Genomic DNA, 60948 nt, shown 5'->3' on the forward strand with positions numbered 1-60948 from the left:
CTTCAAACAGCATTGAGCATCGGCCGTATACTTCAACACACCCATGGACGGTTCGCCTCACGTTTCTCCGCGTGTTCCCCGTGCCTCCATATTGGGTAACGGCGTGATAACGACGCGGCGTGTCACTTATCCTGATTGCAACTCCCCGTGGAGACGCGCCGCGCTGTGCGGGATCATCACCCATCCGCACGACGCACCAATGACACGCGGGAGGCGGTCTGCGCGCTGAAACTCCAAAGGCACCTGTCCCCACCTCACCACACCTGGTCGGGCGACACACGTCTCTGCGCATGCTCCGTTTGCGGTGCAATCTTTTAAAGCAATTGAAACCACGGTGCAAACCAGAGGAGTTGGACTCTTTTCAGACTCACTGCAGCATCGCACAGAGGAGCCACTGATTGCCACGGATTATCACAGATTTTTTTTCTAAAAGGCCGTCTGCTGGAGAAGATGCCTCGGTCTTTCTTGGTGAAGAGCAAGCGGGCCCACAGCTACCACCAGCCGCGCCCCGTGGAGGAGGACTACAGCCGGCTGGATACCATACTGGCGCAGATATGTTCAGGTAATCATGCACTTCAATTCATATAGAGCATTATCAATGATACCTTGTTTTATATCGCTATAGTGTGTGACCTATTTACACGATAGAAAACCCCTGATTATTTACGTTATTACATTACATTGCATTTATTTTTCTGACGCTTTGGACAAAGCGTTTGGACAAAGCGTCAGCAACTTAAGTGAATTCAACCACGAGCGTGCAACAATAATTAAAGGACATACAATTCATCAAATAAGCAAAGTGCTTCATATGAGACCATCAAATGATCACAATAATTTGAACAAACTGTCTGTTATAGGCCTATAGGCTAAACTGTTATTGTTATAGCCTACTGTTACGATTGTATTCTTTTTCCTAGGCGTAGGCTACTATTATTAACAATTAACAATTGTTCTAACTGTGTAGGCCTAATGCTTTATATTTAGAATATGTTGACATGAGATAAACTAAAAATGAATAACGTTGTTGACACATTTAACGACAGGTCTAACGTTTCTGCTTTATTTTTGTTCCTAGAAGCAGACACGATCGCAGAGGACTCGATGGACCCGTACGGCCTTTCTCCGGGGTCTCACCCGGTTGATAAAGAGAGTTATTCCCCCATCAAGTCCCCGCTGAGCGGGGAGGACAGCGCGTGTCAGTCCCCGGACTACGAGGACTTCTGGCGCCTTCCCTCCGCGTCTCTGTCCCCCGGTAAGACCCGGGCCTGCTTCACAAGACCCTGGCCCTGATCTTTTCGTTTACATAATGATATGTTTTATTATGATATAATATACTCCATACGTTGGAGGTAATCGGATTCGAGGATAGATGACCATAGCCTTATTTGATTTCATTATTAGGCCTATTGATGATTTGATTTTGATTAGCCTATAATAAACGTGTGGGGCGATGACGTATTTACTGTTTACACATCTTTGTCTCTGCATCCCTTCAGTGAACTCGGAAAAATCCCTGTCGCCTTTGGCGGATGAGACCCAGCCCTTCGTGGTGCCCTTCAGGCCGTACGCCTGGAACAGCTACTCGGGGTCGGACCTCAGGCACCTGGTGCAGCAGAGCTTCCAGCTCCACGACCCGGACATGGACCAGAGCGCGTCTCTGTCAGGACAGCGTCTCGGTCAGGACAGCGCCAACAAGGCGGCTCTCTTCACGGAGAGGACGGGAGAGGAGGACTACGGCGACTACAGGCCCACCATGGGTGTGTTCAACCGAACCCCGGTGTTCTTCCCCGACGAGGTCCTCCACGGACCCCCCCACGACCACCTGAAGACCCCGTCTGAGCTGCTCTGCTCGCGGCTCATCCTCAACGGCGCGTACAAGTGCGTCAAATGCAGCAAGGTAATGTCGAATTGGACGGCTGCTCTTCTTTTTTTTAGATTTGCCTTTGAGATTTCGAGTGTCGCCGATTCAAAAGGTGGGGATTTTTTTCTAATGCGGCTTCTTGTCTTGTTTTATTTTATAAAGGTGTTTTCAACCCCGCATGGTCTGGAGGTCCACGTCCGCAGGTCTCACAGCGGGACGCGGCCGTACGCGTGTGACATCTGCGGCAAGACGTTCGGACACGCAGTGAGCCTCGAACAACACAAAGCGGTGCACTCACAGGTAAACAGCCATTGACAACAGGCCCTACACTGTAACACCCGACTTCATGCTCTTTGAATTATATATTTAAATTAAGACATCAGTCCTGATGGTTTTTGCTCTCCAATTCCAGGAAAGAAGCTTTGACTGCAAAATCTGCAGTAAAAGTTTCAAGCGGTCTTCGACCCTGTCCACGCACCTCCTGATCCACTCGGACACGCGGCCCTACCCCTGCCAGTACTGCGGCAAGAGGTTCCATCAGAAATCCGACATGAAGAAACACACGTTCATCCACACAGGTAAGGCCGCTAGAACACTTGTATCCTCCCCAAGTGTTGTGCGTAAAGTGGCCTTCACGTGTCTGCGCATTTATTGCAAAAATGTAAGAAAGTGGAGGATTGGTCATGATTTTTATTTCTTTCTTTTTTTTCAGGGGAAAAGCCGCATAAATGCCAAGTGTGCGGGAAAGCCTTCAGCCAGAGTTCCAACCTCATAACGCACAGCCGGAAACACACGGGATTCAAACCATTCGGATGCGACCTTTGCGGCAAGGGCTTCCAGCGCAAGGTGGACCTGAGGCGACACAAAGAGACACAGCACGGCCTCAAATGAACTCTCCCCACAACAAGAACTTTATAACGAGAACATTCACAAACACTAAAATGGAATGTGTAGGCCTATAGCCCACAGAGAACCAGTGATAAGCTATGGAAATCCATATATAGGACCTATGCTTAGAGGAATCAGTTGTGTCCATGACGTTTCAAAGCCGGTTTGAATTCCCTTGGGTGGATCTGAACCCAAAATATTGACACTCCCGCTCCCAATCGGTGCTCCAGCAAGAGGAGCTCACGGAAATCTGCGCCTCTCCAAAGAGCGGTGTTTGTTGTCAGTGGAGGGTAATGCGGGCAAAACAAGACACACTGCAGAGTGATTTAATACACATAAGGGTCACTTATTTAACAATGCTGTTTCCATTTTTGCACATTGTGTTGTTGAAAAGAATGCCCATATCCTGCTATTGACGTGGTATACTGCAATATAGCCTACAGCATCCTAGATGCCTAGCTGGTTTTGAATTCAATTAAATATTACAATAAAACAAATTATACGTTTTCTATTTAAAAATGGGCAGACAAAAAGAATTAATGTAACACGATTATTGTCCTTTAGAAAATAAGCTTGTTATTTTAACAGTAGGCCTAACCGAAGAGCCCTATCCGAGCTCACAGTCCGTGCGTTTCACCTAAAACAAATAACCAATAGGCCTATGTAATACAATTATCTAGAACTCGTTTGATTTTATTGAGAAAAGTCTATTTCGTTTAGTTTATTTAGAAAAGTCTTTTTTGTTTTTAAAGGGCTTTCCTACGACATTTTGTATCAATAACTGATAGACAGCAACACGGTTTGGGATCAGTGTCCGGACATTGCATCTTGAGTGAAGTGTCAAAGTGCAAAGTCATGTGTAATAGCCAGGAGTCGCATTCGCCGTTGGCTATTTGTGTGCAAAACGCCGGGAGACCACAGAGTGAAGTCTCCAGAAAGGTCTCGTCTCTGGGCGAGGAAGAGTGCGGTCGGACGTCCGTCTATAATTAATCAGACAAGGTTCTTCAGCCGAAAAGAAAGACTCGTTTTCTGTTATTTAACATAACGACAATGGCGACCGCCGCGACCCAGTGCCAGATTAGTTCTTAAATCTATTTGAAATCAGATTATTATTATTATTTTTATTTGCGGTCGGTCAGAAATAAAACAACAACACAAATATCAACGTGGGCTTTTACATCGGATTGGGTTTTATGAATAACAATATGAATTTTTGGATTCAAGTCCCTCATAAAATGAGCATGGTGTAGCCTAGGCTAAGCATAAATGGGTTACGGGCCAGTCTAATTTAACGTATTATAGGAAGGAACATTTTTGACATAAAGATACAATCCTATTATTACAGTAGGCCTATGGCAAAACTGAAAAATTAACAATTTCTTTGACGACATAAGGGTGTTCGTGTGTGAGTTTGTGTGCGGTCACTATCTTGCTTTTGCTACTTTAAAGAGGAGAAGCACCGTGCTAAAATCAATTAAAAGTGGCCTATCCTAATTTAAATCAAATCTCTCGTTTTATCTAACACGCAAAGAAAAAAAACGGAAAAAAATAGGCCTACAATTAAATCAACTGGTAGGACCACATCACGTGGGCTATACGTCGAGTAGCGGCTCCGAAGAAGCGCATCTAGACCATTATATTGGTGGATCAACTTGTCCACTGCCTTTATGGTGGATGGTTACGTCACTGCGGGAGATAAATCCCGGAAAAGCAACCGGTAAAATGTCACCTGCACCTGCGGGCTCGAAGCTGTGTTAACAGAAAATACAGTAGCCTAATGGCAATCATCATTTCGTGTTGACGACAATGAGTTTAAATGTATCACAGAGTTGGCTGTTCGCAACCCCCGCACCAAATTCAATTTGATTTATCTTATTTATAAAATGATTGAGATTGAAGTTTGCTATTCTCGACATTGATTGAAATCAGTGACTCACGAGGATTTTTATGCATCAGTTCCCCCCAAACAATCTTACAACATCCAAGCCTGCGAAAATAATTAATATTTTAAACCCCAAGACGGAAAGACAAAGGGAAACAGAAAGGCCTCTTAATTTAACTGAGAGATAAAAGCTGAAGCTATGAACCCGCAGCACTGCAATAAGAAATAAGATTAGCTTTTTTCCGAGCAATACAAACAAAAATCTTTCTCCATATTTCTATTGTCTGCGCTGTTAACTAAACGACTAAACTAATGATAACCTGATGCAACTATTTAAAAAATGAAAGTCTCCCGCCCTGGTCTTGCTTGATCCCCTGAATAAAGACGGTCCGTCCTTTATTGTGCGTTGCGTGTTTTCCATTTGAAAACCTCAAACCCATGACGCTTCAAATGTGTTTACTCTAGATTCTCGCCTTCAGGCTATTTGCTCGGTATTTCGAGACTACGTTTTGCTTTGTTAATGCAACTAAATCAGGCTACTCCTACAATGGTAGCACACAATTAAATAGCCATATGAATATAACTGAAGTAGCCTACTTGGATATTAGTTTAGGCTACTCTACACTATCACAAAGCCCATAGCATATGCTATGATTCCCTAAAATAAGCTTTCAAGATAAATCTCGGCGGTGCGCCTTGCAGCCCAATGTTCACATGAGCCATTAGGCCCTGCCAGATTTGAGTGTGGCCGTGGAGTTGTGAAGCATTACTCCACTGCCCAAAGGCATATGAAATATGAATAGAAACTGGCTCAATCGATTCGAGTGGGTGAGTAATCAGAGCATTGCAGTCTCAATCTCAAATCCAAGCCTAGGCCACTGCTTCACCCCGATGAGAGAAACGCCTTTTTCCAGACACGCGTTTAGCCGCAGCCTGTGAGTGAATTAAGTTTTCCTGACATATCTGGCATAGTTGTGCAATTAAATTCGACTTCCAGGTTTAGTGGTTTTGGATAGTTTATTATTAATCAGAAATAACATGAATTATGAAGCACAAATTTTAGAGGCAGACTTAAATGAAGTTCTTTGCATCTTCAAGAACTTTAGCAAAGACCCGATCTGTAGGCTACTAAATGTCTATTCTATTGAGATGTATTTACTTTCATATTATTGTTCTCACAAGACACAGGATTGTGACCCTTTATTTTTTTTTAAATAGACGTATAATGGCATTACCAATGTTCACAGTATTGCTTTGTTACAAGACCAAAGGCCAACATTTCTATTTTTTCTTTTTGCAAATGCAACCAACAGCCAAAGCCACAAAACTATAAAACCTGATAAATCTCATCCATGCCTTGCTTACAGGTCTTATTCCCATCCTGCCAATAATGAATGAATGCCACTGTAAACACATATCATCTCCATGCCCAGGGCTCCAGGACTCCAGGGCGTCTGGTGAGAAAAAGATGGGCAGGATAAGGAGAGGACGGTGGTGGATTATTGTCTTGGAGAGCGTAGTGTGTACGGTCATAATAGTGCAGCGGTTGCTCTCAGTCCTGTTCAGCAGATCTCACACAGGTCTGGCAGGTTGGGCCGAGGACTCTCACAGATTTCCATAGCAAAGCTGATTTAAATCTGCCGTGATGACGACTGAGGTGGGAGAAGGTGACGGGTGGATGAGTACTACAGGTGACGTTTCCAAGTGTGTCTGTTATCAACAAACAGGCAATTATGCAATTATTCAACCCCTTTTTCAGTGTGGAGTTGTGTATGCTTCATTTAGGAAATATCAAGATGAATGAGAGCTAGAGTGAGAGAGAAACAAGAGAGATGGAGGGAGAAGTTTGCTCCACGCCTGTCCTTTCCCCCCCGGTGGCCAGGTAAGATAGCTGGCCACCGCGCGCACGGGACAGCAGCAGTAGCTCGTGTAGGACAGGGTTCTTTTGTTGCAAGCCCTTATTCATTATTCACCTGATCTGAAAAATAGACTCCACGCTAACCGCACAGCTGTCATCGGGCAGCAAGGCACCGCCACAAATTATTAATGACGCTGGTGGAGAAGAAAGGAGAATGGGCGAAAAATAATAAACAGGAGACGCCGGCAAAGCAGGTGACAGGCTGCGAGTGCCCTGTCACCCTCTCGTGCTATAGCCGGGCTCCTCACTTGGCTGGCAGTGCCTGCAGACTTTTAGACCCACCGTAAAACGGTTGTGCCGCACACACAGTTGTGGCACAACAAGTACCACCGATGTGTGCAGGCTTCCAAACAAATATAAAACAGATTATTCCTAATTGAGCATTGCTTCTCTAAGATGACCTTAACCATCCAAGCTCACTCTAAATCTCAGCCTTGATTAACATTTTTGGAACATGTAGTGGTACTGTTATGCTAATTGACCAAATCCAAATGAAGGATTATTGTTCTCAAGCAACACAATTATGGAGTATTCTATTAGTATTAGTTTTGCTCAGGATAACATAACATGAGATCTATAGTTGTATTACAAGGCAGTGAGGTGGAGTTGCCTCTGCTGAGGGCCCTCTGGCTCTTCCCCAGTCCTGGTTATGATGGCATGTCCCCTGGCTACCATCACAGACTGACACCCCGGGGAGCCAGTCCAGCGACCAAGGTGTTTATCTGTGCGTGTATGTGTGTGTGTGTGTGTGTGTGTGTGTGTGTGTGTGTGTGTGTGTGTGTGTGCGTGTTTGTAGATACCCCTGAGGGGATCGGTTTATTTATATATTTATACCAAAGCCTGTCTAAGCCCATAAACGTGACCACACACCTACACCCACAAACACTCACACGCACGCACACACACAGAAGGACAAATGAGAGCGGACATTTTAGCTCTGTCCATCCCTGAAAGCTTTCCATTAGGCTGGTTGTGCTCGGAAGGTCTGGGGCCCTGAACAGCATGAGGCCGATAGGGGCCAAGCAGCACACAGCCGATAAAAGCAAAGGGGGTGGGGACGCTAGTGTCGGCTCATTTAAAGACATATTTACACGGTTCATTAAGCATTACATATCACTTCACCGTTTAGATGTGAGCTTTCACCCACTGGAACAAAGACGCCGGTCTGCTGTACAGAGCTAGATTCCTCTGCTCGCCACACCGCATCAGGGCATGTTTGTTTGTTTGTTTGTTTGTTTGTAAACAAAACACATACTGGATGAAGCAATATTCTATTCTGTAGGTGTATCAATAAAAACGTAATAGTGTTTTTACGTTTTGTTTGATATACTTACCGAATATAACATTGCTTCAGCCAGTATGTGTTTTGTTAGAATAGTTTGAGCGTCATCTCTGCCTTATAAAACATGAATACTGAGTGACATTAAAAGGATACACTTGGGTTAAAAGGGTTGATAACAAAGTAGTTCTGTTGAGGTATGTAAGGGACGAGCAGGATCGCGCTACACACTTTTAAAGCGGGTTTGACAGCCATGTGATTGTTAGAAGAAGGTAAAGGAAGCAGTTTGCCGCATGAACGATTCATTGTTTACCTAACAAACAAATACAGTGAAATACATGCTTTAAAAAAATCTAAATACAGTTATACCGTTACTCGACTGTGTGTTGAATCATTATCTTACTGTAACAATAAACATTGAAATGATGATGCATTTATTTACAAAAAATATAAGATTTAACACACTTTAATACTTCAATGGTTTTGTCTCGAAACGACAAAACCACTGAAGCAATTTCATTTCGATACCACTTTCTTGAAAGCTGACACATTGGAAAACACGTGTAATTCCCTAAGCAAGCATTTGCATGTTATGCATGTTGTCATAATGGACGTAACACCTCTTCCCCTTGTCTACATAAACCTGCTTAGCATTCAAGAGCAAACATGGCAAGGCAAGATATTGCTTTGTGAAAGTCATCCTCCTTACCAGGACTGATTGCAGCTATAAATCTATCTAAAAAATTCATAAGATCCATTTCACAAATGACCAAGCCAAGCGTGCGTCTATACACCCCAACAGCACAAAAAGAGAGAGAGAGAGAGAGAGAGAGAGAGAGAGAGAGAGAGAGAGAGAGAGAGAGAGAGAGAGAGAGAGAGAGAGAGAGAGAGAGAGAGAGTGCAGGACGCAGAAAAGCTACAAGGCAAAGCCGGGCACAGGAGAACACGTACAAAACGACAAAGATTTATTCTCAGCCATGATCAAATATTAATGGTGAGGCATTCAAGTAAAGTTACTTTTTGTGTTCTGATTTAATGAATGATTTGTGCGGTGGCGGAGCCAGGAGGCACAGATGTTGAGTTTGCTGAAGCCTGTGCTAATGCCCTTTCAGAGGTCGTGTGGTCATGCGTCAGGCTGCAGCAGGATCAAGGAAACGTTGGGATGCTGGGCAGCGATATGCTGGAGTCGTGGGGACTTTAACACAGGGCAGAGAGATGGCGGCGGAGACACACTGGAGTTGTGGGGACCTTAAGACAAGGCAGAGATAGACTGGGCAGACATGTACTTGAGTCATGGCAGCTTTAACATAGGGCAGAGATTCAATTGATTTGATTGTCTTCAAGTAGAGCTGATGCTTATCCAACCATATAGGTACAGGTGAGAGTTACCAAACCTAAGTAATCTGTTACAGGTCAGAGTTACCAAACCTGAGTAATGTGGTACAGGTGAGAGTTGCAAAACCTAAGCATTGTGTTACAGGTAAAAGTTACCTAACCATTGTGGTAAGGTCAATAACATCCCTCTGGGATCAATAAAGTCCTCTGTATCGATACTTGGTAAAATCGGGTCTTACCTAACCATTCTGGCACAAGTGAGGGTTACCTAACTATTATGGTACAGGTAACCAAACTATACCATGCTAGTACAGCTGAGGGTTACCTAACCAATGTGGCACAGGTGAACCCGGCCTTATCTGCACCTGAGCTCTTTGTGAGTGAAGGATTGATCCTGAGTGAAAGGAAATGTATCCGGGCGATGCTGTGACTGCCTCATTCCCCCTCTGGCAGACTCTGAAACTTTAATGACCACAAGGAGAATCTGATCCACTATCCTTAGCCACCGTATCTATCTTGAATCTCAAAGCTTTGTATATATCTGCAATATCATGCAATATCCACATCCCTTTATAATTGGTTTCTATGAAGGGAGTGTGGATCAGCTGTTGCTAAGTAAATAACATGAATTGTGGCCTATAATGCACTGATATAATATATAATATAATAAAAAAGGGAAGTAAACAAAATAAAATAAGTAATGGAGGAATAGACATTGGGCTGCAGTCAGCCTGCCAAATACCAGAATGTGAGTAAAAGTTCAACACAATTGAGGTCGGAGGCACAATTGATCTGGGAGAGAGTCGTGAGCGGGAAGGAAGTGCATCTTGTGGCAAGTAAAATAAGCATTTTAACACTTGACCGAACACCAAGACAGGATGAAGGGAGTTAAAAAAAGAAGAAGGCTAAAAGCCTCCATCACTTCCAGCAAGACATTGGTACCCCAAACACGGTGTGTCAGCATCTCTAAACAGCGGCGGGGGAGCGGCGTGACAAAATCGCTTTGACAGCCAGCTCACATGTAACATCTCCTGCTCGCCCACCTCGGGGAGTTGCCGGGCAGTTTTGCTCCATTGCCGGGGGAAACCAAGCCTCGTGTGCGATCTCAGAAAGGCGCTGGCCTGCGAGTGTTGCGCGCCACATTGCACGCCACTTATTGATCCCAGTCAGACAGGGTGTCAGTCCCAGGCCTTCAGCTCCAGCAGCTTCGAGTCTGCGTCTGTTCGAGGCAACTGCTCGCTGTGTAGCCCTATTGATTGGTGGACAACCCGACACTGGTAATTGTCATCAAAATGCCGATGTACAAATGGCCGAGCAGGCCGGTGAAGACGGAAGGGTCCGGGGAAGCTATGGATTATCTGGGGTGGTCCACAAGACTTATGTTGTTCTCTGGAGGAGATGTGAGGTGTCTTGACATGTTCCTCTCTGGCCCGAGAGCTTCCGACTCATACAACACTGGTGGATAAACAGCATCACAGCATGCTGAAAGACAACACACACACAGTGTTCCCTGAACACAATTCCCCCCCCCCACTAACTACCCCTCGTGTGCTACAGGGTTGTAAGCCTCTACAAAAAGGGGCCACGGTCAACATTTTCCCCTGTGTGACCTAGCCCTCCATTAGCTCCCAGTTTGCCAGTGTCTCTCTCCTCAATGCGGGTCATGTCAGACCTATTATTTTAGGACATTCTGTTAATTTGTCCGCTGAATATTCCACGTTTAATATTTAAAGACCTATAGCTCTAAATGTGTATTTTATTGTGATGAAACATAATTATCGGGAAGTCTTACCTTTTTGCTCTTGTAACAATTGTACTGTCCACACCCAGTAACTTCAGTATTATTTCAAAATAATAGACTTGGTCTTGGACTTAAAAGCAGCCTGTGAATTCATGAAAGGGTAAAAACACATGGAAAATACGTTTGCGAGAACCAACAAGCAATCACAAACTCAAATCTGGATGGTATAAACCAAGAGCTCTCTTATCTTTTAAAAATCAAGTGCATCAGACCAAACTCTGAAAACCTCACTTGATATGGGGCCCCAGGGAGCGGCCCTTACCAGAGCAGTTTTCCTTGACAAGGCCACGTATGCCTGGGGAGGTATTTGGCAGACAGGAGAGGCAGCAGCAGTGGTCTGTAGGGCCCCTAGGGGCCCGGCGGGGTAAATAGTACTCTGGAAGCCGTATGCTCTCTAAGAGGTCACCAAGGAAATACAGGAGAGGAAAGGGGAAGCCTTTAGCCTGTTCTCACAGGACAACAATCTGTTAGTATACCAGTCCACTACATAAATACTACATTATCCTTAAAGGTGCCCCCGCACAGGACCTTGCCCGTTCAGCTGATATGAATTCAACAGAACATGTAAAAGCAGGTTGCAGGTTGTGAGTGAGAGGCTAGTATACATTAAATGTTGTTGTTTTTTATGGTAAATGGAAAGAATAAGCTTGAATAGCACTACTTAATATAGTAAAAAAAATAGTAAAAAATATTTTTGCTTATCTATGACATTTTATGCTAATGAAATATCATGAAAAGATGGTACATTTTCTAAATCTGAATCTCTCCAATTGAATATGTCATAACTTTGATACAACAGAATTAACACCAACAACCTAAGCCTCATCATGGAAAAATGGACAATTGCAACAACAAATACAAAAAGAAATACAACATATAAACAAAATAATGAGGAGCCAGAGAAGGAATCCAGTTACACTTATTGTTTTCCTGTCATTGAGTAGATGAATTATAAATGGATATGTGATAGCAGAAGGCTCCCCACATGCTTTAAGATAGCCAAGTGGCTAGCACACAAAGTAGCAGTAAACACTATACTGGCTGACAATTACACCTGTCAAACATCAACCACTATATTAACTAATGGAAATGATAATGAAGGTAAGGTGACAGATGGCTCCAGACGAAGTATAAGCTAAGCCTAATCTCTAATGTGAAACCACAGACAGTGTGTAATATTTGATATGTCGAGACTTTGGCGTCTTAATAACTCTATTGGGTCTCTCAATTACTTAAGTCCTAGAGAGTGTGTAGATTTGTTCATAGCTAGATGCTGCTCTATTCTTGACAGGTGATCAGCCATTTTTCCTATGGCAGTGATTATGTCTACATCGGGACGGCTGTGGTCACATGTTATTTACTCCCATATTCCTAAAGCCAGGGGCGACAACACAGACCTCACCAGCAGCCCATTAAACAGGCCAGAACCAGGGACAAACACAGAGCTGCATGCTGGTGTGGTCACTCTATTTACACTATAGTGCCTCTTTTGTGCAATGCTTTCAACGCACTGCAATAAGTAGAGTAAACCCAAGCAGCAGATGTTGGCTAAATCCTGCCCTTCAAACAGGCTCCTGTCTCCATTTATCTCAAATCAGGGCTTGAGCCACCTCTTTCTGAAGCCAGTTAGATGGAGAAGGATGTCTGTGATTGTCACTCTATTGTTATAATACACAAACACAGAGGACAGAGGGGACGCGGTCTCCTTTGAAGTCTTTGTGATCATATAGAGAGGTAATTTCCACTAAACAATCAGGGATAGGCTCCCTTTATCCATACGTATGCCTTCATAATATACGTTCAAATTAATTACATTAGGCTTGTGATGAATTCTTTGACAGTCATTCAGATTTATTTACCGTTTGATTCTTCACATCATAATAACTGCCACCTTTTCCCCTAAAATGAAAGTATTTTTTTTAGGCAAAAGGTATATGCTGTTATTGTCATTCTCAATACTACTGTTATTGTCCATTAAACAGATCTCCAGAACCCCATGAGTATGTGCTTCATTAGGCCAAACCAAGACATGTAACAGATTTGTTCCCGAGTGCTTCTTCATTACAGGGTAGACTAGCATTCTAGGTCCTTCAAGACTGTTCTTCAGTGACCACACTGTGGTCGTTGCCTTTAATCCTATTACGTCTCAAGCACAAAGAGAGTTAAGAGGTTTACGTTGGGGATGCGACAGACCAGCTCTCTGTTGTCTTAAGCAGAGCGTTGTATTCAGCCAGATAGTAGGACTGCCACTGGTTTGTCTGGTGCATGTCACCTTCCTCTTTGGACAAGGTAACCTTAAACCCCAACAATCAAGAGAAATCATTGCCAGTGGCCCCACCATGGAGACACCAACGATGTCCGTGGATCAGATCAGTGATGTCATCCAGAAATGGGTGAGTCGTCAACCAGACAAGGGCTTTTGTGTGGGCTGTCAGCTAGGACAATCTCACTGACAACCGCTATGGAGCATGTAAGGCACTGGGCCCAGGCGGTGATACGGTTTTAACCCTATAATAGCTAGCCTATATACCACATGTTGTTTACTGCCTGTCGCCACAGACAGACATAACTTCCAGTCAAATTGATATGTGTATAGCAAGTAGTCACAGTTACAGTCTCAAAGAGCTTAGGAATCTAAGCTCTTGTCAGGGTATGGAAAAAATCTGCAACTCAACAAATTAACACGTTCCATTTAAAACTATATTCCACAAAAGCTAATACAATAGACAATGAAATGTGAGTATTAATCAAATGTATACATATGTTTTAACCTTTATTTAACCAGTGAGACTCATTGAGATTCAGATTGACTTGGTCAAATTGACCTACAAACAGGGTTACATACATACGATTACGGCATGGTAACAGAGAGTCAACAAAAAAAAGAACTATAGGTCCTCATACAGCAACCTCTAGTATAGGCATAAAACTAAAAATCCATTCATCCATTCATCAATAGGTTTGAGAAATAAAATCCTTCAGTTTCAAGGCCTCCTGCAGAGAAATCAATGTTTTTAGCAGCACACTTAAAACAAGGAATTGATATTGATAGTTATTTCTTGAGAAAGAAGGCTGTAAGGCCTTAAGTTATTTTCAGTAAATACCCAGGTAAGGAGGAGCCAGTCTAAGGTAGTTTTATAATGAAACACTATCAGTGGGCATGCCACTCCACAGCTCTAGCATAAAAGTGCAGTGGTGTGTGAGATATATACAGCCAGTGAGGAAACATAAAGCACAAGGATAGACAGTATCCAGTATCTAATCTTTGGACTGTGGAAAGAAGCAATATAATACAGCAGATCACTATAATCTAGTAATCCAATCTAAATATGGGCCTCAACACAATGGTTCAATATTATACGTTAAACTATTAAATCAAAACAATTATGTTATCTTCAATTTTACAAATGTTTTGTAACCCGTCTTGTTTCAGAGAGATACACCAGATGAAGGTTGGAAGCCAGAAGACATCAAGCTCTTCCTGGACCTCGGATACAGCTGCCTTGCTCAAGGTGATGCTGCACAACTCCTAACATTTCTTCAGGATGTGAGAAACCAGGTAAATCATACACTCTGAACACGTGGTTATGCATTATAAATTGAAATCAAGTTAAATCAATAGATTGAAGATGGTTGGTTTTAGGAATTATCTTCAAAATAGTTTACAGCAGTGATATTTAGTTACAGATTTTGTGTTGGTTAAAGTCATGGCAAGGTCCGGGGTAGAGCCACACATCATGTTGAATAACCACCAGGACATTATAGAGTTCCATCCACTAAACTGAATTCACAATGCTCAGAAATTCACAAGGACAGCTCACACCTGAAGGACAGCTCACACCTGAATAGCTAGAGATGTCAATCGGAGGACTTGGGCAGTGTGAATCTGTTATCACTCCCAAAGGAGACCTCAATGGGGGAAATATAGACAGTGACCTCCTCAGCCAGACAAGCAAGGGAATACAGCAGATCCTGCCTTCATATTCCCTTAAACAGTAGTGCTCTGCCTCCATTGGAGCGGACATCATGTGTAATGGCCTTCTAACCTGAAAGTGTGGGAAGCAAACGGGCAGCTTTGCATTCAAGGTTTACCGCATCACTGATAATCTTTTCCAATATGGCTCTCCTCTGACTCTGTTGTTGTCTCCCCTTCTCAACCACCATATTTGTATTTTATCTCAAACAGTGTTCTGTGCTTCAATTTGTTTTCTATTCCTAAAGCATTAAAAACGGATATTCATATTAACAGGGGCATAACAAGGACCCCAAAAGAACCAGAAGTCTGGAGGCAGGGTCAAGGGCTCAAATAGGGTGACAAATGGGTGAAATCTAGAAAATATGAACAAGAAAGAAACAAGAAATTGTTTGAGGATTGAGGCCATATGGAATATTGCGTAAGAATGATGCATGACAAATAAAGGTAAAAGTGAAAGTGAATGTGGTCTCTTTTAATCAGGAAATTGTCCAATCTATGGGCTGTGGTCTCCTGGCACCTCTTGCAAATGAAATGACTAAAAAGGAGAAGACTCTGGTCCAATGTGAGTTGGCGATGACTCACCTCACCATGGTAGGTAACCAACCATGAACTCTCTGTGGACAGTATACCTACATTTAGATTGACAAACGGGCCTCATTATCTCTTCTTCTTGCGGCTAGACGTGCAGGCCAAATGAGCTCCTGTGTGGTCTGCTGAAATTGATCGACGATCCTGATGCCAGTGTTATTTCAAATACCATCATAGCATTGGCTCCCCATCTTCAAAGAGGTAATGGGAGCGTTCAAAAGACAAGATCACTAGCTTGCAAATCTGTAGTCAACACAGATCTAGTCAGCAGTCAGTAACTCAATTATTTTTGATCTATGCCTTTTGCCTAGATCCTCACCCTCACCCTGAATTATATGTGCCTATTCTGACCTAATACCTATATCTGACGTGGCATGGGAACTCCCCAGCAAGGGTGCGAATTTGGTATGATGATTTGGGGGGACCAAGGTGTTTTTGCTATAACCTGCACTATCACACCAAAGCCAAAGCTGTGCATTTGGCAACAGATTCAACCTCCGTAAATATTGCTTTTATTTTCTATTCATATATTTTTAAATCTTTCTTATCATTGTTATTATTATGATGACGATTCATTATCTTACTTTTGAAAATGTATTTTACTCACACGCTTGGTAAACCAAGAGCAATCGTCTTATTTTGTATCTGTAAATGATTTATTTCTAAATGTATCATTTAGAAATTTGGAGGGGACATGTCCCCCCTCTCCCTCCCCCTCAATTGCGCACATATACCATAGAAATGTATCCATACTTGAAATCCCAGTCAAAGAGATATAGGCAAAGTATTTGCCGCCCCCTGCTGGGAGATAATATTAAACCGAACTAGGGTTCCTTCCTTATCATCTTTATGCCATGACCCCTTAAATATTACATCACCTTGATAACTACCCTCATACAGAGATTATGAAAACATTTCTAAACATAATACACAATATTTTAGCACTCATATACACCTGTATATGTAAAAGGATAAGCTATTATTTTCAATTAAATATTTATATATTATATATATTTTTAATCTTTTTCTAAATGATCTATCAACCATCCAGATTGCATATTCCATGCAAGCCTGTCTCGGCCAGCAATGTACCAACCCCTTCCCATAACAGTGATTCCCCTCCTCTGCGTCTCCTCCAAAGTGCTGCTTCGTATGGGCGTGCGACGAGCTGCCTCTCTGGACTTGGCTCTGTCTTCCATTCAGAAGCAGCTCTCCCGCCTGCCGGTGCCTTACACTAAGCAGCTGGAAGAGTCTGACCAGTTCGGCCTGTGTCGCAGCTGTCGCGCCCTGGCAGACTTTGTCAAGCCCTTCGTGGAGGAAGTGAAGGGAAAGGATGACAAGAAAAGCTCACAATGTCTTGGAGACCAAGAGCTGAATGATGTGCTTCTTAAATTGTGAGTCTCAATCATAGTAGCTTTGAGATCTTCATTTAAAAAAGCAGAAAAAATTCTCGTTATAATAATTTGACCCACACAGTTATGTGAAAAACAAACCAACTAGCAATGCACTGATTGTCCTATACTCTCTTTTTCCTCCAGCTGCATGAGGTGCCTGAGAGAGCCACTATTCCAGGCTCAACTAGACCCCAGCAGAAAGTCAACTCTGTGGTTCTTTGCAGTAGAGATAATGGTTTGCACATTTCATTCACATCAATAGAATAGCATATAAGAGAAGGCTTTACTTCAGTCAAAGTTGACAGCAATAAAGATAGTACATGTAAATGTGGGGATGGAAATAGGGTGTACATAGATGTGTTTAAATTGCAATGTCAACCATTCTCAGCTCTGACCTGGTGGGTTCAATAAGGAAGGTTCACGAGATGCAATAGAAGCACTTTCAGAAACAGGCGAAGCTTCTTTTTTTTTTACATCAAGCACCAGGATAATGGCCCAATGTATCCCTGTTCCCAGGTCATATTGGCATCTCTTCAAAAGCCTTTGGCTGACCTCCTGCTGTACGTATCCAAGAAGAGAAGCATCGTGGTGCAGGAGGCTCAGGAGACTGATGAGTGTAGGGCATCCTTTGCCTATCTGCTCTTTGTCCAGCAAATCGGCATAGACTACTTCCCTGCCGTGTTCAGGTGAAGAATACAAACTAATCGTTATCCGACATGCTAGGAGACAACATATTCAGATCAGCGTGATAATCCATCCCTTGCATATTAATCGGATTACTGTCAAACTTAATTACAATCCATTCATTGATTTATGTTCTTATGTTTAGCCCTACGTTTATACTTCAGTGCAACATGGAATACATTAATCTCCTGCTCAGTAGGCAAGTATCTGTGCAATTCGATCTAAATAGTGTAAATAGTCAAATGAAGGATGTCTTAAAATAATTATTTGTGTCTATTTGTTTGACAGAAAAGACGAATCATACGTACTTAAAGGACTGGTAAGAACACCAAGATATATACTTCTATTCTGTAGCCAATCTAAGCCTATAGGGAGTATCCTTGATCATATTCCTAATCTTCTCCTGAGTACTTGTATTTTACACTCAGTGTAAACAGGAATAAAAGCATTATAACATGGATTAAATTTAAACTAGGTCATTTATGTGCGATCCCTTTTTTCCTCCAGGAATTATATGCCAGAAGCTTGGACAGTGTAGAAGACAGTAGTCTTACAGTGGATCTACTTGAACTGAAGACGTTCTACAGTGTTCAGCAGGTACTAAATACCAGGGAGAAAGTACTGTGGTAAAATCATACTATTTTAATAGTCATCATAGTAATAAAGAGATTGCCTTGGTGAGTCCATGTGTGCTGAATAGCCGTTTGGCCCTGGGCAACGAAAAAATGTGTTTTTTGTTATCTAGGATAGCAAAAACATTTGTTTATTTAATGTCAATGAAATAACAAAATGAAGTCTTGAATACATTGTGTGTGGTTCTGTCACTCTGTTTTTACAGAACTTGCGACAAATTCTCATTGACTGTCCATCGCAACCATTGGTGAGTATGAGAAAGAAGAGAAATCATGAATATTTGATTGTCCTCTGGGAAGATGAGTGAATATAATATTGCTGTTCTCTCAGAGAGAGCGGGGCCTGCTGGTGCTTCAGTACTTCATCAACAAGTTGAATTCACAGGCAAAACACAGATTTTTCAGGTGACATTTAAATTGTTATAAATAACTGTACTATTATGTGTTGATCAATGTATATGCTCTGATGCTTAATGTACTGTTTTTTTGTACAGGTGTATGCTGAAAACCAGCCGGCATCCAGGAATAGAGGGTTACATCATCAAAAACATAAAAAATCAGGTGGAATTTTCAATGAAGGTAAGAGAAAATAAATCTGTGTGCCCACATTTAATTTTACACTTTTGTTTAGTTTCATTAGGCGATAGTGATAGATACTTTATTTAAAATAAATCTTTGGAGATCTTTGAGATTACCACTTTAAAACAAATTGGATATTCTCCACCTGATCATATTCACAGCAAAGGCTAATTCATAACAAACATAGCACCTTCAGTAGATTGCAGCTTGGAAGATATGTATGTGTGTGACCTGATCCTTTCCCTCTTAGCCGGGGAATGAGAACGAATGGTTCTTGGGAGTGGAGTTTATTTACCTACTGGAGCAAGCGCTGAGTTTACCACAGGGTGCTGAGACGTACCTGCTGCAGAACATGGACAGGTGGGTACAAATAGTACTATTCCAGCCATAACAAAGGAAATGAATGCAAACTTTAACTAATGGTTCTCTTACTTCGATGTTACTATTAGATATGCATTCTAGTAGTATCTAGGCATGGACTTCTTCGATCCTTGAGGGTCATATATTTGTCAAATACTGATTATAATTTATAATAACTGAAGATATAGAATATCACAATAAGTGTTCAAGTGAATTTAAAAATATAAACGGCAATTTGCAGAAAATCATAATTTGCCTTTAATTATGTTTTTACTGGTTATCAACGTGTGCATTAAGCATCAGCCAATGATGTACTGATGAACACAAACGTCTTCCTTCATGCAGGGTCATGGAGGGCCTGAATCTGCTACGTTATCTTTTCATCAGAGACAAAGAATGGAAGAGCAAAGTGAGTGACTGGTTAACCACTTCACTGTATTAGCCGTTTGCTCGTATGCTAAACACTTAATGCTAAACCCCTTCCCCTACTGGTAGTCAGGTGTGTGGGAGGAACTGTGCCGAATCAAAGATGACCACCTTAAAATGATGCGCGTTGCCATCACCATGTCAAGAACATATTACATCAATGAAGCAAAGACCCTGCGGGAGGATTACAAACTGAAAGCAAGAGGTAGGAACTTTCTACCCAACTTGTAGTTTCCAACAAAGTAAGACTTCTTATATGCCTCTTTAAATTTAAAGGATGGCCCTTTTTAGCAGTGAGTGAATTTGCACCATGACACATATAGTATATTCCTTTTTACATCTTTTATCATTTTAGGTTTTGTTTTATCCTTAAATGTTTGTACAGTGAATGTATCATTTACCAAATATCAAATTAGTTATTTCCGAATATGATAGTTGTTAGTTTAATACTCTTCATGTGTTACTATGGTACATTAAAAACGTTTCTTATTGTATGTGTTCTTTCAGAGGCTCGGGCTGCAGCTAGATCGACTCAGCTAGTCAAAGGCTTGAACGTGAAGCATGACAAGATGGCTGATATGTCCCCAGAGGTCCAGTACCAGGTACAGTGAATGTCCCCAAAATGTTTGATTTGAATGGCATCAGGCATTAGATCACCTAGTTCAGGGTACAACTGTTTTTCTTATATAATCTACTTTCTACTTTAGTTATTGATGAGGATGAGTCACAAATGTAAACTTTTTTTTGTAAACTTTTTAATCATGGAACATTCTTTTTCAGGTCATCCAGAATGCGTTGGTGACCTTGGACTTAATGGAAAGCCTTATCTTTCGCATTGACGAGATAAAGGATGAGAAGGCCAAGAGTGTAAATTAAAGACTGAAATAGTGAGCCACCCATATCAACCCATTGCATTGCACAGCAATGACCAAAACAAAGGCTTCTCTGTATGTGATGATTGATTTATAAAATGGTATTTTGGCAAAGTGTTGATTATTTCAATACATTTTCTTTTCTGAAGAAAACTACACTACTACAATTAACACTTAACACTACTACTACACTACTACAATGATGTCGATGTAGTACATCTATGTCATTTCAACAGTGGAACTACAATAAAGATAATGCAAGAAAAACCCTGGATTGAATTGAATATAATACATTAAAAAGGCTCCTTTAGGACGTTTATTCCTATGACTGAACTGGACGTTAGAACTCTCGTTATATTTGTTCCCCCAGTTTTGCATCTTTAAGCATCTTCCACACTGGGCTGCGTTCAATGATGTGGGCTCTGGCCAGAGACAGACGGTCTCGAATGGTGTCCACATAGGGCTTGCTGGTGGCCTGCACACATGCAGTTCCATACAGTGATTTAATGCTTCATTAAATAAAATCAAAAGAATCAATCCATAAGTATCCATTTCTTTTTATCTAGGCCTGTGAAGCCCTTTGAGACTGCGGCTGTGATAAAGTGCCCTATATACTTGACTAGATTAAAACCAGCCAACCAATATTTCAATAGATATACTACAGAGATGACAAGATTATCCATACCCTAGAGATGGTCAACATTCCTTTGATGATGTCATGATTATTCCGCACAGGAAGAATTCTCAGGTTGCTGCCAAAGAATCTAGAAATATAGACATGATTGCCTCCATGTTACAATTTAAATTAATAATTTAATAAGGATTTATGCATAACCTGTGCACATGTCAGATTAATAACTTGATTTGAGTTTTGTGCAATAGCTTACCTCTGTTGAATATCTGATAAGATGTCCAGTTCCCTCTTCCCATTAAATGGGGCACAGAGAAGTAGGAAGCTGTTCCGATGGACTTTGATAAAGTTTGTTATCTTTTCAAAAAGTCCAGTCTCATTTACATTTTCAGGCAGTTCATCCAAGCATACCAACAAAAATGCAGTTCCTGTTGAAAATCCATATTAATAGATTGTTTAAATTGTTTTTGACATTTGCCATTTGCTACAAACGAATGGACAAAACACAATTGCTCTGAAGTGAGGCATGTGGTGAATGAATCCTCATTTGAACCAACTTCACTGGAAGTACCTGTAGGCCTACAACAGTAAGTAGTAAAGGAATTGTACTTCCTAACGTGTGTTTGTGAACCAACCACACTGGAAAATACGTGTAAAACAATAGTAAAGGAATTGTACTTCCAATCCTAACGTGTGTTTGTGAACCCACCACACTGAAAGTACGTGTACAACAGTAGTAAAGGCATCGTGCGTCCTGACACCTGGTTACCTGATAACGGGAAAATGAAGGCGCCACAGTCGACGCTGTCCGAAAATCGGATGCGATGTTGCTGTCCGTTCAGTGTCGCTATCACATCGTGGTTCTTCAAATGAAGTAAAGAATAGTAAATGGCGTATCCTTCTTTGGCTTGTTTAATTTAGTTTTTGCATAGGCCTACTGGTCACGTTATATATTACCTTCCTAGTAGGCAGCTATTTAGCTACACTGAATTCATTTAGCTAGCCGACCAACGTCCACTGCACTGATCGAACAGTAGAAAGTTGCGCATATATATATATATATATATACACACACACACACACACACACACATACATACATACATACATACATACATACATACATACATACATACATACATACATACATACATACATACATACATACATACATACATACATACATACATATACATATATATATATATATATATATATACATTTTACCTGAAGTGATGAACTGGCAATGATGGTCGTTTTCCACGGAATGGGCTGCTGGGTTTCGGTAGTCATAATGTAAACCAACGTTTACGTTACAATTCAAACTGAAAACTATTCATTGATTTGGCCTCAAAGTTGTCCAACCCTCGATGTCATGGCTCGAGGACCTAACCGTCCAGACCACGAGTCTTCTAGAACATTCACCAGACACCCCAGTCTGGGCCTTTTATATTGAGCCACTGTAAAGTCTAGATCACGGAAATGAATGTTAATTCATTTAATACATAACACAGGGTTGCCAACACTCACGCATCAGGCGTGACACTCACGCTCTCACGCACACGCAACATGTCACGCAACAACAAAAAAACAACAATTCCACCCGCGGACCCTGTTTTAATGTAAGCATTATAAGATTATACAGAGTCTCACTCCGGCCAAAAGTTGGCAATCCTGATAACATCTTAAAATAATAGGCAACATAAGAAAGGGTTTTATTCAAATCTGAATGAGACATTTAGAGATATTTACAATATTGAAATGCATCACAAGGACCTAATGAAAAAACATTTTCAATTAACTAATTAATTAATTGCTTTGTCAATATGGTTAAGAGTCTGATTCGCTAATAAGCAAGAGTACTAAACAAAAATAGATATAAATTAAACAAAACCTTCGTGTATATTCTATTATTTTGAACTCAGCAATACAGCAACTGTATTGTAAAAGGAAATCCCATACTCACTGTTGAAAGAGTTAGATTTGTTTTTGTATGCCTTCCTCTTCATTGAAACCCATGTTGGCACTGCAACACCAACGATGGAGTTAAATTGCTTGAATATACATTATTTGCTATCATGTTCATTCTAGGCAAGAGGAATGTAAAGAAGTGAGGTCTGTTTAGCTTTTTCCCTTGAACAAACTTTTCTTGCACTTTTTGGAATTAGCCCAGAATGGTATGGAGACAAAATGAACCATTTTGGGAATTCAACGTTTACAATGGCGTCATATGAATTATGTTATAATGCAATGTGAGAACCTTATCAATTATTCCATCAATGTTTCCTTCTTCGATAGTCTATTTTATTTTCTGTGCGGTTTCAACTACCGAGACTTTCATAGGCGAAGGATAACCGGTGGACATATGCCAGAACAATAAAATATTATTATCTGGTGTCAAACAAGAAAACAAGTCTGAGTTGTTTAAGGTTTACACTACAAGTAAACTCAAAACAAAAATAAGTTTTTACTTATTAAAACCTTTTTTTGTTTGCCCTTCTAGCAGATGAGGAGGTAAAACATCGGTTGTAGGAATATTATCGTTCTCATTAGCCAATGCTGATACTCCCTCGGTGGTGTCTTCTTTATTACCATCCAAGGTTGTCCGGCTTTACTCAGGATGGAATAACAACATATTGTTACGTATTCCAAGCCATGTTCCCCACTAATTTATCATACTTAGATTGTATGACAAATATAAACAAACAATCAACAAGTGAGTCTGAGTAGAAATAGTCGGTTTATTTATTTCTTCTACGCAGTGGTCTCAACAACTTCCGCGAAACTCTCATATGGGCCTTAAGGCGACCCTTACAGAACAGCGTTGTCATAGAAACACTCGTTCATCCTTTCTTTCGCGTAGTCATTTTTTTCATTACCGCTAGCACACTTTTAATAGATAGGAAAGTTGCGGTTTTCTGTCTGTCTACTTCACTCAAACTACGCAAAGTGTAAATAACGTAACGTAGTTACAGTTCGGCCCGTAACCAAACAAAGAAACAAGCGGGGTCAGCGTGAGACGGTAGATGGCACACTTGCGCTCCAGTTACCTGCGCTATCCTTATGTAGTCCCCTGGAGTTAGTTAGCACCATTTGCTAATTTAAACTCGCTGGTGTTGTCATTGTTGTGTACCAGGCGGACCCCAGCCTAAAGTTTTCTATTAAAAAACACGAGTCGCAAAACTCGCCGCGATCGGGTTTCGCGAAAAGTGCGAGCCCCCGTAACTTAGTATGTAAGAATGAATAATGCGTACGACTGAACGGAGAAGAAAGCTACTTGCCACCGCGTCGAGGGAAGCTTCTTCACCCGGTCATCCACTCGTATCTGCAGGTAAGGCTATCGCTTTAACACCCACAAATGTTAGTCGATACAGGTCTAAAGTAGCCGTGCCAGCCAGAGTGATTACCGTGATAGGCAATACATGTTTCACATTTGGACTAAAATGTCCCAAAGCTAATATACGTTGCCATTAAAAGTCATTTATACATGTTTGACAACGCACAGCCGAGTAGTTTCCATTTTAACAGTCGTCATCATGTAATGTTCTCACACACTAGGGCATTCTGTTAGTAGTTGAGTTAGACAACAGGTGTTAGATGCTTAATAGCGTGTGTTCGTTCGTAAGTGTGTACTGTTAGCTAAGCCGCTTTTCACATTGAACATGTAAGAATTCAGGGAGGATAGGGCTCTGTCGGCTTGATAAGGTATTCCTTATTTGATATTTTAACACAGGGTATACTATTCGGTTTGAAGGATAAACGGCCTTTTACATTTCTAAAATTAGTGACAAGTATTTTGTACAAACATCGCGAATCCTAGGACCTTACCACAGTCATCTGGATGTCAAGTCAGATATCATATTTCACGATCAGTCAAAATGATAGGGCCGTTGTTGATTCTAAAAGTATACATTCATAATGTAAGGTCAGTAAAACAAACAACCATGTATCGTGTTCCATCCCCAGCGCCACGAAGTATGTTCATTTTGATGACCATCAAACTGACCATCACTCCTAAACCTTATGCTGTTAATTGTAATGGCTCTAGAAAGTGTCAGTTCAATTTTTAAGGAAATATAAATTCCCTGCAAATTTACAGTCACATGTTTACGGCCCCTTTCTAAAATCAGACCAGCTATTTATCTTCTGTTTATTACTTGGTTACTACTTGGACATTCAATTGTGACTTGACTCGTTTAACATGGAATGCTCCTATTCATGGTTAAACAGTCCTGGTGTTCTGTCTGACAACTTAAATATGTAGAAAGATTAACATTTGAACTACACTCAGAAGGTACACTGATGTTTAATGGAATGTATGTAAATAAGACAACAGAAACATACAATTCACCATTCAGGTTTGCAGTATTGCATGTTGTGACATTTAATCACAACACATTTCTGTGTTTCAATCCCACCAGCAGCATGGAGGCCAGAGGCTGTAGAACTGATGTGTATTATGTGGAGGAGCGGCGCCCGCTCTACACGCGGCCCGGGGAGCTGAGCCAGAGAGCCAGGGAGGACGGAGGATGGAGGCTGTTGGAGGTGCTTCTCTCTGGGGGAGCACCATGGGGTTTCACTCTGCGAGGAGGACGAGAGCACCAGGAACCATTGCTCATCACCAAGGTACACAGTCCTGGCAAACACGGTGTGCTTAGAACCCCCCAAGACTCTCATAATGGCCATGAGTTGCGTATCATTTGGGGGTGGCGATGTGTATAAGGTGAGAAGAGAGCCAGACGTTGGACCTGTAGGGTGATCATTGTGGCACTATTTGGTGTCACGGCCATGTCTCTTGGATCCCAGATGTTCCTGTTTCCTCAAACAAAGATCTGTTGGGTACAATGCAACTGAACAACAGAGGCAGCGTTTTGGCTCCATTAGACATTAAATAATCCAAAACTAGGCTTGAATCCTACTGCACTACTAATAGGTGCACTATTAGATACACTGTGTACAGTACTCCCATTGCCTGTCCCCGTGCACACAGCCACATAAGACTGAAATGTGAGGATGTGATTGGATAGTGTGAGTATCCTGTTTGTGGTGATTTCCCGGTCAAGAGGAGGTCTTCCTGAAATGTGAGAGCAACAGTACCAAATAGTTGTATTATAGTTAGACCCGGCCGGATGTTCAACATACATCTGAGAGGTGACATTTGAGTGTACTTCTTCTGTACTACTGTATTCAAGTTTACTGCTTCTATAGTATTGCATTCTAGAGTCCTGCGTCTATAGTACTGTATTCTGCTTGTAGTACAATACAGCTTGTAGGATATTTTAATCAACAGTGCCGCTTGAAATCTGCACCTAAAAAGGTATTTATGAAATACCACCTGTGGGCTTTCATTCCTCGAAAACCATTTGAACGTAGCTTTTATAGCTATTCGGATCTGGGTTGAGTTCATAGGGCTGGAAAGTGTCCATCTATCACACATTTTAATACTGAAAAAACACCAGAGAGGTCAGGTCCAACAAGTCGCTCTGTGCCAAACCCCATCGGTATTACCACTAAACCACAGTCCTTCACTTCTTACTCGCATGATTGGTTTATTGGAGTTGGGAAATGGTGCTGCAGATTTAAGGCAGCAAGGTGATGACATGACTAACAGAGCCAACAGAGCCAACAACATTATGTTTCAAACAATGTTAAGGAATGTACAACCACATATACCCCCTCAATAAGACCCCAGTTAGTCTGATACATAACAGCAAATGTATACATTTAAGCAGGATTTCTGTTGTGTTGTCCACGTTTGCCTTTAAAGGAACTCCATAACATTTGGCACAATGTGAAGTCACGTGTGCCATAAAAGTAGGAAAAGTAAAATTGATGTGCCATTCCTAAAAAGCCCAAGCATACATCTCCATGTTGCTCATTCATGCGGGCTCTGTAGCTGTGTCGAGGAGTGATGTGTGTAGCTCCATGCCTCAGAGCCGTGGAAGAGAATGTCTGATCTCTGTCACACCATATTAGGGTAACGGATCCGAAACCTCACATACCCACTGGCTGCTTAATGATTTACAGGAGACCTTGCTAGTTATTTTGGCAAGGTAGAAAAAACACCATATGTTTCTATGGAGAAACTATTTCTGTATCGACCCAACTGGGTCCGAAGTCTAAACTCAACCATAGTCTGCCGAAACTGGGGAACTCGTGGCATTATCGAGGCTTGGAGCTTCAGTCAGCGCCTCACTATACTGTAGAGTTTAGAAGCATTTGATCCAAATGAGTTGAAGGTCTTTCGAGTTAAATTTATATGTAAGATTCGAGGGTCCTACCACTGGATTATGTCGCCGAAGCCATGCCACTACTTCTGTTTTTATTTAATATTAGCAGTGTTTCAAACGACTACTGCTATTTTAGTTTAGTATTGCTAGTGTCGCAAACTACTACTGCTATTTGAGTTTAATATTGCCAGTGTTGCAAACTACTGCTGACTGGCGGAGCCTCTCCACGGGGGCTGGAAAATCCAAACGCCTGCATCTCTGGGTAAGAAGTTTGCCCCTCCTTTAGGTTCAGATTCAGTGTCTACAAACCTTTTTTTATCTAGACAAATCATTGGTGTTAACATATCTTCAATACTAACCAGCCTAATGGTTTGGCTAGTGACTTCTTGATAGCACTGCAAATGTTTAACCAATTTGAGATTAACCGTTAGGCTTCACAAATGATTGTCAGATTGACCCAAAATGCAGCAGTGTATTTGCCACCACTCATGTTTATGATAGTTGGCCCCCTGCATCGCATTCTGGTTTATTGTCTCTCCGCCTCTCTCTCTCCCTCGCCACTCTCTCAGTGGGTTAACAGAGAGTTTGAAGGTGACTCGTGGTGCCAGGGCCAGTCTGGAATGCTTCTTGTCTGACTGCTGAATTATCCCTGACGTCCTGGAGCCCGGTGGAATGACCTGAAGGGATAGAGTTAGGCTTGGTGGGGATGAGTGTACGTTGGCGTGGACTACAGTCTTCGTGGCCTTTTGATTTATGTGGTTTGTCGGCTGAATTATGGGTTCAGAGTAGATAAAGACCCAGGCATAACCTCGCCCACAGTCTCACTGTGCAGATAACCTCTCTCTCACTGTCTGTGTTGTCTAGTGGTGTTATGAAGAGGGGCACACGAAAGGGCTTCTCCAAGTTCTTTAATACACTGCGTTTGTGTTCTCAGTTGGTCAATTAGAATCACCAGTTCCTTCGCTTTAAACACCCAAGTCATTTCTTGCCCTATCTAGTTCCAATGGCTCTGGAGTTAAGCCAGTGGATAGTTCCCCTTTCCCCTCACACACTGTCGGCATTTCTATCTCCATTGTAAACATCCCAACGGTCTGAAGGTGTTTAAAGCGCTATCGAGGTCCATTTAGTTCCTTCTCCCGAGCCTCTGTTTGCACATCCCTGTCGGCCGCGACGAGAAGATGGATGTCGTTCTTTAGTGGCCCAGGGAGGACCTTAAATTACGGGCTCTGTTAGCTATTTTCTCTGGTTTATGGCTCTTCTCGAATACTTAAATTAAAGATAATAAAGAGAGGGGGCCAGGAGATTGGGGCAGCTCCAACGCTGTTAAGGGAAGAAAAAAGATAATCTGGATCTAATTTAAATTCTTAACATTCCTCTCATTGCTCGAGTTTTACCAAAGGTCTTCACGGACTTTGTTTAAATCCGCGTCTCAATAAACCTAAATAATCCAGTTTTACTCGACGCAGCTGGGCATGCACCATGTACATACGCTCCCTAGAGTCGTGTCGCATTCTTTGTGGGGAAAAAGCATTAGTTATGTCTTCTATTGAAGCAGTGTTTTTAAAGCTGTGTTCGTACATGCTCTGAAACATCAGCAGATAAACTGGTTTGGTCCATTAATGGATCCTTTGTGGTACATGTTGGGGGTGGCGTTATTATGACTATCCTTGATTGGGAAAATCGCTGGTATGGTGATGAATCACCAAATGGCTCCATTTAGTGTGTTGGCTTCTGGGTTTAGCAAGAGTAGATTCTTTCTGCCTGTAGGAAAACAGGTTGCAGAGGTAGAGACCGAAACCTGCCTGTTTTTGTTACTGACGATTCTGAGGCCTAAACCTTTGAGTATCTTCTATCGAACCTTGTGTATATGACAGGACTTGGTGGAGGAAGCCAGTCTACCTCTGTTTCTTGCCATGTAGGATTGTAGACAGGACAGTAACGACAGATGTATAACTAGATACTTGTTACTGATCAGTCTGGAGATGGCAGATATTTTGCAACACTTTGCTTGAATTTGGTCACTTTTTTTTCTTATAAATGACCTTGCCAGTTGGTTTGCTGCCAACTGATTCCAGAGGGAGCAGACAGTGCAAACACACTCTTTCTACGGCCGTTTCTGTAGCTGGGGTACCATTTATGGCATTACAGTTGAATCCAACAGATCCATCCAATGAATTAAACATTAGACCCAGGATTAGCATATCCCAAACTTCCTATCAAGGCAATGATAGGAAGTGCTTAATTCAGGGCAGTACAGCCTTGTCCAGCTTGTGCCTTCTTTAAAAAGCAGGCACCATTCTCTTTGCTATCAGGGCTCGGTCAGCGTGGCATACAGGACGTCTGTCAGCAGAAAAGACACATTCCCCCCCCCCCCCACCCCCACCACCTCAGTCGCCCACCACATCCTTCCCACCAGGTCCCCGGGAGAGACAGCAGGCTATTCTGGAGCCCACTGAGGAAGTCAGGACAGTTTGGTTTGGAGTGATAGCACCTGGAGGAAGCCAGCCAGGGCCGAAGAAGCACAGACCATGCTGTGTATCTTTGCCGCTGCTGTGTGCTTGGATTGTCCATGGGGATGATGTGTTGCTTTGCGGTGACAACACATTCCTCCGTCCTGTTGTTGTCGTTGCATGTTATTACGCCGGGCGTCTTCCTCAGTGGAGGAGACGGTACAAAACACACACGCTGCCCTGTGTGGCGTTACTAGTAGCCTAGTAGGGACTATGAAGAGTTTCTTAAAACATGCTATTTGCGGATCAAACCTTGCAGTATATTTCGGTGTTGATAATGTAATATCATAATATAATGAACAAATAAGTACATCCTGTGATTAGATGGGGTCATATAAAGCCAACAGGACATATCTCTCTCCGTCTTATAGCTAATTTTCTGCCTGTTCCCACAAAACCTTTGCTGACTTACTTATACGCGGCTCTGCGCTGCCATGCTTTCCCTAAAACTTGTACTGCACATTACTTAGTTACTTCCCTTAAGCATACATAAAAAGTGTGTGTGTTTTACCCTGGAATGATCTAGCTTGCTGAGATTAGCCCTGGTATTCAAATGAAAAGTTAGACCAGGGGTATGAGAAACTGGGGTTTAGGTCAAAAAAACTGAAAAAACTGGTCTGCAGTGAGCGAGGGACCCATACGAGGTAGTGGTCTGCAGTGAACAACCTATACGATATAATGGTCAACCGTGAGGGACATGTATGTGAAAACATACCTCTGAGGTTAAGTCATGCAGGTTGATAATCAGCTGCAGAGTTTGGCCCCAGTGCTATTCTGCCAAGTATGCCCTTGTAGTCTCTCTCTCTCTCTCTCTCTCTCTCTCTCTCTCTCTCTCTCTCTCTCTCTCTCTCTCTCTCTCTCTCTCTCTCTCTCTCTCTCTCTCTCTCTCTCTCTCTCTCTCTCTCTCTCTCTCTCTCTCTCTCTCTCTCTCTCTCTCTCTGAGAGAGGGAGTATGTGTGTTTGAAGGGGGGGTGTCTTCATGTACCCCTTTTACCTTAAAGGGCAATATTTCTCCTCAAAATACAAAGACATATTTTTCTACTTAACCCATAATGCAACAGGTTTGGATGCTATGCCAAATAACGTTTATTTATGCCTTGCTTATTTTAAAGGCCTATAAGTATTTCACTGATGCTTCACATAATATACCTATTAAGTTGACAGTAGAACAAGCATAGTATATGACGTGATATGTATATATTGTAATCATTTTGTAATTGTGTTGCACCACATTCTATTATTTCAACTAATGGTAATAATCTTTTAGTGTCTTTGAGCTCCAGCCTATCCTAGTTCCCTTCTTGCACACATACCCCCCTCTGAGAAATGTGTTATTCAAAGTGCACTTTCACACCGTTTGCTGCCGTGTTTCAATGATCCAAACAAAATGCAGTTTGTTTTCACATTGTGGCATGGGGTTTGACAGAGTGCTTCTGAATTTTTTTTAGAGCTACCGGACGTGTTCTTAGGAAAAAGACTCACCTGTTTAACCTGAGCAAACACGGCCAGGGCTTTAAACACGGTTAACGAATCAAGATTAAGATAAGTTATGAGCAGCATGACTTATTTCACTTGCACAACCTGCACTGGCCTGCCCATGAATGGGATTTTATTTATTTACATCCGTCTCTTGTAAAAAACTTCTTTCTTTCCTGTACTTTTTAGTTTCACTACATTGTGAGTTTTATGAGTGTATATATGTATTTAAGGAGCTACCATGCTGGTCGTTTAAAACATCTCTCGGATCTTACCAATACAGAGAGGGGCTCAACGCGTTAAAAAAGAATACACTGATCCGTTAAGTCTTTTGTTGCAGTCTTTTGTCCACCTTGTGTAGGTACAGTTTGTGACAGTGGAAGGAAGGATTGAATAATAAGCCTCAGCAACATATAAAAACACCCTTTGTTATTTAGTTTTCTAGTCAACTATAAACAAACGTGTTGCAGTGTAGTGGTATCTTACCACAATGTGTTTTATTACATTGTAAATGTTGTGATCACCTGTGTGGTATCTCTCTTACCTGTGCAGTATCTCACCTGTTGTATTGAAACACATTGGTAATGTTCTGATCACCTGCGTGGTGTCTATCTTACCTGTTCAGTTTAAACACATTGTAACTGTTATGTGCGCTGTGTTTTGGTCCATACCAGATCACCTGTTCGGCCTTGCACTATCTCACATTATGTATTAGACCTCCGGCTGTGCTGTGGTCCACCAGAACATCTGTGTAGCATCTTACCGGTTTTATAAGTCTTCCTGTCTTGCCGTGGTCCACCTGATCACCCGTGTAGCATCTTGCCGGTTGTATTTGACCTCCTGTGGTGCTGTGGTCCACCTGATGACCTGTCTAGTATTTTACCAGTTGTATAAGACTTCCTGCTGTGTTGTGGTCCACCTGATCACCCGTGTAGCATCTTACAGGTTGTATTTGACCTCCTGTCGTGCTGTGGTCCATCTGATGACCTGTCTAGTATTTTACCAGTTGTATAAGACTTCCTGCTGTGTTGTGGTTCTTCAGGTGGAAGAGGGAAGCCAAGCCGCGGTCGTGGGTCTCCAGGTGGGGGACGAACTGGTCAACATCAACGAGATTCCCCTGAGTGGCTACAGACAGGAGGCCATCTGTCTGGTGAAGAGCTCCCACAAGACTCTCAGTCTGGTGGTGAAAAGGTACGTTCCCTCCCAGTGCCGCTCACCTGCCTGTGGCCTGTCCCAACCCTTTAGCATCTGCTGCTCTTTAGTGCAAAGCAGAATGTTCACTTTCGAAATAGACCTGAGGCCTATTTCAAGTTATAAATACATCAACGCCTCTTTTCCACTCCCGTTTGCTTTGTTCCACTAAAATAAATATGATTCTAGACTAGTTCTTGTTTGTGTTGTGCTACAAATATGAGGTGAAATTCTATCTGCTGAGGCCCCACCCCGTCCTCAGCATCACCATGGTTACGTATCCCAACTAACCATGGTTACCCTGTCTCTTCTCTATCTGTGCGGGATGAGATTACCTCTACTAATGTTTATAGCTTTCATCAATAGTCATAGGTAGCTGGAGGCTCTGTTCTGCTGGGGTTTCTCCTGGTTAGAATTGGAGTAGAGAACTGGTTACAGGAGGCCTATTCAACTAGTGGCCTGTGGGCCGAATACGGCCCTTCTTAATTTTTTTCTGGCCCACAAGAGGTTGCCTGCAAACCAACAAAAATATTTATAGATATTTTTTTATTATTTTTTTTTGGTTTGCATTCGTGTTATTTATCATATTACACTGTAATATGAAAAATAAAATGAATGCATTAAATCTGTCATACACATGCCTATAAGGCTCTGTCTGCACCTGCTATTGGCTCAGTCAAGCTCACGTTGCATTTTATGCTGGCGGGCCACAGAGAAACTCACCTTAGCTAGGCTAACAACACGCTCTCTCCAAGTCAAAAAAACGTAAGGTTTATTGTGAAAATCGCCAATTCAAAAGCGAATGGTCCGACAAATATTTAAATGTTATAATGATACGATTAAAAGTGAAGAAGAAAGGTCTGACAAGTTTATTCAATGTAGTAGTACTATATCTATTAAGTTAACACTACTTTAAGTAAGATTTATTTGTAGCGATTCATTGACATACTTTTACTCTTGTGTGGCCCATGAACCCCCAGTGATTTTCCTTTTTGGCCCACTTGTTAAGGAGGTTGAATAGCCCTGGGTTACAGTTAAGAACTGTAGCAGTTCTCTACTGAGGTAGTTACAGTAGAGAACTGTTTACAGTAGAGAGCCGGCTAGAGTTTAGAGGTAGTTTCAGTAGATAACTTCTTTCAGTAGAGAGCTGGTTGGAGTTTAGTGGTGGTTTCAGTAGAGAGCTGGTTGGAGTTTAGAAGTGGTTGCAGTAGAGAACTGGACACAATAGAGAGCTGGTTAGAGCTAAGAGCTGGTTGCAGTAGAGAACTGGACAAAATAGAGAGCTGGTTAGAGTTGGTTGCAGTCGAGAGCTGGTTAGAGATTACAGCTGCTTGCGGTGTGGAGAGGAGGTTGCAGTGGAAGAGAGGTGGCTGCAGTAACATGATAGGTTGTTATTGAAGTAGAGAGGGAAATTAAAGATGGTTTGTGATGTCATTAAGATCTCATCTGAAGTGACGTGTCTTCCATTGAACTTTCTCATCTCTCTTCCTGTTGCAACGTATACATACCTAGTTCTCGCTGTATCCCTTCAACAACAAACATCTGTTTTTGTATGCTGCATTATCGAGTTATTGAGCAATACACCCTCATGAATGAGTTGTAATTGTCTGATATTAATTGATTATATTAGGTTGAGAAGTTGAGTTTATGTTGTTACTATCAGTATCATTAGGGAGGGCACTGTATTCATAAACAGTACGAGTGACTCTGTCTTATCACAATGCAGTGTCCGTCTCATTATTCATTACCCGCACAATCAAACAGTTCCTCAACCGAGACTCAAGCCCTGCACCTTATTAAAAATGGGCTCATTGTGTGTGAGACATAGAGTTCTTTATCTCTCCCCGGTGCCTGGATTTGTTTCTGTGTTGTATCATATCGTAACCCTGAGCAAATACTGCCGTACAAGGAGTCCAGTCGAAGCTCTCCTTGCCCCAAAGCGCGGGCCGTGCGTCTAGCTGGCCGTGCGTCTAGCTGGCCGTGCGTCTAGCTGGCCGTGCGTCTAGCTGGCCGTGTCTAGCTGGCCCGGGCTGTGCGTCTAGCTGGCTGTTTTCTGCACAATAGACACCCTGCTGTGGAATTCTACATCCACTCCACACTCTGTAACTTGTACGTAAGCGTCAGCGTGTGGTTCTTTAAGAGCCATGTGCTGCTCAAGCATGCACGGTTCGTGTTTTTTGTTCAGTGGAAACACAAAGAATGTGTGAGCCAAAAAAGATAAACAATGTGTTTCATATTATGCCGTCAATGACTCAATATGTATATAGTATAATGTATGGGGTGCAGGGCTTTTTCCAAATTAGTTTTCCTGTGCTAAATATTTGTTTGACACGCAGACTTCTTACTCACATTTCACATTTAGCTCTTAGCTGCTAAACTTCTGTCAAACCATTTATTGTTCAAGTTCACATGTTTTACATTCCAGTGTACTTATTAAAAATGTACTGAGGAAGAAGCAGCATCAGCAACAGGAACTAGATGAATATAATACTTTTTTGTGTATTGGTCATAAATTAAGTTAGTCTATTTTGGACTGAACTATTTCTCACTACACAAACAAAGTGAGAATAGATTAATTAAATTGTTTTCCTGTCTGCCTAAGTATATACAAAACGACAGTACAACGCTGCCCCTCTGGCCTGGTCTGTTTCTCAGTGACTCTTAAGTTCAAGGTTTGTCTGGGTATGGACCTCAGTCTGACCTTCAACCAGTCCATCCTGGCCGCCGGGACAGACATCAGACAGATTCAGAACACATATACTTTTTAATCAAAGGGTACAGCTCAGAGCTGATGTAGGGACACCTTCACATCTGCTGTCTGCAAGGCTCTTCTGAACTGGCACATGGGTTGCGTGTATACTAACGAAGCATGTTGCTCGTAAAGCCCTGATTGCTCCTTGACAACCCCCGGGCCCGAGTGGCACCTTCCAGTCTTTCCGGGGCCCGTGGAGACCGAGAGATTGGGTCTCAGGTGGATGTTTACTGAGAGTCAGGAAGTCGGTTAAACCTGCTCTGGTTCCCAGGTGTGGTCTGTACAGGAGGTGGAGGTGGGCGGGGTTGAACAAACTGCGTCACCTTTTTTTGCATGCAGTGACTCATGCAATATGTGTGTGGTGTGAGGTCATTTGCGAGGTAGGGGGGAGGTGTGTAAGGAAGCAGTGATGGAGAGCGTGTAGGTGTGGCTCGGTGAAAAACAGCGCTTCCTTGTTGATTTTCCTCTTTCTCATTTCTTGTTTTTTCTAAATAGGCTTTCTGTTCTGAACATGAATAATGTCTCAACATCATTCACACATCTGCTTAAGTTATGCATAGCTACAGAAGAAAGAATTAATAGTATTTGTTATACTTGACCAGTGTCTGCTGACAATGTCACATTTAGTTTTATTGATTCTTAAGTACGCAAAGTCCATGTGGCCCGGGAAAGGGAAGTCTGGGGCCCCCTGCTTGAGCTGCTGCCCCCGCGACCCGACCCCGGATAAGCGGATGACGATGAGGATGAGGAGGATGAAGTACACAAAGTCATGAAGTACACTTGCACATGCCACCAAACGACCCTTACAAGTGAGGCTCGGAACACCCAAAGCATACCATCCAATAGGACAGAGAATGAACCATCCCAAAGTCAATCAATACTTTAAGGTCGCTTGTCTTGATTTCATGACTTGCATGATTGTTCCCAGAAACCAGTCATGAGTTTTTTGAACTGCTCTTCCTGATGATTGAGATCTTTACTGATGGTTCCTTGGTACATACATGTGGAGGGCTCTTTATACATGTATGTTGCTGTACTTAACATTTGTTGGATGTGTCTTTATGGTCAACTATTTGCACTACTGCTAGTCTGTCATGAAGCAGAGCTAACTTAGTGACCTGTAGAATAAATTGTCACATGTAGCAGTTGGTTTCCCCCTACTGGTGTAGATGTGAATCAGCTCTCACCTGTTACTATCATGGGTTAGGAAAGAAACCTTCCGAATAGGGTATGTTTAGTCTAGTGTTTTGCTTTGGTAAGGGATTCAAATTGTAATAGGGAATGTGTTTGTTGCTGTGATAACAACTGCAGCATGTTAAGGAAGGCAGGGCCCACTCCAGTTCTCTTGGATCTGCTGCTTGTAGTTACAGTAAGCTCATGTTTATGGGTAATTAGTGATGCTGCCAAGCTGTGCCTTGCTAAATATCGATGTGCTCTTAAGCACAAGCACTTGAGGAGAATTGTCAAGTCCTGTAATTACATAATTACACAGACACTTTTTTTGCTAATGGGGTTGCTCCATAGACTAGGTGCTTTGATGTGAACTGATCTACATTTAACTTTTTTCAGCATTAGAATATAATTATTTTCTTAAATCCTAGATGTTCAGGGAGTGCTTAAGTAATCCCATCAATACATTATTGTTGTTGTAACTACTTTATTATTTATTTTAATAAATTGACATAAGTCAAGTGTTACTACTACTGCTACTTCTACTACTAGATATATGTGTGTAAAAGACAACATGTCATTCAGAGTGTCTTTCTTCCTTTTAATGTGACTTTGGGTGTTGTGGTTGGTTCAACGTTCCTGTCTGTCCGCCACTGACTTGGTGACAAGCTAACAAAAACTTTGTTGAGATTATTCAAAATTTGAAGTAAAGTAATTAGGTATTCACATTGAAAGGTTTCTGAAAAACCTCTAAATCCTAATAGCCGCTGGTGCAAATTACACCAAATTTGCTACAGATGTTCTATGGAGCCATCTGAATAAATGCAAAACATTTGAATGAGTTAACATCTTCAATCAATCACAAGTTTGCTCACAAAGTGCCCAGGGCCATGTGACTTTCCAGGCCCAAAGATGACATTGTGTAGGGTAGATAGCGCAACCTCTGTGATGTCACAGGGTCGATTTCATTGCACCACTTCGCCCACAGGTTTCACAGGAAAAGGGCGGTCCCTGAGTCACGGTCACTGGGGTCAGCGGTGCCTTCTGTGTATACCTTTTGAGGCTGTGACCAGCTTTAATTCTGTTCGTTTTTCATTCTTAGTTGAACCGTGTAACGTGACTGGGACAAATTCATTTCCATGATGATTATAAAATATATATATATATATATATATATATATATAAACTGTATATAAAAAAAGAAAAGGAAAGATGGCCGCTCCGTGAGGGCGAGATGGTGCGTGAACCCTGGGCTCCAGACATGATCACCAGGTGTTTTGGGTCTGGCAGTAACCCAGGGCAGCCGCTGGTTTGACAGTTGGTATGTTGCTCGGCTCAGGAATGTGCCAGTCATTATCGTCTTCCCACGGTTCACCTCCCTCACCCCCGTGTGACTCACCTGCCGGCAGCCCCTGCTGAAGGAAGGCCTTTGTCAGCCCGTCGGCATCAGGCTCACCTGTTGGCGTGCTTGGGGCCGCACGCACCCTCAACGTTTTAAATGGCACCGCAATTATCGCCACAATGCAGCGTGCTTTAATTTGGGGCGTTGGCATCGCTCCTACAAAGTGTTCCTACACTTACATTTGTCCCAGATGACTTGATGTCTAACCACCTTATTAGATGTGTTATAGAATTATAGAATAGTTAGAATTATTCAATAAAAGAAACCACGCTGTTGCCAGTTGTTGTCTAATATTCTACCATGGATACATGAAGGTTAGGGTGGTGTATGCTACCATTAGGGCTAGTGTCCAGCAGAGGAAAATTCACCTTGCTTATTTATGTAGGGTTTCTACAGCAACTGCAGCATCCAATGAACCCCCCCTTGTTTCCCCTCTCCTACATATATTGATACGTCAGCCATGTCGGCTTTCTCGGACTACCATCCTATCAGGGTGGGATTTAGGTTTTCTAGAACTCCTAACCTTATGGAACCAAAGCGTATGCAATCAAACTTCTGCCGCCATTTTGATGAAGTGTTCCTCCAGCAGCCTGGGTAAATATATGTAGTGGATAAACACAGCCATTTCGTTAGCGTAACCCTGCGTCTCAGTGTCCACCAGGTCAGGAGAACGCTTGTAGAATGGACTTGAGACTCTGGGATTGTTCTACCGGGACAAGTAGGCCAGGTCTCAATGCTGTGTCTCAGGACATTAACTTATATTTACTACATGTTAAATGTCCTTGTGTTGAGCAACAGTGCTAGAACCTTTTCATTCATATGGGCTGAATGATTGACAACAAGCTACACCTACAGAATCTGATCATTATTGTGCATATTATTAAGTGCATGTTCTGTGTCTGAGAAGATCCATGGCACAAGCCTCATGTCCAGATTCAGAAAATGAATCGATGAGATTACAGATTTATGAAAAGGAAACCAAGAAAAAAAATGCTTTGCTGCTGAAAAGCATTTTCTAGGCAATACAAATCGACAACAACATTTATTTTTGCTATCCTATCTCTTATGCAGCCTTGAGTTTTGTCATTTCTCAGGAAGTAATCATGAAAAGTAGTTTTTATGGGCCCCCCCATTTACTTTTGTCTCCATAATTCTGCCCTAATCTCCCTGCCGGTCACCAGACTGGGGGTTCCAGTGCCAGAGTAGATTTAATCAGAGATAAAAACACACATGGTGGGTTTTTCCCATGTACTTCTAGAACATTCTATGAGGAACGTGACCAAATGTACATTAAGCCTATACATTAAGATTCATATTAATATTATATATATTAAAAATATATATATTTTGGAAAAAGATCATAATTTAAATGTATTAAAGCGGGCCATCTTGACTATTAAGCTTTGAAATTGTGTATGTTGTTCAGACTGACCATAACACACCATATAAGTTGAATGTGCATCACCTGCTGCTGACGTGTTGCCGGGCGAAGCTCTGTCACCCGTTCCCTGGTTACCGAGTGCTTTCAGCAGCCACTCTGCCCCTCGCACCCTTACAGAGATCAACCGGTTGCCATAGCGATGGCGCAAATGCATGTCTGCCTCACAAGAAGGGGAGGGAGGCAGGGAGGGAGGGAGGGCGTGGGTGAGGGCTGGAAAGAGAAGAGCCTGTCGTTTAATCTCCTCATTAGCATATTGGCCCTCTCCAAGATCCAATGAGACGACACGAGGTTGGAGATTACTCCATGGGGACTGGCTGCGACACCAGCCCTCCCCCTCCCCCTCCTCCTAGACATTCTGCTGGGGGTTGAGGGGGAAACTCCCACCCATAATCTATAGGGGGATCTCCTCTCAACCCCAAACACCCATACTATACAAGCACAAGTTAAACTTTCAGTGAGCCTATGTGCTCACGCTGCGCGGAGGTGGAGGTTTCAGTTCCCCGGACGGTGCTGCTGGTGCTGCTGGTGACTCGCTACCTCGTGGCTCTGTGGTTTGGGGACCCGAGGCGGCGGACGGGTGACGTGGGGGGTCCAGCCATGCCCAGACACCTGGAGCCTGCCGGGGCCGGGGGCTCCTTTGTTTTGACCCATCAGTGAAAGGTCTGTGGAATGCAGTGGGAGCACTGGAGCACAACTGGTCTGATCCTCCAGTTGATTCCTCTGGGAGTTGTGCTTTTTGGTGGCCGTACGTATCTAAAGATGGACTCTGTACTGTCGACGTTGTGTTGACTTTCTTTTACGCCCGACGTGTCGTTCCTCATTTGGATGTTTGGTGAGTTTAATATCTGGATTTAATTTGGATTTACTTTTATGGATGATTTATCACTGATTTATCACTTTGGTCAAAAACGTTGTTATTGTCTTGTTTGTACTTGATTCCGGTTTCTGTCACAAGGTTGATCTGTCATAAATGAGATGAAAGGGGTGGGAGATCGGCACTGGCATATGGTAGACGGATATGGTGTGTTTGTGTGACCTTAATACTTATTTTGCTTTCCTTTGAGTTATTGAGCACAAGGCCATGCATCATTCAGGTTAAGCCACGATCAGCAAGGTTTAACCACTTGCTAATGAATGCAAGTTAATCTTTTGACACAATGTAAATGTAACGCGTTACACTTCTGAAATGACCATTGTCGTTCTTAGGCCTGTCAATTCCAAACGCTGCAGGTTAAACCCCTCTTTCTTTTAAAGGTATTAATAGTTTTTCTAGTGTGAAGCATCCATGAGTAAGCTGTTTATTTTTGAGCGCGGCTTCGTTAGCGCTGGCCCTTTTCAAACAACAGTCTGAAGTGACGGGGCGAGACACAGATCACCCTCCAGAGAGCCCCCCGAACACATGCCTGCCAACTGAATCATCCCGCTTGCATATCTTTCCCTGCCCAGCTGTAGCCCTGACGATAGGCCTAATAAAACCATGCTCATTTGCATACCAATGGCCGGCTCCTTGTGGCTAATTCCTCACAGCCTACAAACATGGAGCCACTGGAGTCCAGGAAGCCCGCAGCCCTGCGTTGGCCTCTCTTTGGCCTCTCTTTGTCCCCCCACCCCCCCCCCCCCCCCCCCCCCCAAAAAAAGCAGGCACTCCTCACTATAATCCAGCACTTAGTTCATAGATAGACTTTATGAAGCTTTGCTAAATCTCAAGCCCAATCTGAGCATTATTGTTGTTTGGGTTCTTGGTCCCCTTACCCCAGTGTTGTGCTGCCAAATCATCACTCTCCATCGAAAGGGAAGCTATGTCATTCAGGGCTTTTGGCCAGTGTGTCTCAGGAGGGCACAACCTTTGACCCCAGAGCTTTGTAGGGAGGCAAGGCACCGCTTTGTCCCAGTGCTGGACTCTCAGGCCTGCATTTTTATCCTCAGTTGAAACGGCTCAAGTTAAGTGTGTCACAAGCCAAATAAAATGAAATGAAGTTTAGAAAAAATCCCCATAAAAATCTTAACACCAAGGCAGATCCCACCTTAGCTTTTCACCGACACCATAAACATTTACACCATTATGGATAAAGTGGAACGCCTAACTGTGGACCACGCAGAGTCTCTTCCTGACCAGTCAGGTGGTGTAGTATGATCTCCGGTTAGGTCAGGGAGGAACCATGCCTGTCTGGGCCCAGAGAGGCAGACGACAGCTTGTTCCCCAGGAGTGAGGCGGATCAGCTGGTTCTGTAAGAGATCTCCCCTGGCCCTTAAGCCCCTGACCCCACACTGAGGCTACGTCCTCCCCTCCCGTGGGGCCAGATGGTGCTGGCAGGGCACCATGACTCACAGCCTTTACAGTCCTGAGCCTTTACAATGTTGGCCTGGTTTGGAATCCACTGGTGGACATGCGTCAGAAATACAGTATGGGTCCAGTATGGTCGTCTGCCGTACATTGCCGGTAGCATGACAGTAGAGAGCACATAAGCATTTACTAGCTTTGACCAGTAGAGGGGGCACCTACACCATGCCTTTACAGGCAATAATAAGCGACAAGTCCACTAGGAAACATGTGTCTGTGAAGGGTAGTATAGTAGGGTTTTCTGCCTGTTTAATACCTTCATCTAATGAGTACAGTACACCCTAAGTCCTCCATGTCCAGTGATCTTCTGCTCATGTTGTCTGTGTGAAAGTCCAGCCGATGTTCTTAGCCTCTGTGTTCCTCCCCTTGCCAGCAGGACTATGAACATGGTGGATATTGTAGCTAACAAAATGCCGTCAGAGAATGACGTTCATGTGGCGAGGAACTTCCTCACCAAGATATTACGGAGCTCCATGAGGTAGGGCTCCGCGTGTCCGTCCGTCAGTAGTAGTTAGTGATACCAGCAGCTGCCCATTCCATGCTCACCTGTGAACATGCATCTCCTCCTCCCGTCCACCTCATACCATTTATCTCCTGTATCCATAGGCCACCCCTCTTCCTCTTTTGCATTCCCGTTCGGGTGATCACGTAGCTCTGCCCGTTAGCTGAAACGCTACGTCTACAGGCCGTGTAGCTTGAACTACACTTTGCTGGCCAGTGACGTGAACTTTCAGTTTTTAAGTTTTTTTATTTGTGGTGTTTGTGTTTGTTGTGTGTGTGTTTGTGTGTGTGTTTATTCCATTTTTCTCAGGCTTGTTTTAAAGCTCTAACTTTTATTTTAACTCTCCCTATAAAGAATTGTTTTTGAATCTATAAACATATTGTAAGGTTCATCTGTTCAGCAAGTTGGCCAAAATATAATTTTCAACAAGCCAAACATGACGAAGGAGAGGACACATGATTTTCTGACAGTTGTTTTTAGAGGAGTTGGTTTGGTGGAGTTTCAGCTGTGGTGGTTAACTTTCTGAACGCATGGATGAACATCTAGAGCAAACCGTTCCCATTTTCCATGAGGGGTGGGCCGCTAATCCAGCTGTGCTTCACCCTTTCCTTCAGGAGGAACGAGCCAATGAGCAGGCCCCATTCCTGGCATGCCACCAAGTTCACCGAGAGCCAATCGGAGTCTGCCAAAACACAGGCCCCTCCCACTGCAGTGTGGCACACACAATATGATGCAAGGTAACAGCAACAATGGTTATGCATCCAAATCCTTGAAGTTTGGACATTGTATTCGATACCTTAATGATATTGAATGCATAGTACCATATTGTTATTATGGTATATTTATTTGTAAAAGTGGGATTGGAAGTGCAATCAAGTTATGGTATTTACAAAATAATGTTTATTTAGCAGAATAACATTCTCCACGTATCTTGTGCGTTATTTTCTTTGATTTCTCAGCACATCCTCAACCGACCTTTCCAGCGACTGGGAGCAGAGCAATCTGCGTCGAGTGTCAGACCAGTTCAGCTCTCTGGGCAGCATGGACAGCCTAGAGCAGGCGTCCCATCCCTACCCTGCAGGACAACTCTCCCCCGCCAAGTCCAGTGGCAGCGTGGAGCACCTGGGTGGAGGAGGAGGAGGAGCAGGAGCAGGAGCAGGAGGTGGAGGAGGAGGCGGCAAGCGGGACTCGGCCTACAGCTCCTTCTCCACCAGTTCTGGCACGCCGGACTACACCCTTTCCAGGAGCAACGCCGCCTCTACCGAGAACATGCTTCATAAAGTCAGCCAGTGGGACTCTGGGGGCAAGCCCGGCGGAGGCAGACCCACTCAGGGCTCCACCGAGGTGGGGAGGTTACAGGAGGACAGGCAGGGGTACCTGCATATGGCAGGTGGGAGTACGGGGCGAGACAGTCCTCGTTCGGAGGAGCAGATCGGCTCTCGCCACTCCAGCTCCAGCAGGGCCAGCTTCGGCCCCGTTTGGCACATCCCTGAGAAGAAGAAATCCTCCTCCTCCTCCTCGCCTCCACCTCCTCCACCGCAGCGCAGTGACAGCTTTGCCGCCACCAAGATGCACGAGAGGGGCCTGGTCATAGGATACTCCGAGGGTCCTGATGCACTCCTCCATTCCAAACCCAGCGAGAAGGCGGCCGACAAAAGACCAGAGTCGTCCGAAACCGTTAAACATGTTTCTGAACTCCGCCGTCATGTCCCGTCATTCAAAAATGACACCAACACTTCTCAAATACCACCTGATGTCTCCACTCACTCCCAGCTCAACTCAAACAAGCAGCACCCCGTGACAGATGTCCGACCAGGCCAACCTTCCCAGGTTAACCAGCCCCCCCATCAATGGCAATATTACCCCCAGGCCAGGGCCCCAGCTGCTCCCAAGCCCCAGAGCACCAGTGGCTACTACAGCAGTATGGAGGAGCTGCCCACCAACAACCCTGGTCCTCTCTACCCACCCAGCCAGGGACGGCCTACTGCTGCTCCCCTGGCGGCCATTCCACTCGACCAGAACCCAGAGAGCACTGGACACAGCCGGTACTACTGCATAACCAAAAGCCAGCCGGGCCAGCCCAGCTCCAGGAAGGTAGCAGAGGACAGAATGGGTGCGTCAGACGTGGAGGCGGTGCAGACAAGAAATGACATAAATTCTCTGACTCCTCCGGCCGAGGACAAGGCAAAGTATCACCAGGTTCCCCAGCAGCAGGGCTTCCGTCCTGGGAAGGACAGCAACGGATATGGCCGGCCAGAGGAAAGTCTTCCTCAACACACACGACAGCACTCGGGTACGCCACCGGCCATGTCCGACATCCACTCCGCTAAAGCCCCTCCTGACATCAGGGGGAATCTGAGGCTGAATCCCCAGACCGCGGAGCCCTATCAAAGGGGTCATCCTCCTGGAAAACTCCCGGACCAGAGGAGGTCTCTGCCAGTGCAGCAGGAACTCAGGATCCAGAACCAGGACCACGAAAAGATCAGACCCCAAACCACCCCCATGCTCCACTCTCTGTCCATGGAGACCAAGGCCCGAGGCGGCCCCCTAGGAGAGGCCCAGGCCGAGGAGTCCATCGATGCCAAGATGGCCAAGAGGAGCGACCGCTTTGCCACCACGTTTAGGAACGAGATCCAGATGAGAAAAGCCAAGCTGCAGAAAAGCATCAGCGCCGCCACCCTCTCCAGCACCGACCCCGAGGAGGAGACCGGATCCTGGAGGCCCACAGAGAACTCCCCTGCCTCCTCCTTGGAGGGCTCCTTCACCAGCACCTACAAGGACCATCTGAAGGAGGCGCAGGCCCGGGTGCTCCAGGCCACCTCCTTCCGGAGGAGAGACCTGGAGCCAGTCCTCCTGGAGCAACCCGGGGCCGAGGCCCTGTCCGGCTACCAAGCATCCATGGGGTCTCGCAAAGACATCTCTTCCCTGCCAACGGTCGCAGAGGCTGGCGTCAGCAGAACGGCGTCTATTTGCGGCAGTCAGGTGACCCGCATCGGAAGCCGTAAGCGTTTCCCCGTGGAGAGGAAGGTGAAGTCTTTCTCAGAACCAAACAAGATCCACCAGGTGGGCGTGGGTGACCACGTTCCCATTGACGCCAACCCACCGAAGCCCGCCGAGGGAGCCGGCCAACCGGTCTCGGCTAAGACCACGGCGTCCAATCGGAGCCGCTCTGAGAACTTTGGCGATGCCAACAGCGCTACCGCCGTGTCCTGCACTGGTGAGCCTGGAGCATCGCTGAGAGAAGTGGGAGGTGGGTTCCCTCCTGCCACAGAGAACCAAGGGGAGGCATGGAGGAGAAGCTACTCTGATCAAAACCAGGCCCTGCTGGACCAGGAGAGGCTGGGCACCTTCGCAGAGTACGAGGCTCGGTGGAGTGACCAGCGGAAGTCCTCTGAGACGAGGGGTTCTGGGCGCTACCGCTCGGCAGATAACATCCTGGACCCCGGGGCAGAGCACAGAGCCAAACCTCCTTGCTACCACGAGCGGTCACGCTCTTCTCCCTCTGCTGACTTCTATGGACAGGTGCGCTGTTTTCTTTACCTGGTTCATAGTTGGATGGTTCGCAATTATAATAATTATTTAAACTAAAGAAATACCATTAATGTATGCATGCAAATTTCTACAAAGTCTCAAAGTTAATATTGAGCCAACAGATTGAAGCAACACTCGAGGAAACTCGACATCCCCTGTTTAGACAAGTTCACCTCATGAAACGCATTAGGAAGGCCCAACCATGAGAGCCAAGTCAAATATAAATCCCATGTTTGTTCATAATGACACACCCAGAGACCAAACAAGAAATTAATCCAAAGACAAAACTATCGCCTCCTCTATTGTCAGCAGAGGCAAGGCAGGTGAAAAGTCTGGGTTCCTTGTCTGGGATAAGACTCGCGAAATAAGAACGTACTGTACGTGTTTTTGTTCATCTACCTGAAGGTTCAAGCCCCCGGTAGAAAGTCTACAGAGTACGTTCTGATGGAAAGCAGACCTGCGGATCATCAAGGCACTTCTACCAGGTGAGGAGGGGTCTTTCATAGCCACGTCAATTATATTAGCCGAGCCCGTAATCACACGTAGAGTCTCAAAGGGCTTCAAAGGCCACATTATACAACACACCCCTAACCCTAAGCCCTCTAAAGGGAAAAGAACAACTCCCTTAACTATCAAGGAGAACCCCATAGTTATAAAAGTTAAACGTACTGCAGATAAATCTTTCTTTTTTACAACGTACTGCTGGTTCACCTGTATTTTATAGAACTTGCATCTAGTTCACATTTATTTTATACAACTGATGATTAATCTTTTAACAAGCAAGCAAAATCATTTGGCCGCTGGATTCATTTTTTTGTTGCTCATGTGATCAACTTAAGGAGTATTTGGGTAAATATTTGATCAGTGACTATGTTTTGAAGCAGCACATTTGGATGATTCATATGTGTACATCTTGTAGTCTAATAGGGTTTGCCAGAACCAGCCTGAAGTTTCAACCGAACATTAGAGAACATTCCTGTTCAGCAGAGCTCTGTGATTGTGGGTGCTTGGTGACGTCTGTGGGACATACCGTGAGCTCAGTCTCTGCTGAGCTGAAACAACGCAGGCCTTCTGTCTGGCTCAGCCGTGTGCTGGTGGTGTAGGCGAGGCATCTGATGGGGGGGCCCCACACACAGGAAATGTTTCATCAACCTGCTAGAGCAATATCTATTACTCGAAGCGTAACACTGTAAAAGTCAAGAAATGCTTGGTGGAGCCATTGTGTTTGTGTGTGGATGGCTGGGTGCCAAATCGCTTTGGCTGTGATGTGATGATCCATGCTAGAAGTGATGCATGGCGAGAGTACACTTATATATGTGTACCGCTGCAGAGAAGGGATTTCTGGGTAAACGGAGGCCTCCGTGCACACCGTGTGATGTGCATATCTTTAAAACACTGTGCATGTCTGCCACCTTTACATTAAGAAAGGGCTCAGTTAGACCAGCTAGACACTATAAATACAGGCAAGGTCATGTGTGTAAATGTTATGCATATGCATGTTGATATAAACATTTAACACACATGTTAAAAGATTGATATGTGCAGAGATGGCGATTATTCATTTATGGTTTACTGCTATAAGCTTCTAGGCAGGGTCAAAACATGGAATAGATTTTGAATTGGCTATATAATATATCATGTATGTTAAAACGTTATCTTCAGTCCTCCTGGAGCCACGCTTTTTGTGCTGCTTTTGAGTGAGTGTCCGTAAGAGAGATACTCCATGGTGGATGATGGTTGGCTGATGATGATGTCATGCACAGTGGCCCAGTGGCTCTTAACCAGTTATTCAGGAAGTGGGGAGAGTGGGTCATCTGGTGATCGCCTGGTTGGTTAAACTCTGGGGTGTTGTACAGTATGTTGCCTTGTCATACCACACACACACACACACACACATACACACATACACACAAGCATACACACCAGCATGACTCCCAGTGTTGGCATGACAACCATATCACTCCCTGTGTTGGCATGACGAGGACATGAGTCCTGCATTAGCATGACAACAGCCAGGACCATCTGTCTGTTGGTGATACAAAGCAGGTGTAAGGGACACCGCTAAAGGTGTCTGTCACACAAGAGCATGAAACACACATCCTCCAGCACACACATGGAGCTCCTAGGAGGGTGAGTGGCTCGTGGAACTTTTTCTAAAAAGCACTTTAACTCACTTAACTTTTTCGGTTTTTGGTTGGTGTGTGTGGGGGTTTATTGATATATTGTGGGCAGGAGACGAGTCTAGACTTGTTGGGGTGTTTAACTTCCCATTTCCACGCCATAGCTGTAGGCATCTACAGCCCCTACCGGCCTTATTCATGAATATTGAGGACGTTGAGTATTTCATACTCGCCAGCCTTGTGGTGTAGCTTGGGCCATCATAGCCCAGTGTAGAGGTGGACGACACGGTTGTGATCCCAGTCTCCTCCCTGGGCCCCGGCCGGCCTCTCTTTCCTGTTCATCACAGACTTTGTGGGATCTCAAGTATTCCTTAAATTCCGTGCAGAGCTGAACGTCAGAGAGCTCTTTCTCTTCTTCTACTTTGCTCTCTCTCTTTGCCTATCCTTCACTCTCTTGTCTCACTCTATCTTTATCTCTCTCCATTTAGCCTTCGATATCTCTCTCTCTCTCTCTCTCTCTCTCTCTCTCTCTCTCTCTCTCTCTCTCTCTCTCTCTCTCTCTCTCTCTCTCTCTCTCTCTCTCTCTCTCTCTCTCTCTCTCTCTCTCTCTCTCTCTCTCTCTCTCTCTCTCTCTCTCTCTCTCTCTCTCTCTCTGTGTGTCTGTTTGTCTGTCTGTCACTTGCTCATTGTCTCACACTTTCTGTCTGTCTCATGTTCTCTTTCTCTTTCTTCTTCTTCCTGTCTTTGTCTTCCCTTCTCTCTCACTCTCCCTCCCCCTCACTCTACATAATCACAGTGTCAGTTGGGGAGATGATCAGCTGTTATTTAATGGAGCTCTAGATGAGGGGTCTGTGCTGTCTGGTGTTAGGGAGGCGTGTCATTAAAAGCTTTGTGTGTGTGTGTGTGTGTGTGTGTGTGTGTGTGTGTGTGTGTGTGTGTGTGTGTGTGTGTGTGTGTGTGTGTGTGTGTGTGTGTGTGTGTGTGTGTGCACGTGTGTGTGCAATGTTTCTTTGTTCTCCAGGTTTCCAGGGGACGGCAGGCAGAGGCAGAGTGCCGCCGAGCGCGAGCAGTACGGTCCACCCCGAGAGTACAGAAGCGCCCCCAGGACCCCTGCGGCTGTCCCTCCCCCCGGCTACCCCGGGCCCACCTCCCTCTCCCGCAGTCCCACAGACCCCCCGCAGGACCTCGGACACCCACCCCACCACACCAGCTCCGGGGCCAGGAGGAACCCCGCCGTGCCTCCCCAGGCGGACCCCCTCCCCAGGCAGCCAGGGGCCCACCCGCTGTCCGGCGACACCCAAAAGTCCCTGGTGCCTGCCGTCCTCGGCCAGGGAGAAGGCCCTGCCCCCTGCTCTGCTAAAGAAGATGTTGACCCCGCCCCTGTTCTAAGCCCCGCCCACAACTTTCCAGAGAGGCAGTCTAAGCCGAGCAGGGAGCTGGAGGAGCCGGGACCCAGGGTAGTGGTGGCGGGTGAAGAAGGGATACCAACCGCAGCAGAGCCTCAGACGAGCTCTCCCCCCCTGGATACGACCTGCTCCGCCAGCAGCCAGAGCACCATGGAGGACCAGCGCATGCCCTCGCCGCAGTTCCACCCCCAGCGGCTAAGCGACCAGCCGCCTGTCCCACTGCAGGACCAGGACTCGCCCAGGTAAAGCTTTAAAAGGCCCTCCTCTCCCCACTTTATGGTACCGCGCTGTGGTCCGGTGTAGCTCCCTCACTGACCAAAATCTCCAACATTTGGGATTGATGTCAATGGTTGTCGCTGCAGATTCTGCTGTGACATGCATTAACATAAGATAGATGACATGTGTAAGGGTTGGAATGTGCTTGTTCATTGTTCTGGTGCTGAATGGCCTGCCATGAGCTGCAGTGGACTAGGGCTGCTATGTATTTATAGCAGACGGAAACCATAGCCCTGCAAGGAGCAGCCTCAGATGTTCCGATGGAAAGAGGCTCTATTGGCATCGGCAGGCTGTAACGCTCGTACGCTGAACCACCACTTGTGTCGGTCTGGGCCCAGGAACTGAACCAGCAGAATTTGATTCCCCCTTTAAATACATAGTTGTGCGGGATCACATTGAGTTTTCGCTTTCCTTCTTTTTCTTGTATTCTCCTTCGGTCTCCTTCTCTGCCACTCTGTCCGTCTCTCTTTCTCACTTTTTGTCTGTCCCTGTCTTTCCCTTCTCTGTGTATCGCCCTTATCTCCCTCTCTCTCTCGACATACAAGTGAAACTAAACTCTCTCTCTCTCTCTCTCTCTCTCTCTCTCTCTCTCTCTCTCTCTCTCTCTCTCTCTCTCTCTCTCTCTCTCTCTCTCTCTCTCTCTCTCTCTCTCTCTCTCTCTCTCTCTCTCTCTCTCTCTCTCTCTCTAGGATGGACAGCATGGTGGAGAACACAACCACCACCACCACCTCCCCTACGGCCGTGAAGAAGGTCCCTATCCGGATCGTCCACTCCGAGAGCGAGGCGGAGAAGGACCACCAGCAGTACATCGTCCCGCAGGACCCCGCCCCCCCTCCACTGGCGCACGGCCCTCAGGGGTCTCTGGTCGGGGGGCCCCAGGAGCAGGACTACTCTGTGTTCTGTGCCTACTCCCGTCAGAAAGAGCCGGAGGTCGCCCCCGACGACCTTCCTCCTCCACCCGATGACCTGTTGACCGGTACGGCAGAATCTGATACACTGTAACCAGGCTAACATGTAGCCTGGATCAGCTGCTGTGGGGCTGTGGGGAGCGGGGGCCCGTCGCTGTAGCGCTGCCCGGGGTGTTTATCGATGCCTGTACTGGTAGAAGTTGGTTTAGCAGTGCATTTAGTGATAGGTAGAAGTTGATTTAGCAGTGCTTGTAGCAGTACATTTAGCGTTTAGCAGTCCAGCAGTGCCTGTAACATGTAGCAGTGTAGCAGTGCCTGTAACATGTAGCAGTGTAGCAGTGCCTGTAACATGTAGCAGTGTAGCAGTGCCTGTAACATGTAGCAGTCTAGCAGTGCCTGTAACATGTAGCAGTGCCTGTAACATGTAGCAGTGTAGCAGTGCCTGTAACATGTAGCAGTGCCTGTAACATGTAGCAGTGTAGCAGTGCCTGTAACATGTAGCAGAGTAGCAGTGCCTGTAACATGTAGCAGTGTAGCAGTGCCTGTAACATGTAGCAGTGTAGCAGTGCCTGTAACATGTAGCAGTGCCTGTAACATGTAGTAGTTTTTTTTTTTAGCAATTGCTGTAGCACGTATCAGTTTGTTTAGCAGTGAATGTTGCGTGTAGCGGCTTAGAGAAAACGGTTTGAGTAAATACCTTTTGAAAGTCAACTTTAAAAGTTGACGTATCCCCTTTACTATCCAACTCATTTATTGATGATTCCACTAACGACAACGACGACGACAACATGTGGGTTCATTCAGCACGGTGATTCTAATCTGTATGGGCGTTCTCTCCACACACACCCTCGTCCACAGCTCCCGTTATCTGGGCGGATCCCTCTGAGCTCCCGGAGCCCCCGTCAGAATTCCCAGACCTCCCCACGGAGTACCCCGAGCCCCCGACGGACGCCCCGATGGACCTCCCCACCGAATACCCCCCGGACCTCTCCGCAGAGACCCCCCCGGACCCGCCCGCGGCGCCAGCTACACAGCGGCCCGGCGAGGGCGAGGGCGACGGCGACACGCCCCCCCTCCCCGCCACGACCGGCGTGTACGGGGACGACCCCAAGAGCCAGGAGCTGGCCAGGGACATTATGGGCAAAGACAAGTCCCTGGCAGACATCCTGGACCAGAGCAAGAGGAGGACCACCATGGACCTCATGGAGGGCATCTTCCCCCAGGGACAGCCCCTGCTGGAGGGGCCGCACCAGCGCCGCAAGCCCAGCAGCACCAGCAGGCCCGGGGAGGGAAGGTAAACTATCCCTCACGCAATCTCTAGGGCGTGGCCGATCGGTGCCCTTCAAATCCCTCTAACATAAGAGGTTGTCGTTATTGATCGTTGACTAAATGTCAATGCTGTTTGCTCTTAAACACATTTAAGTTTCTCCCGTGTCTATTCACCATAACAACCGTCCCGCCTGTATTTCAGGAAACCCGAGGAGGACAGTCTCACGTCATCCGTTTCCGTGGTGACCAGCTCGGCGTACTACAGCACCTCGGCCCCCATGGCGGAGCTCCTCATCAAGATGAAGAACATGCAGCAGGGGCAGCAGCAGCAGCAGGAGGAGGAAGAGGAGTTGGAGGAGGAGCAGGACTCTGAGGAGGAGCTGGACATTGACCTGGCCAACAAAAAGGTATCACAGTGGCCTGAGAGCTTTTACTTTGAAGGTTAAAAAAAACAATGAAACGCGAAGTGGTCTGGACCTTGATATATCAGAGTGACCGTTATCCGCTCCCTCTTTCCACTGTCGGCAAGGAACGTTACAATAACACAACGGAGAGGGTTGATCCCAGCTCTTTCAGTCTTGCGTCGCCCGACCGACCCGTAAGCTTTGGCAGAGGCAACTACCCTCGCTAACCCACACTCACCAACCAATCAATCAGAACCAGACGGTTTTGGCTCCTAACACGAGATCGATGGTCAACTTAATAATGCGCTGAATACAGGAGCTGTGACTCCAAAACAATTGTGCACAGAACGATTTGTGGAGAAGATGCGTTCTTTCCATTCAGTCACTGAGACAATTAGAGCTAGCATTTTAGCATCCCGCATTTAACATGATTCTTCTTTAAATTGGCTGCCTTTCAAAGGTAGGCTCAACTTAAACATAGTCATAGCCTGTGTCATTGATCTTGGCTGTAGGATAATAACCAGCCTGCATCTCCCTGGAGAACGGGCTCACATCTCCCAGTGAGTGGGTATTCTTTTTTTAAGGTTTGCGCAAAAAGAGTAGTCCTACACATTAGTCATTATTGACACATGTAAGTTGAAACTATGGAAGTATCTACAACCACACAGGACATGGCTGTTCTCTGCTAATTCCTTTATTGGCAACACCCATGACCATGTCCTGATCAAGTTTGCTAATTAACCAGTTAGTAGATCTCTTAGATAGGGTCTGTGTGGCAGCACTGAGCTTATAAGCCTGGCTGGCCCAGTTTTAGAGCGGTTTGTGATAAAACTGGATAGGATCGGAATTAGCCATGAAAACGTTCATGGAGGAAGAAAACTTGTTTGGTGGAAAATCCACACGGGAACATCTGAATGTTTGGTCATGTCACCACAAGTTCTTCATAAGGTGTTAAATCTCTAGTGGCATTTGAAAGAGTCTCAAGGACTTAAAAACTTAACAACATGAGCATTGGTCATGGAGGAGAAGTTGGTTCTCTAGCGCCACACTGTAGAGGTCAATAGTGAGGTTGTATCAGCAGTTATCCAGCTGTACTGACTTTTGTCTCTCTCCCCCTCCCATGTCTCTCTCTCTCTCCTCTCTCTCTCTCCCCCCTCTCTCTGTGTATCTCTCTCCCCCTCCCATGTCTCTCTCTCTCTCCTCTCTCTCCCCCCTCTCTCTGTGTATCTCTCTCCCCCTCCCATGTCTCTCTCTCCTCTCTCTCTGTGTATCTCTCTCCCCCTCCCATGTCTCTCTCTCTCTCCTCTCTCTCTCTCCCCCCTCTCTCTGTGTATCTCCCTCCCCCTCCCATGTCTCTCTCTCTCTCCCCCCTCTCTCTGTGTATCTCTACCCCCCCCCCCAATCCTCCAACAGCAGGAGCTGATCTCCAGCCTGAGCAGGAAGCTGGGCGTCCTGCGGGAGGCGCGGCGCGGCGTGCAGGAGGACGTGCTGGACAACAACGCGCTGGGCGAGGAGGTGGAGGCAGCCGTGCAGCGCGTGTGCAAGCCCAACCAGCTGGACAAGTTCCGCATGTTCGTGGGCGACCTGGACAAGGTGGTCAGCCTGCTGCTGTCGCTGTCTGGCCGGCTGGCGCGCGTGGAGAACGCCCTCAACACCCCGGAGGAGCACGCCACGCCGGAGGAGAAGGTGAGTGCACGCCGATACACACACTCGCGGGCTCGCACGCACACACATGCACGCACACACACGCACGCGCAGGCACGCACGCGCAGGCACGCACACACGCTCGCGCATGCTTATACACACATTCACACGAGCTCCCACATGCAAAATCGCACGCCCACGCAGGCTCGCAAACACACTCACGCACGCACCCACGCACGCACGCACACACACGCCAGAGAGGAGCAAGACTTTTAAGCCCTCTCTTGCACACGGCCAGTTCACATCAGTTATATTCATAGACTGTAATGAAATATGGGTGTATATTGGCCTTCTACAGACAGGAAAAGGCCTATCTACAGGAGCTATCAAAATACCTAATATGGAGGTGAACTAGCAAGCTGAGCGAAGAATGTAATTATTTGCTTTGTATTATGAGATCAAAACCACATTTCTTGCCGTTGACTAACAACGGTGGCAGCTCTTTTTTGCGGCGACCACCACCAGGTGGTCACGGCTGCCGATCAGGCTTCATAACTTTCAGAAATATAAGTGTTGCCCGACCACACATTGCCACAAAGTCGAGGTGTCCAGGTTCATCCATTCGGTGTAGACGTTAAGAAAAACAAGCCCTCCCGACGGGGGCCTTCTGTCAGAGGTCGTTGTGTACGCTCTGTATCCTGAAGGCTGTTTGTTCGGGTCCCTCTCCCTCCACAGCGCACGCTGACAGCCAAGCGCACGCTGCTGATCCGCCAGCACGAGGACGCCAAGGAGCTGAAGGAGAACCTGGACCGGCGCGAGCGGCTGGTCTACGACATCCTGTCCAGCTACCTGGCGGACGAGAGCCTGGCCGACTACCAGCACTTCGTCAAGATGAAGTCGGCCCTCATCATCGAGCAGCGCAAGCTGGACGACAAGATCCGCCTGGGCGAGGAGCAGCTCAAGTGTCTGACGGACAGCCTGCCCCCGGACCAGCGGCTGAGCCTGTGAGAGAGAGAGAGAGAGAGAGAGAGAGAGAGACCGCCGCTGGCCTCAGGTGAATGCACCTCCGGCTGCAGTCCTGTGCCCCACGCCCACCGGAGGGCGCCAGAGACAAGCCATCGAAAGAGAGCTGGAGAAAGACTTTGGGATCCACAGAAGGAGAGGTGGGGTCTTCCCGTAGGGGGGAGGGCGGGGTCGCTGGGACGGATGTTACGTACCCTTCCTCCTTAGCGATGGACCACAGCCCTTAGCGACCCGCGCCTCCCTGACAGACGCACCCTTCTCCTCAGCGACGGACCCCTTCACCCTAGCGACGAACTGCTCTCCCTGGCGACGACGACCCCTTCTCCCTAGCGACGGACTGCTCTCCCTGGCGACGACGACCCCTTCTCCCTAGCGACGGACTGCTCTCCCTGGCGACCACGACCCCTTCTCCCTAGCGACGGACTGCTCTCCTTGGCAGTGGACCCTTTCTCCTTATCGAGGTTACCCCTTCTCCCTAGCAACGGACCACTCTCCTTTTCAACGTACGCCTCTGCTGTCGACGTGCCCTCTCCTTGGTGAGCGGTTTGTAGCGGACTGGGCTGAAGAGAATTTCCATTCCCCTTCTTGTCTAGTAATTTATTGTAGCGTGATGACTGCACCCAGGGACAGTATTTCCTTTATTAGCTGCGGCGGCGCTGATACGTTATGTGAACATTTGCCGTCCCTAACACTTTTTTTTCCCCATTTTCCCTTTTTTTAAGTGAAACCCCTTTTTTATGCGACGTAATAAGACAGCCTAATATTTCAATTATACAGGTATATACTCGATATAAACTAGTGGCCTTTTTTAATACCCTTTTTCCTTGGAAGAATGGCTTCGCTTCCCGGATGTGATGTCGGCGATAAAGCCTGACCATCATCATCATCGTCATTGTCATCATCATCGTCGTCACCTGAGAACAGGAAGCAGAAAGTGGCTGCAGGTCATTTCAAGCACTTGGTCAATGTATTGATCGCTATAGACTGAACAAGCACTTCACACTATTCCATTTCCAGAAGCATTCCCAGAGAGGCCCTGTGTGACGGCCCTCACGTCCGAGCATACTTTACACTTCATCAGTCCCCCCCTTGTGTCTGAAAAGCACCCTGTCTGGTTAAAACACTGGCCAAACAACACTACATTCACACGTGTGTGTGTGTGTGTGTGTGTGTGTGTGTGTGTGTGTGTGTGTGTGTGTGTGTGTGTGTGTGTGTGTGTGTGTGTGTGTGTATTCATATGTATTCCCGGGATCTTACCCTTGAACTGAACACGTGTTGCTGTATGTTTTGTTATATTATGTTTTGTTGTGAGCAGTTAATTTTAAACTACAATATTTCCTCTTCACTTCCTGTCTTCTGCTTTAATTTCAACACTAAATTCAATCGGCGTCTCAACTCCTACTGTGATCTTCGGTCTCTGAAATGTACTATTTGTCAACAACACTACGTTCCACTCCTCCCCGTGAGGTAAAGCCACCCTGAATGTTATTTTCTGTGAGCGATGGGGTAAAGGTCCACACTCTTTGACACGGCTGACCTGTACGGATGGAATCAGCTGTTTCTCTATCTCAAATAAAGGGTCTGCTGAAACTACACGGTTGCCTTGGTTTCATTAAAAGGTCTGGTGTGATTATTATGGGATAATTATTTTGGGATCTGCTGGAACTACACGGTTTGATTTAAAGTCCTGATGTTATTATTATGGGTCTGCTGACACGACATGGTTTGATTTAAAGACCGAAACTAAACAATTGATTCTAGCTTGTGTTTTTTCTATTGTGTTTTCTGTCATGATCGTGAGACTCTTTGGACCTTGAATAATGTCAGAGGCTCTGTAAAAGCCCTGTAAATGGTTGATACTGATTACATGTTGGATGTTCAATTCTAAATTATATGATTGAAGTCATAAATTGAGTTGCATTTTAGTCACTCCTCACTTGTTCCTCCTCCGCCATCTCTCTGGCTCCGCTGCTGTGTGTGTGTGTGTGTGTGTGTGTGTGTGTGTGTGTGTGTGTGTGTGTGTGTGTGTGTGTGTGTGTGTGTGTGTGTGTGTGTGTGTGTGTGTGTGTGTGTGTGTGTGTGTGTGTGTGTGTGTGTGTGTGTGTGTTACTGTAGTTGATTAACCTTGACCCCTCCTACTCCCCCTCTCTACTGATAGAGCTGATGGCAGCAATACGATTCTGACATGATGAAATGTTTATTACGGTTCGATGGCCAGAAGAACCTGCTCAAGGTTCCGAGATACACATCACATCAAGCCGAGATACACATCACATCACCTTCTGCCAAGTGTTTGTCAACGGGCTTCATGTGTTTTGTTGAAGACAAAAGATATCAAGGTAAGGGGCTACAATATTAATGATGTGTAGTAATGGTGTTAAATGTATACTTCACACCGGCGGTTATGTGAGGTTAATCATTTAACCATAGTGGCTTCGCCTATGCTTTCCAGGGAGCATATTGCCGCTAGTTAAATGGCTCTGCGCTGCATTCTACATTTCAACGTAGGAGTGTTAGCAAAGGTTTCACAGTAACACACGGTATAATTTTCCCAACTTCAACAAGACTGCAGGAATTCTGAATCATAACATGAGCAGATACACATGGCTGTGGGAGCTTTCATGTCAGAAGTTGGGAGGCTTGTACTTTGATTTTTTTAAAATGCTGTGGTATTCACAACGTCGGGGAGTGAGTTTAACTGACATTTGAGCTTTTTCAATGTCAAACTAATTAATCCCACATGAGCGGCGTCTCCCACAGAGATGGTATTCCTCTGAACAACTGTTGGAGCTGAGATTGACCGGAAAAGCGAAACGTATAAACACGTAAAGCTAAAGATAAATGGCATTCATCTGTTCATTCTGTTTAAAGCCTGCACTTTCTAAATACAACATATTACATATTGTTGTTGTTATTGTTGGTCTACTGATATATATATATGTCTACTCACTGCTGTATATGGTGTTGGTAAGCACCATTTTATAAATATAAAATGGCATATCCAGAAAAAGACTCTTATCCCCTTTTATGTTATATAGTTGCAATCTTAGACCACACTGGATCCTCCAGTGTGTTTACTGTGTTTCCTACGGCTTTAAAGGCTTTATAAGATGGCCTTGTGATAGAGCCAGCCATGACACAGGTCCTGGAACTCTTGGCCTGAATCTGCTGACCGCTTCAAACAGGCAAAGGGCAACAAGAAAGGGAGTGGATGTATCCTCTTCCTTAACACCATATAAACCACTCCCATCATTATCTAATACATATACACTTTGAGCAAAAGCCACTTACAATACCACGCATGAACACACAGTATTATATACACTACCGTTGAATAGTTTGGGGTCACTTAGAAAGGTCCTTATTTTGAAAGAAAAACACTTTTTTCCGTGAAGATAACCACTGTTCTAGCTGGAAACTACTGTGACTATTCTAGCTGGAAATGGCAGATTTTTAATGGAATAGCTACATAGGTGTACAGAGGCCCATTTCCAGCAACCATCACTCCTGTGTTCTATGGTACATTGTTTAGCTAATCGTGTTAAAAGACAAATTGATTATTAGAAAACCCTTGTGCAATTATGCTGAAAACAGTTGAATAAAAGTGAGTTTTCGTGGAAAACTGGAATATTGTCTGGGTGACCCCAAACTTTTGAACTGTAGTGTACATTCCGTGCATGCATGGCCTGTTCATTTCCAATTTTCAAGAGACGTTATCAACGGGTTCAGAATGCCTCTGGATGCAAATGGTTAGACCTACAACCAATCGGGGCGACGAAGCGTGTGACACATCAGCCGCATCCATCTTAGTTGTTGAAATTACCTCTATGGCGCTCCCATAGGATGCTCCTCTGTACAGTCATCATATCATACCCGCCCCGTATTCGATTCATCTTTGTGATTGGCCCAACCCGGTCCAGGTCTGCAGGAAATCTGTCCTATCAGGAGGGGAGCTTGACACACGAGACAGAGAAAATACAACTAGCCCCAATTGGAGTGGAACCACCCTTACCCTGGCAGTGTTGGTGCCTTGCTCTACCAGTGGGAATGGAACCCCCTAACCCTGGCACCGTCAGTGCCATGCTCCACCACTCATCCACCCTAGACGGGTCCACCAATAGCAGCCTCCTTGATTGATTATGATCTGTGTTCATCAGGTGCCATGGTGCTGAGGCCCGGACGCTTCACAGGATCCCAGCCGGGCGTTGATCGACCATAATGCGGTACCTAGCTCACACGGCCCACAAGCAGTTTGTGGGCTTGCTCATGGGCTGCGTGGCGTGGATCATCACCATGGCGGCGACGGGCCTCAACGAGTGGCGCCTGTGGTACGTCCAGGACACGGCGGTGGTGTCCTCGGGCGTGGCCTGGGTGGGCATCTGGCACGCCTGCTTCTACAGCCACAGCCTCGCCCGCTTCGAGTTCTGCCGCCCCATGGACATCACCGCGGCCTTCCTGCCGCCGGAGATCGCGGCGGCGCAGGTTCTGATGGTTCTGGCGATGGTGTGCGGGCTGGCGGGGAACATGGCCGCCATCTACGCCGTCAGGACGGTGTACTTCTCCGTGGTGAGGCGCAGCCGGCTCCGACCGGCGTTCGCCGCGGCGGGGTGGCTGTACGTCCTCACGGGGCTGTGTTCCTCCGTGCCGCTGGTCTGGAACATCACCTCGGTCCTGGCCAATCAGAGCATCGACTTCCCCCCAGAGTTCCACATGCCGTCGGCCCCGACGCAGCAGAGGGTGGGGTCGGCCGTCGCCGTGGGGATGACGGGCTCCCTGCTGATCGTGCTCTGCGGGCTGATGTTCCTGTGCTACCGGCCGCCTCCCGGCAGGGACGAGCCAACAGAACGGACCGCAGATGCCTCCCTTCACGGCTCCTGGACACGGACCACCATCGCAGGCAAGACCAGGGACGGAGGGAAGGAGAACCCGACCTTTGACCCCGAGGAGGCGCAACAGCCCTGAAGATGAAGAAGAAGAAGAAGCCATGAGCACTCTTCATCTTCATCATGTGCATGAAGCGCACCTGGGGATTGGTTGGGATTCCACACCAGCTGGAGTTTAACGGATTCGGTAGATTGAAGTTTCATCTTATTGGAGTTCAACATTGACTAACGAATGGAAACGTCTTCACTGGAAAAGGAAACGTCGGAAGCAACATTTACAATTTTTTATTGTGTAATATTGAAACACAAACACTACAATGTGCTAAAATATATTGTAAATAAAATGTAGCCTACCATACATTTGCATTTCAACTCAAACAGAAACAAGAACATTTTGTCATCTCCTATCAATACACTAAATAAATCGCCCTTAAAGTATTCACAACCGAGTTCAACGATTGTGTTTACATCCTGGTCTTTGGAGCCTGATTATTTTAGACTTCTTTTTAGAAAAATCGGTCACCTGCAACACTGGAGACTGATGACTTTGCCCCTCAAGTCTTCTCTGTTATCTAAACAACGTAACATTACCCGGCCATTATCTGCTTTAGTGATTACAGACACCCGGCCTGAACCAATGGTCATGTCTGTCACCACGGAGAAGCGCTGATCACGTGACCTGGAGTGGGCCCGTATGACGGCAGCAGGCAGCATGTGCGCCCAGAAGTAGCGGGGAGTGGGAGGGGGGGAGGAAGAGAGTAGTGCTTGTTGCTCGAGAATGCACCTACACATTATCTCATACATGCACACAAAATGCACATTCTCACACATGCACAAACGCATATATACGCTCACGTACACACATGTGCATTCTCACACAGGGGCACTCACACACATACACACATGCACACATGCTCGCACACACACACACACACACACACACACAAAAACATTCAAACGAGGGGCACAAATGTGCACACTCACACGTAGACACACACACGTGCATGCACATACGCACACACACTTCAGATCACCACGGGTGGCTGACAGCGGGGAGAGACGAGGGGCCTCTTGAGTAGCTCTCTGTCAGGAACACACCTCTCAACCCCCTTCCACAGACCCCAAGTGCTGCAGGGGACCCATACATCCAGCCTACTGGAGTCTGTCTGTGTCTCTGTCTGTGTCGCTGTCTGTCTGTATCTCTGTATGTCTCTGTCTCTGTCTGTGTCTGTGTGTGTCTGTCTCTGTCTGTCTGTGTGTGTGTGTGTGTGTGTGTGTGTGTGTGTGTGTGTGTGTGTGTGTCTCTGTCTGTCTGTCTGTGTGTGTGTGTGTGTGTGTGTGTGTGTGTGTGTGTGTGTGTG

The 60948-nt window shown here is 45.3% G+C and overlaps 5 protein-coding genes across 6 annotated transcripts; 4 read left to right on the forward strand and 1 right to left on the reverse strand.

Moving 5' to 3' along the window:
* Positions 1-439: 439 nt before the first annotated feature.
* On the forward strand, positions 440-3151 carry gfi1ab (growth factor independent 1A transcription repressor b). The gene is made up of 6 exons (XM_084473132.1): positions 440-562; positions 1079-1255; positions 1500-1900; positions 2027-2164; positions 2277-2442; positions 2577-3151. The coding sequence occupies exons 1-6, from the start codon at positions 451-453 to the stop codon at positions 2753-2755; spliced, it is 1173 nt and encodes a 390-aa protein (XP_084329258.1). The 5' UTR covers positions 440-450; the 3' UTR covers positions 2756-3151.
* A 10170-nt stretch (positions 3152-13321) lies between these two features.
* Positions 13322-20482, forward strand: LOC311353106 (glomulin-like; the record flags this gene model as incomplete). The annotated part of the gene is made up of 14 exons (XM_084472934.1): positions 13322-13360; positions 14401-14479; positions 16673-16911; positions 17442-17611; positions 17755-17808; positions 17898-17928; positions 18117-18206; positions 18573-18646; positions 18736-18820; positions 19071-19180; positions 19526-19589; positions 19676-19811; positions 20114-20208; positions 20387-20482. 14 exons carry the CDS (start codon positions 13322-13324, stop codon positions 20480-20482), a joined length of 1362 nt encoding a protein of 453 aa, XP_084329060.1.
* Positions 20483-20830: 348 nt separating this feature from the next.
* cUnh1orf146 (chromosome Un C1orf146 homolog) lies at positions 20831-22401 on the reverse strand (the record flags this gene model as incomplete). Its single annotated transcript, XM_084472935.1, has 5 exons — positions 20831-20953; positions 21164-21242; positions 21366-21537; positions 21879-21972; positions 22336-22401. 5 exons carry the CDS (start codon positions 22399-22401, stop codon positions 20831-20833), a joined length of 534 nt encoding a protein of 177 aa, XP_084329061.1.
* A 1901-nt stretch (positions 22402-24302) lies between these two features.
* On the forward strand, positions 24303-56297 carry shroom2a (shroom family member 2a). 2 transcript variants are annotated; one of them, XM_084473078.1, is made up of 12 exons: positions 24303-24439; positions 25530-25734; positions 32367-32515; positions 42738-42860; positions 43083-45645; positions 46060-46139; positions 48796-49422; positions 50146-50432; positions 51223-51658; positions 51836-52040; positions 53451-53723; positions 54417-56297. In XM_084473078.1, the coding sequence occupies exons 2-12, from the start codon at positions 25534-25536 to the stop codon at positions 54687-54689; spliced, it is 5217 nt and encodes a 1738-aa protein (XP_084329204.1). In that variant the 5' UTR covers positions 24303-24439; positions 25530-25533; the 3' UTR covers positions 54690-56297. The 2 variants fall into 2 exon arrangements, with proteins under 2 accessions (XP_084329204.1, XP_084329205.1); XM_084473079.1 differs by lacking the exons at positions 24303-24439; positions 25530-25734 and adding an exon at positions 27288-27600.
* Positions 56298-58922: 2625 nt separating this feature from the next.
* Positions 58923-59666, forward strand: cldn34a (claudin 34a; the record flags this gene model as incomplete). The annotated part of the gene is made up of 1 exon (XM_084473380.1): positions 58923-59666. The coding sequence occupies one exon, from the start codon at positions 58923-58925 to the stop codon at positions 59664-59666; it is 744 nt and encodes a 247-aa protein (XP_084329506.1).
* Positions 59667-60948: the final 1282 nt, after the last annotated feature.

This window comes from Micromesistius poutassou (genome assembly GCF_964030765.1).
Source record: "Micromesistius poutassou genome assembly, chromosome: 9".
Lineage (NCBI taxonomy): Eukaryota > Metazoa > Chordata > Actinopteri > Gadiformes > Gadidae > Micromesistius > Micromesistius poutassou.

Excerpts from the sequence above, each read along its gene's own strand:
- shroom2a (XM_084473078.1), top strand. The coding sequence starts at position 25,534 with ATGGAGGCCAGAGGCTGTAGAACTGATGTGTATTATGTGGAGGAGCGG. Across the intron at positions 25,735-32,366 it reads AACCATTGCTCATCACCAAG|GTGGAAGAGGGAAGCCAAGC; the intron begins GTACACAGTCCT and ends GTGGTTCTTCAG. Across the intron at positions 53,724-54,416 it reads ACGCCACGCCGGAGGAGAAG|CGCACGCTGACAGCCAAGCG; the intron begins GTGAGTGCACGC and ends CTCCCTCCACAG.
- gfi1ab (XM_084473132.1), top strand. The coding sequence starts at position 451 with ATGCCTCGGTCTTTCTTGGTGAAGAGCAAGCGGGCCCACAGCTACCAC. Across the intron at positions 563-1,078 it reads ACTGGCGCAGATATGTTCAG|AAGCAGACACGATCGCAGAG; the intron begins GTAATCATGCAC and ends TTTTGTTCCTAG. Across the intron at positions 2,165-2,276 it reads ACAAAGCGGTGCACTCACAG|GAAAGAAGCTTTGACTGCAA; the intron begins GTAAACAGCCAT and ends CTCCAATTCCAG.